Source organism: Maylandia zebra, linkage group LG3, assembly GCF_041146795.1.
Source record: "Maylandia zebra isolate NMK-2024a linkage group LG3, Mzebra_GT3a, whole genome shotgun sequence".
Lineage (NCBI taxonomy): Eukaryota > Metazoa > Chordata > Actinopteri > Cichliformes > Cichlidae > Maylandia > Maylandia zebra.
In genome coordinates this window covers 59,097,416-59,169,504 of record NC_135169.1, presented here as the reverse complement: position 1 = coordinate 59,169,504, position 72,089 = coordinate 59,097,416, and the positions used below count along the sequence as shown (strand labels likewise).

Genomic DNA, 72,089 nt, shown 5'->3' with positions numbered 1-72,089 from the left:
AACATCGTGCAGGATGTTTGGCATTTGCCAGAGAACACCAAGCTTGGCAACTTTGCCACTGGCGCCCTGTGCTCTTCACAGATGAAAGCAAGTTCACACTGAGCACGTGTGACAGAGTCTGGAGACATATTGGAGAACCTTCTGCTGCCTGAAACATCCACCAGCATGATGGTTGGGCAGTGGGTGACTAATGGTGTGGGTGGCATTTCTTTGGGGGACCGCACAGCCCCCCGTGTGCTCGGCAGAGGTAGCCTGACTGCCATTAGGTGCTGAAATTAGATCCTCAGACCCCTTGTGAGACTAAATGCTGGTGCGGGTGGCCCCGGGTTCCTCCTAATGCAAGACAGCGCTAGACCTCATGTGGCTGGAGTGTGTCAGCAGTTCCTGCAAGATGAAGGCATTGATGCTGTGGACTGGCCCGCCCATTCCCCAGACCTGAATCCATTTGAGGACATCTGGGACATCATGTCTCACTCCATCCACCAACTGCACCACAGACTGTCCAGGAGTTGGCAGATGCTTTAGTCCTGGAGTCTGGGAGGAGATCCATCAGGAGACCATCTGCCACTTCATCAGGAGCATGCCCAGGTGTTGTAGTGAGGTCATACAGGCATGTGGAGGCCACACAGACTACAGAGCCTCATTTTGACGTGTTTGAAGGACATTACGTCAAACCAGATGAATGATTCTGTATTGCACTGATCAAGGAACCAACCCAATAGGAGCTAAAGGCATCCTCTTCACATTACTTAACATAGTGAGTTTATACTATGTTTAATGTGCATTTTCTTCATCAGTCTAGAACATAACATGTTAGCGCTCCCTGGTTCTTTTTGGAGACAGATCCTGAGACAGCAGGCAGCTTTGGAGAACTCATGCCAGCTGTGGTCATTAAGGAAAACTTTGATTTAATATTGATTTCATGACAACTATCCTCAGGCACATATTCCTGGATATATACAATGACACGAGTAGACACTAACCCCCAGCAGTCTGGTGCTATGACAGCATAACTAAGGGCTGACCTGAACCAGCCCCAACTATAAGCTCTATAAAGAAGTGAAGTCTTATGCCAACTCTTAAAAGTCTTGACCATGTCCACCTCCAAAACTCATAATGGACTTTGGAGGTGGACAGCTATCAAGCTCCTCACAGAGGAGCAGCTTGACAGCTAACAGCTCCCAATTTACTTTAGTCCAAATACATGAATTCAAATTGAGGTGATAACTATTTATCAACAGTATGAATGTCTGTTCCCGTCCAACAAAGTTGTTACTACATACCATGTTGAGCAGGGCTTCCACTTGACTTTAACTTCTTCTTTTTCCTGAAAAACATGATATAAACAAACAATTAATTCAGAAAGACATGCAGGTTGCATACAAAAAGGAGCCTACAAACATTTGTGTACTGTTGAATGGCTCAATATATTATACAGTTAGTTTACAAAAATATAAGAACCACTACAATGCTTGTACTGCCAGCATCGAGTGCATGTCAGCAAAGCAACACTGCTTACATTGTGGCTCACAAGCTCCACTCCTTTTCATCAAAACCAAAATTTTATCTACATTCTGTTTTTTACACTTTAAATCCCAGTTAGGTTAAATTTTACCAGTAGCTTTTCAGATAAAACAGTAATAAAGTCCTAATGGTTTCATAAATCTTCATATTTTTTTTCATATAAGCATCGGGGACAAGGCTGTCTTGCAACTGTTGAGGTCACTAGTGTGCGCCCTATTTCTTCCAGGATCACTCTTCATTTGTAGGTTTTAGTGGACTCCTACTACTGTGAAGTGGTTTTCATGGGACAGGGGCTTGTATTCCAAGATCTGGGAGATTGTAGAAATGAGCTGTGATGCCCTTCTTGCCATCTTTCCAGAAATATCAGTGATCTGGAAGCTGTTAGGCTGACTTACAGCAGCAGCACTTTCTGCACCTGCAGAAACTCCAGGACACATTTACTAACAGTGTTTGTTGCTGTGTGTGCTGCAGCTGCAGCTTTGAATTTTTTTTGAGAGCTAATATTTTGGCTTTGGTGTCTTGTTATGAAATGTACAAGAGTAAGAGTGTTAGCATGTGTGTCAAAGCTACGTTTGACTGGGAAACTCAAAGCTCAATAACCTGTATCAACAACAATTCACTGCAGCCTGTGTAATATTTGATGCATCATAATTTATTCCAGTCTATCTTGCAAATACATGTTTGCGTTGCAATGTCATGCACAACACACACAACTATTAGAGCCTTAAGATCAAACCTGCGTCATTCTTTTGGTCCACTGCAGTGTAGCAGTCAAACAAGGAGAAGTGAAGTGGCCCCAAATGGCCAGGATAGAGATCAGAGGGTTAATGCGTAAAATGCATAAAAATATTATTGATTACAGGATAATACATTAATGTTAATATCAACAATAAGCTTTTTACTCTGAAGTTACAAGTATAAACAATGCTGTTGCATTTACACTTAAATTTTTTACTATAAGTATGGAAACAAGTGAACAGCATTTTATAATAAGTTTAACTGGAATTCTGTACACTGAAAAACAAACAACAGATAAAAAACACAAACAAACAGCCAGTGCCTTCATCTGTCCATTAAATGTCAAACATCGCTTTGACCTGTAGTCTCTGCTCGTCAGCACATGCTTTTAAAAAGAGCTCCATGTCCTCTGCAAACTGAAAAACAAAGAGGAAGAAGTCCCTCTACACAAAAACACTGTGGATGACAGGCCAGGCAAACATCTATTGACCTGTTTGAATGCCTCCTCATCATGTGAGCCTTGAAGTTTTTTTGTAAGAAGACTAAGACCACAGTGAGGACGTTTCATTTTCATGGACTTTCCACAAGCCCCAGTTTCATTTAGCACAGAGGGTGGAGCACATGAATGTTCTACCCAAGATTCAGGAAATGGTTTAGATGCTGGAGACGAGACATGGAGAGGGAGACGAGGCTCCACGGAGAGTTCAGTGGGGAGCAGTCCTGAATGCTGACATGACAATAATTGCCTTGCCATATCCCCACGCTGTATGACTGTCATGTTACAGAAGGGCAGTGAAAGTGCACCGGCACATCATTTTGTCTGTAAGAGAGAAAAAAAGAAAAAACATGTAATTTAAATGTAGTTGTATAGAATGCAGTCAGTTTATCTAACAATCAGATTGTACATATTAACAAAAATATCCAAGCCGTCCTCAATAATGAAAGCAAAATGGTGTGGATCACAAGAGCTGTCAGGAAATGTGGTGAACAGGAAAAATATTTAATGAAAACACTTTTTTCTCTCGCTGATGAATGAACTGAACTGTACAATGTGAAAAATAACTTTTAAGTCAACAAAGACCTGCAGAGGTGCTGAAAAGAAGTGCATATTTATGACTTTAACTATGAGGTATATTTAATACCAACATACCTTTGAAAGGCAAAGTACTTTGAATGTGTCCATTTATATGCTGCTCAATCTTTGCCCTGACAGCAGGGCTGAGAGTGGGGCACAGAGGGCAGTGAAACAGCCAACACGTGGTGCATTCCTGCAATTCTGGCCTGGAGGCAGAACTCCAATTTGATATTTGCATCTAAAACAGAGAGAAAAACAGATAAACACCATATACACATTTAAGTTCAGGTTTTAGCAGAAATAACACGTTACAGTTAGCATGTAAGAGATTTGGGAGAAAATTCTTTACAAAAACATAATTTACAAGAAACTTTTATTTGTGACATACGTATCTATTGACATATAAAAGACAACTGAACAAAGGCTAACTAACATCTTGGCAATAAAGCAGAATAAATAGAGAATATTAGTATTTATACATATATAAAACTCTCTGTGACGACCTTTACAATGTTTTTGCAGGTGGAATGAGAGATATGAATAAAGTGCAATATGCAGTAAATGGAACAATGTGCATTGATGTTACAGATCGTGAAAAGTAGTGAAGTGAATTTGTTCATAACAAGCAAAAATCAAATACGTTTGAAACTGACCACTAAATGCTAACCAGAGGTGTCAAAAGTGCACATTCTTACTAAAGTTTAGATGCCTCGGGGGTCTGACCGTTGTTGTAGCGCTAACAAAGTGCCAACGTAATCAGTGTAAGCAAACTAGATGATTCCTACAATTATATAATTATTAACGGCAAATTTAGACATGAAAGACTCTGTAACAACCTTTACGATCCACTTGCAAGGTTTCCACAGTCGATGGCTGTATCCCAATTCAGGGTCTGCAGCCTTAAAGTTCGCAGCCTCAACGGTCCATGAACTCTGAACATCTGAACTCTGAAGCATGAACTCTGTGTCAAAGATTCAAGTTGCAGTTATTTATATTTCCTATCACCTTAAATCTTCACTCAAAGACACTCAAGTATCTGTGACAGTGTGTATATAGATGTATCATATATAAGAGAGAAATATTGTTATTTTAATATGTTGGCATTACTAAATGTGGCTCAGTGCTTACATATATGTGTAAAAAGCAAATGTACGAGCTGTGATAACTGTGTCTGATAGAATGAAGAGTAGACTGATAAATGAAATATTCCTTTATTGGGTGAGAAAATCAGACCATGTCATAACTGCTTTAAGTCATACAGAATAGACATCAGAGCCTTAAACAGGCTGACTTCTGCTAAATGGGTCAAACTGGGCAGAAAGTCTACAAACACATAACATCCTTATAGAAAATGATGTAACACTATAGATCAACTTAGCTCAGAATATATAAAGCATATAAACAATCACAGCAATATGATGCAACAAACACAGCAGTGCTACTGATCCAAAATACTCAAAGCTTCATAGAACTGAAACAAACATTTATTTTTAGCTCCATTCTGCTGCTGATACAGACTTTAGGTTTCTGAACATTAAACTTGTTGCTGCCTTTCATAGTGTGTAACTTGAAGGCCCTGAGTACTTTCTCCCACACTGAAAACACTGGAATGACAACATTATTTGAACATTACCTAATAAGACTGATTCAGGACAGACAGTTATGTTAAACTTTCCTAGCAGTCCTTCACAAACAGGGAACAGTCTGTCTATTCTCTCCATCTGTCAGCTGCTGCTGGCTCTTCCTCCTCCTCTTCCTCACACACTGCTGAGTTTGTCCTGGTGGATCATCAGGGCTGCAAAGCCTCACAGATGATGTGCAGCAGTGGGTCCCTCAGTCTGTCCTCACTCTGGACACTTGCAGTCGTCACACATGGAAATCAAATGTGTGATAAGGTGCAGGATTCAAACACAAGTGTGACTTATAAACACATGTTCATACTTTTATTCCACAATCAGAGAGAAAGAAACAGAGAGAGAGTGCAGGACCATAGCTGGACTCGCCATCGGGCATACCGGGCATTTGCCCGGTGGGCCGCTGGCGATTTTTTGCTTTTATGGGCCGATCGATTTTTTTTGGAAGGGTATAAATAATGAAAGGTGTTGGATTGGCCAATTGGTCATGATCGACTCTGGGCTGGACCAATTACAGCCGAGGAGGTTGGATGCACCCTCCCCCTTGTTTAGCAATCTTATAGATGAACTAAAGAAAATGGAGAACAAAAAAAGGAAAGAAGGTGCAGAAAAAATTAGGGCCAAAAAGAAACAAGCCCTTCAGGCAGACGCTGCCAAATGTGTAAAAATAACTGAATTGTTTGGCGGTAGCTGTGGCATAGCTTCCACAGATTTAGCAACATCAGCAAGTGGTGGAGGCCAGCAGGTGGATAAGGGAAAGGGGAGGCAAGAGGAGGAGAGACCCGAGGTCGCCACCGGTCATAGTGGCAGAGGAACTGAACTTCAGGTAAGAAGTTATGACCTGCTGTCTATCTGTGTCAGATATAAACCAAGTTTAGTTGTAGTTTGTTTTCGTTGTGCTGACTTTTTACAGTCGCTTAGAATAACTGGTACTAGCTAGCATGACGGAGTTTATATACTGCTGGGCGGGTGCTATGAAGTTACTGATAGTAAATTTTATTTTATGCTTAAGGTTAGTTTCTCAAACTCCTCAAAATCTTAACAAATTGTGCCAATCCTTACATGTTGCACCAGGCTGATTTATCATCAAAAGTGGAGAAGTCTGTGACAGAGGAGACAGAAGAGCAGCAGAGAGAGATGGAGCAAGAGAGAGAAATAAAAGAGCAGGAGATGGAGATGGAGAGATGACTTTATGTCATCCATGAGGGATGCATTTGACATATGTTTCACATATTATAGCCCAACAAGTTACTTATAGCAATTTAAATACCAGCAATCACTTTTTGGCAGACAATCACTTTTTGGCACAACACCGGCTATTTTTTGTGTTTCTTTTTATCGCTCTGTAGCTGAGTTCAATTGAAAGCCTGCATGCGCTAGTACCTCTTGCCACAAGTTCCCAGAATCCTTTGCGGTTTTTACCCCTGAATGACGTCACATTTTTGGTGGGCCGGTCTCTAGTCAAAATGCCCAGGCCGATTTTTTGTCCCAGTTCAGCCCTGTGCAGGACGGACAGACAGGTGACAGTCTCAGGTGTACACACTGCTACAAACAGGAGGATTTAGTGTTTGTGTTATTACGAGTGCTAAACAAGAAGAGTTCCCAGATGGTGCAGTGGACACATGTGTGACTGCTGTGATTAAAGCATCTTTCTTTCAGCTTAACGAGTGAACCGTCAGCTCGTTCAAACACACGTTAAAGTCCGTTTGGCTCGACACCACCGAACAGAGGCAGCAATATAACATAGCTAACATTAACAGTGCAGTGAATCCTGCTTGTGCCGTGATGTTCAGGACTGCAAACCGAGCAGCATCACTGACTTTCAGCTTGTTGTGTTTGTGGATATATGACTGACTTTAATTATCCACAAAATCATCACATTCTCTGTAGGATTAAGGTCGACTATTGAATAGCGTATATTTTAAAGTAAAGGCTTTAAAACCAAGTAAACGCTGAAAGTACAAACATCACTAATGTCACATAACTTTGCCGACATGTGGCCAACAGGAATGTTTTAATGTTCTTCATTATTAAACATCTGCACATAAATAAGTGACATAATATTCAGTACTTACTTCTGAAAGTTTACTCTTCAGCCGCCCCTCTTCCGCCGTTTTCTTTAGGCAACATTATCCACACCCACCGCCGCGCCGTTCTCTCAGAACTGAAGAAACTTCTTGGATAAAATGTCTTCAAGAAATTTAAAGCAGTTCAGACGCTTTTCTTTCCCAGCTCCTCAGACTGTCCACCCTGTTAGCTTCGTTAAGCAGCCATGAAGAGTAGAAGGCCAAGTATGAGTTTCAAACAGTAAACACATTTATTTTTAAACCCTGCAAATAAACAACATTAACATCAAAAGTTTTACATTTCCTAAATGTATCCCACAATCTGAATATAACACCCACTTCCCCACGTTTGATCCGCTGTGTTAAATATGATTAAGAACAGAATTCAATCATTTGCAAATCCTGTAAACCAGTATTTTAAACAAAGTGAGAAAATGAAACATTTAAAGAAAAATATTAGCCCATTTTGAATTTGATGGCAGCATCCTCTCTCCAAAAACTAAAGGCTTTACGATGTTTAGTGCTGGACCATGTTGGTTAATGTGTAAACTCAACAGTTTCCATTTTGATTAACCTGACCAACATCTAACATAGAACACCTTTGAAGTGGACCTCGCAGCCTGTGGATAACTTCAAACACGTCGAGGTCTTCAGAGGCTGAACTTTGACCCAGCATCACAACGAGCGCCATAAACACTTGTTACGGTTATTAGAAGGAACCCAGCCTTTAGACATCCCCACAACGACATCGTGACCAAGGGTCTGTTGCATGATTTTTAATATGGCTACAATGTGTCGTCTGCTGCGTCATCGTTTAATACAACAACGTACTGAAAGAGAGCATTCAGCATCTGACTGAGCTGGACTAACCTTCCCTTTCAAAAGTGAAAACTGCAACATAAAACTGGAATACAACCAACTTCTAATGAAATGTAACATTTTATAACATGAACACAGATTCCAGGTGAGCTGTGTCTTCCAGGACTGGATTTACCAGAACAGGTATGAGGACGGTGCCTGACGGGCATGTACGAGCTGGAGTGGATCCCAGCTAACACAGGGTGAGGAGACAGACGACCGTTCACGCTCACACTTATTCACCAGTTAACCTAACCCCACTACCTGAATGTCTGTGAACAGTGGGAGGAAACCAGAGTCCCCTGAGAGGACCCACACAAACACGGGGAGAACATCCAACCTCCACAGAGACTCTCTCTGCACTAAAAGCACAAAATAAAAATCACACCGTCATGTAATTCAAGAAACTGGTCTTAAAAAACAGTTAATCTAATGTGTCCACATGGAGCCCGTGTTAAGGTCCGTACTGGGCTTCAGAACATCAAGTGAACAACGTCAGATGGGACCTGGGTGCGTTGTCTCCTGATAGAAAGTGCTGAGGATCAGAAGGACTCAGGGACAACACGATATCTGTCCAGCAGAGGGCGGCATTATTCCAAACGGCTCCATCCTAGAAACATGATGTGGAACAGCTGACCTGTAGATCTGCTCAAGAACAATCGTCACAGTCTGATCACAGTCAGTCCCACGTCTGCCATGTTCTCAGCTTCCTTTAGTACAGGTAGCTTTAATGATCATTTCAAGTGTGGTTGTTTCATGGAAACAGAGAGCAGACTGCAACATCTGTGACAGCCGCCTCTAACACTCTGATGGACGTGTGGACAGCAATGCTGCCTGGAACAGTACCGATGTTTCAGGGCTGATGACGTTTTTGGGTGGGACATCTACATCCTGACATATCAAGGTTACGTTACTTTTAGGTAAATTTGCTTTACAGAAAAATAATAGCATTTGTCATCCCTTCACAAACACACACATCGATTTAAACCTGACAGACACATATTTGGAAAGTAGACGCGATGAATCAAATCAGAAAAACAGTTATTAGTTATTAAGTTTAGTGACGGCAGCAGGGACAAAGCTGCTTTTATAAGACTTTGTCCTGCATCATTCTCATGATAAAACAGACTCAATGGCCCCAAGATATTTATATGACTGCACTTGCTCAGGTTTGTCCGGATTTCAAACTATTCTAAAAGATTCAAATCTGGGGCTGTGTTATTGAAAGCAGCAGAGAAATCGATGAACTGAAGTCCTTTACTCTCTACATGTTTGACAATCAGGTGAAGTAGAATCAAAAGCGCGTCCTCCACTCCTCTGTTGGGCTTATGTGCAATCTGCATTGAATCAAGCTGAAGTTCAGTGTCTTCCATAATCACATTTCTGATGATTTGTTCAAAGACTGAGGTGAGGGCAGCAGGCCTGAAGTCGTTTAGAACTTTTGGACGACTAGATTTAGGACCAGGAACCACGACAGCTTCTTTCCCAAGAGAGGGCATGAACGATTTATTCAGAATAACCTAAAATATAGGACTGAGTTCTTGAGCACAAGTGTAGGAGCCATATGAGTTGTTCCTTTTTGTTTTGGATTAAGAGGGTTGGTTTAAATGCACACCTTGTATTGGTGCACGGGTGTGAGGCGTGACTCGTGGGCGTGTTAGGTGATAAATGTGGTTGCACTCACCTGTTCACCGCACCTGATGAGCAGAAAGGTCGGGTGAGCATGAGGGGAAACCTGTTGACCCCAGCTTGAGTCATTTTGATGCATTTTTGGCTGTAACTTGATGTATGCTTTATGCACTAATTGATGCCATAGGCCGATGTTGTAGTTTGGTGTAGTAATTGGTGTAATTCGTTGTGAGTTGCAGTCATTGTGTTTGTGCAGTCTGTGCATTTGTTTAATAGTTCGATGAGCCGTTTGGAATAATGCCGCCCTCTGCTGGACAGATATCGTGTTGTCCCTGAGTCCTTCTGATCCTCAGCACTTTCTATCAGGAGACAACACACTCAGGTCCCATCTGACGTTGTTTACTTGATGTTCTGAAGCCCAGTACGGACCTTAACACGGGCTCCATGTGGACATATTAGATTAAATGTTTTTTAAGACCAGTTTCTTGAATTACATGACGGTGTGGTTTTTATTTTGTGCTTTTAGTGCAGAGAGAGTCTCTGTGGAGGTTGGATGTTCTCCCCGTGTTTGTGTGGGTCCTCTCAGGGGACTCTGGCTTCCTCCCACAGTTCACACACATTCAGGTAGTGGGGTTAGGTTAACTGGTGAATAAGTGTGAGCGTGAACGGTCGTCTGTCTCCTCACCCTGTGTTAGCTGGGATCCACTCCAGCTCGTACATGCCCGTCAGGCACCGTCCTCATACCTGTTCTGGTAAATCCAGTCCTGGAAGACACAGCTCACCTGGAATCTGTGTTCATGTTATAAAATGTTACATTTCATTAGAAGTTGGTTGTATTCCAGTTTTATGTTGCAGTTTTCACTTTTGAAAGGGAAGGTTAGTCCAGCTCAGTCAGATGCTGAATGCTCTCTTTCAGTACGTTGTTGTATTAAACGATGACTCAGCAGACGACACATTGTAGCCATATTAAAAATCATGCAACAGACCCTTGGTCACGATGTCATTGTGGGGATGTCTAAAGGCTGGGTTCCTTCTAATAACCGTAACAAGTGTTCATGGCGCTCCTTGTGATGCTGGGTCAAAGTTCAGCCTCTGAAGACCTCGACGTGTTTGAAGTTATCCACAGGGTGCGAGGTCCACTTCAAAGGTGTTCTATGTTAGATGTTGGTCAGGTTAATCAAAATGGAAACTGTGGAACGTTTCAGAAGTTTACACATTAACCAACATGGTCCAGCACTAAACATCGTAACGCCTTTAGTTTATGGAGAGAGGATGCTGCCATCAAATTCAAAATGGGCTAATATTTTTCTTTAAATGTTTCATTTTCTCACTTTGTTTAAAATACTGGTTTATAGGATTTGCAAATGATTGCATTCTGTTCTTAATCATATTTAACACAGCGGATCAAACGTGGGGAAGTGGGTGTTATATTCAGATTGTGGGATACATTTAGGAAATGTAAAACTTTTGATGTCAATGTTGTTTATTTGCAGGCAGTGGCGGTCCTAGCCTGTTTGGCACCCTGGGCGAACAATCCCTCTGGCGCCCCCCCCCCCCCCCCCCCCAAACACACACACACACAGACACAAATCCTTACACACATTAACATAAAGCTGCTGCACACACACACACACACACACACACACACAGAGTATGCATTGTATGCAGACGGCTACCAAACAGCCATCATAATTCGTCATACAATGAGAACAGGACAAATCAACAATTGACAAGGACTAATTAATATTTAAATCTGTAACATAATGTATTGTTTGGAGTTTAGTCTGTTACTGTTTGTTTTTTTACCATTTCTTCTTGGAGCAACTGTAACCCACATAATTTCTGACTCACTCTGATTCTGATAGTTTCAGGATGACCTGCCATTATCCAATCACACATCTGCTTACCTGCATCTTTTGCTCGTTTCTCCTCCTCTTCTTTTCTATTTTTTCTAAGTTGAGCACCATGATGGCTTTGAACTTTTCTTGTCCATCTTCCATTGGTTTTAATTTTGCACTCCAGTATGAACACAAATCCCCCAACACAAGGATCACCACAACATGATCTAATAGACCGACACCTTAGTTCACAGATTCACTTCATCTAGGGTGCATTTCTGAGATTTCACACAACCCAGGATTCAAATCATGAATACATAATGGACTTGGATTTACAACATTATAAATGAAATGTGCTCTTTTTGGAAGCAGCAGGGGCCCCCTCCCCTCAAACTGTAAATTTAAATTGTTATTGATCCTTTACCCCTGGTCCTAAAGTGTATATTTATTTTCTTACTCTTCTTATTGTTTGTTTACTTGCACTGCTGTAACTGGAGCCTCGTCATCTCATATCTCTGTATACTGGACTGTCTGTAGCGGAGATGACAATAAAGTTTACTTTGACTTTGGCAGCGAGCAGGCGCACCGAGGGCTCTCGCGCTCACTTTCGTGTATAGAATTTCGAAAAAACATTGGTGCAAATTATAAGTCTGTATCATGATGCCTGGTGTTTTTGTGTTTGTTGGTTTGTTTTTATTTTTCTTTATTTTGTGAGTTGGTTATTAGATGCTGCTCCAGCCGGTCAGACTCATCTGGCTAACCTAACAGCAGTCCTGGCCAGGCTAGAAAAATATGGATTGAGAGCAAACAAAAACAAATGTGAGTTCTTCAAGGATGCCATTGAGTATTGTGGACACAAGATCGACAGACATGGGCTCCACAAAACCGAGGACAAAGTTGAAGCAGTCCTGAAGGCACCAGACACTAAAAATGTGAGTCAGCTACGTTCATTCTTGGGCTTAATTAATTATTACCACAAGTTTCTACCAAACCTTTCAACAGTCCTGCACCCGCTGAACTCTCTGCTGCAACAAAATGTCAAATGGAAATGGACAAAATATGAAGAGGCATTTAATTTAGTTAAGTTAAACAGCTCATTACATCAGAGGAGATTCTGACACACTTTGACCCCAAGCTACCACTTCGCCTCGCCTGTGATGCCTCACCATATGGCATTGGTGCCGTGCTATCTCACAAAATGCCTGATAGATCCGAACGACTACTTGCCTTTGCCTCAAGGTCCCTAAATGCAGCCGAGCACAACTATACGCAGATAGACAGAGAAACACTCAGTCTAGTGTGGGGAGTGAAGAAGTTTAATCAGTATTTATATGGACGACACTTCACCCTGATCACAGACCACCGACCGCTGGTGTCCATCTTTAACCCTCAGAAAGGTATTCCAACCACGGCTTGCGTACGCTTGCTTGGGCTTTGTTCCTGGGTGCACACACCTACACCATTGAGTTCAAAGGGACAAAGCTACATGGAAATGCAGATGGACTTTCACGTCTTCCACACATGCAACCCACCGAAGAAATGACTGATCCAGCTACTGTGTTTCATGTTACACAAATGGAACCCCTACCTGTCACAAGTGCTCAGGTGAAAAGAGAAACGAGCCAAAACACAATCTTGTCAAACGATCTTACTGTGAATGGTTGGCCGTCCTGTAGTGACACTCAGTTCTCTGCGTACTCCACCCACAAAGACCAACTATCCGTTTGCCAAGGATGTGTCATGTGGGGAACTCGTGTCATCTGCCACCCAAACTACGTACAAAGGTACTGGACTCACTGCACGATGGACATTTGGGTGTTAAGATGAAAGGTCTTGCTAGAAGCTATGTTTGGTGGCCAGGCACTGATTGTGAAATGGAGAATATGGCTAAATCCTGCATTGTTTGCCAGCAGACGCTGCGCCAGCCTGGCCCATTTATGGACTAAATGTTCCAGGTTGTGGTTGATGCCCACTCAAAGTGGCCAGAAATCTTCCCCGTAAAGCAAGCAACAGCTGCCAGCACGATCAATAGTCTTTGGTCACCGTTTGCACGCACAGGTCTGCCACAACAGCTCGTAAGTGACAATGGTCATCAGTTTACTGGAGAGGAGTTCCAGTGTTTCCTTGGGAGTAACGGCATACGACATATCACTTCAGCTCACCATCATCCTGCAACAAAGCTGAACCAGCCAGTCGCACAGAGGGGAAACCGCTACAACAGAAAATTGACAATTTTTTTACTGTCTTACCACTCATGCAACAACTGGACACACACCTGCAATGCTCTTCATGGGATGAGATCTGAGATCACGTCTAGATTTGCTGAAACCAGACATTCGCAAGGATGTCCAAGATAAACAGTCTTCCATGGTGGAAGCAACAAGAAACAAAACCAGGTTCTTCAATGTTGGACAAAAAGTTCTCGCCAGAGACTACAGAGACCCAAGTCAGAAATGGCATTCTGGCACGATTCGTTCACGGACCGGACCGCTGATATACACCATAAATGTTGGAGCCAACTTAGTCTGGCGTAGACATGTTGATCAGATTCTAGATGCAGAATGTCACGTGGTTCCAGAGCAACCTGAGAGGACACATCTACACCTCAAGATTCAGAAGAGTTTGCCCTCGCTTCACCACCTGAGGTTCAGGGTTTACGTGAAACCACCAATGTTCAAACACCTGAACTTTCCACACAGAGCACTATGGACTCTGACCAAACAGGCAGACATTACCCTGAGAGAAATCCCAGAGCACCTCAGAGACTGAACTTATAGGTTTCCAGTTCATTTTGTAAGGAAAGCAGTTAAAATGTTTAAGAGGAAACAACCTACCTCTATGTTGTAAATCACTGAGTAGGTGTCATATTTCAGTTTAAGTACAATCTTATGCTTATGCATAAGCTTATGCTAGACGAGTCCAGAAGTACAGAAACCTTGTGTACAGCATTGGAGATGAAGTTCTTCTCTTGAACATGAAACGTGGAAGGAAGGGAGGAAGACTTGATCGAGATTTTTCAGGACCCTACACCATTCAAGACATCGCTGGCAAATGTGTGAGATTAAAAAACACAGGAGCAACTTTAAGAAATCACTACAGCATTGACCATATCAAGCCATACAGAAGAAGCCACCATGTAAATATCAGTGACAAGTAAAAATACCCAACTCGCAGTCAGACAGTGAACAGCAGCACAGACCTGAAGATGCCCCCCTGCCATCCTACTGCTAACCCTCAGTGCCAGCAAAGTCCAGAGGATTCATTATGCACCCAAAACGGCTGACACAAGGAGTTTAATTGTGTTCCAGGACCAGAAACGCGTGAACAAGAACTTCCCTCCCAGAAACAAAGCTTAGAAAATGAAGGTGACATAGTGAACAACTCTTTTTGACCAGTTGGTCATTTGTTGCCAGTTTGGCGTTGCAACTTAATTGACTGTTGCATGACTTTGTTTGCATTTTGAAGTCTTCAACTCATATTGGATATAAAGAAACATGCAACGTGCACTGAGCTTGTGGAAGTCTGGAAATGGATCTGCCTGTCAGTAATTTTCTATTTTGCCCACCCGCTGTACCTTTCCTATTTCTCTGCGTGTAAATGCATGCCTATTGTATTGACTTTTTTCCTGTTGTGGCCCGTTGGCCTTTACCAAGCTTATCCACTACAAATCTCATGCATGCCTAAGCTAACTTATCATATTTTTCTTTTAGTAAAGAGGCTATGGCGTGCAAAGGATACTGGGCGCTTGGAGGCAGCTGTTGGACCATACAAGTTATTGGATTCCTCTTTTCGAACACTGCAGGGGTCACGGTGGTTTCTGATGAGGTAAGAGAACTTATCATTATTGATTCTGATTTCGAGGTTCTGCTCCTTCTGAAGCATTTGCAGTGCAGAGACCATTAATAGTTTAAAATGTGCGGGTAGGTGGGGGGGGGGGTTATATTGCAAAACTCTGATAAGGTTTCACCCATTCACTTCAACAGGAAAAAATGTTATCAACCACAACACAGATGTTGTGACATCTGTGACATCATAATACCCAGTTTCAGTATATGCAGAAAGAACCTTTATCAGCAATTATATTCTATGTTGTGAAGCAGTTTCTTGCACAAAGTGTTATTTTTAAATAAGTTTTCAGTGGCACAAACAATTGTAATTTTTAATTTAACTTTTTCTTTAGATTGTCAACATTTCTGCACAGAAAATACTGCTCATAGACCCCATGGGAATGAAGGTGTTTATGACAGGAAAATTCTGCGCAACTGGAGGTATGTATGATACTGAGGTGTTATTCTTAGATTAAAAAAAAAAAAATCTTGTTTCATTACAAACACTTTTGTTCAACTAGGAATTTTCTGAGGATGAGAGGGCATGAAGACACCATGGAGTGGCAGTTACAGACTATGCAACACAACAAGCGACAGGATTCCAGCAGTTGTGGAGTTTTACTGTTAAAGGTAACCCTTATTCAAATGATTCAGTTTCTTGTTAGCTAGAATTAAGACTTTAAGTGAATTTAAGTGAAGTGAAAGTTATTTCGGTCAACAACAACAAAGATGATCATTTTACATAGAAGTACTTAATCATACAGTAACTGAAAAAGGAATAGGCTGAAGCCTTGTGGCTTATAATTATCCTATCCTTTACCTAATTAAGACTTTACATTCTAATTATGATCAATCTCACAGTTTGCAGAACACTACCTTGATTTTGGAGAGGTCAGTGAGGTGTCAACCACTACAGAGCCAGTTGTGCTGGAGCGAATGCAGATAGCTTGCACCCTACTTGAAAATCGAGGTAAGTCCAGTAAAGTCCTTATCACGTTAGTGCGTACTTCCAATTTAAATAGTGCTTTTCAAACAGCACAGTACAAATAGTGCTCTTCAAACACTTTCAGATAAGACCCTTCTCAAAGTCTAATTTAGACTAATTTTCCAGGAAGTATATTTGGAAAAAATGTACTATTATTTTTTAATTATTCAATAAATAATGTTTGATTAAAACCTAACTATGATTGTGTTTCAGGGAACGCTGAGGACTACTGCATTGTTTTCTCCATGTTAGATGCTAACGCTGACCGCAGCATGATTGAAATGGTAAAACAAAACAAAAGAAACACATAAGTCTTAGTATCATTACTTGCCAATCATAATTAAAATGTTGAGTAATAGTATTCACCAAACAGAATATGAGCCATTTATTTTTCCTTTCCAGGTGCAGTGTGAATCTTGCCAAAGATGGGCACATTTTGCATGTGAAAAATATAAAGAGAGCAACCAAGAATATAAATGCCAAAAATGTAGCCAGAGTCAGACAGAGACTGTGCAGAGACTGTAGAAGGACAGAGCAGCAGCAGAGCAGTCCAGATACACTGATGATCCTCTGTCAGATCCAGAGGGACACACAGGGATGATGCTGGACTCTACATTGTGTCTGACAGTGGAGCTGTTCTCAGAGCAGTTCACTCTGCAGCACTGACAGTCATCTGCACTTCTTCTCATTCCTCTGTCAGTCACTGCTGGATGAAGCTCTCCTCTCCACCTCCCAGTAACATGGCCCAGTCAGAGCGTCTCTACACACAAGCTGCTGCTGCTTCAACCTCTCTGGATCATCAGGACACAGCTCCTCCTCTCTCAGCACACACACCGTCCTGTTTACCATCATCAGCTCCACCTGCAGAGAGAAGAAGGAAGAGCAGAGGAGATAAACGAGTGTTTCCAGAGACTCTTCATCAGCTGTCAGTCAGTGATGCAGCACATCCAGTATAAAGAGCAGCAGGGACTTCAGTGCTGGGACTGTACTAGGACTCATTGTTGCTTCACTTTTTCTAATCTTTGGATTTTTATTGAAGTTGATGAAAATGTTTTTCCCTCCTAGTTTGAGTTTGGACTTTCATTCATTAGAAGAACCTTGGTGTGTCCACTCTGAGCTCTGTAGGAACCCAATGTAACCCAGTGAGTTTACACGACTCACGGGGGATTGGCTGGCCCCCCTCCCCTTAAAATACCAACTATGTTGGGCTGAAGCCAACGTTACAGAGCAAAAACAACAACAAAAGACAAAAGCAGTAAAACAATGTCGGACTCTGTAGTTTTCTCTGGTCCCCTCCCCAATCAGACCAGGAGTGACATGTTTAGCCGCATGTTCTCCTTAAATTGCTGGCTGTCTGAGTGGTGTCCCAGAAACGATGTGGGCTTCATAGATAATTGGCAAACCTTCTGGAGGAAACCTGGTCTTGTTAGGAGAGACGGCATCCATCCCACTTTGGATGGAGCAGCTCTCATTTCTAGAAATATGGACAAATTTATTAAACCCCCCAAAATATGACTATCCAGAGTTGGGACCAGGAAGCAGAGTTGCAGTCTTACACGCTTCTCTGCAGCTTCTCTCCTCCTGCTACCCCCCCAAAAACCCATCTCCATAGAGACTGTGTCAGCTTCCAAAAAGACAAAAAACAAACTAAAAACCAGCAACAAACAACTTAAACACAAACAATTACAAAGAAAGAACAATACAGTATCCACATCTGAACCAAAGAGTAAAACAGTGAAATGTGGATTATTAAATATTGGGTCTCTCTCCTCCAAGTCTCTGTTAGTACATGACTTAATAATTGATCAACAAATTGATTTACTCTGCCTTACAGAAACCTGGTTGCAGCAGGATGATTATGTTAGTTTAAATGAATCAACACCCCCGAGCCATTCTAACTACCAGAAATCTCGAAGCACAGGCCGAGGGGGCGGTGTGGCAGCAATTTTTCACACCAGCCTATTAATTAATGAAAGACCAAGACAGACTTTTAATTCATTTGAAAGCCTGATGCTTAACATTGTCCACCCCAGCTGTGAAACTCAGAAACCAGTCTTACTTGTTATCATCTATCGTCCACCTGGGCCTTACACAGAGTTTCTGTCTGATTTCTCAGACTTTATATCTAATTTAGTTCTGAGCTCAGATAAAATAATTATTGTGGGTGATTTTAACATCCATGTAGATGCTAAAAATGACAGCCTCAACATGGCATTTAATCTGTTATTAGACTCAATTGGTTTCTCTCAAAATGTAAAAGAACCCACCCACCACTTTAATCACACTCTAGATCTTGTTTTAACATATGGCATCGAACCTGAACATTTAACAGTGTTTCCTGAAAACCCTCTCCTGTCTGATCATTTCCTGATAACATTTACTTTTACAATAATTGATTACACAGCGGTGAAGAGTAGACTTTATCAAAGTAGATGTCTTTCTGAAAGCACTGTAACTAAGTTTAAGAATATAATCCACCCACTGTTATCATCTCCAATGCCCTGTACCAACACAGAGCAAAGCAGCTATCTGAACGCTACCCCAACAGAGGTCGATTATCTTGTTAATAATTTCACCTCCTCACTACGTACGACTCTGGATACTGTAGCTCCTGTGACAACTAAGGCCTCAAATCAGAAGTACCTGACTCCGTGGTATAATTCTGAAACACGTACCCTAAAGCAGATGACTCGTAATCTGGAGAGGAAATGGCGTGTCACAAATTTAGAGGATCATCATTTAGCCTGGAGAAATAGTTTGCTGCTTTATAAGAAAGCCCTCCGCAAAGCCAGAACATCTTACTATTCATCACTGATTGAAGAAAATAAGAACAACCCTAGGTTTCTCTTCAGCACTGTAGCCAGGCTGACAAAAAGTCAGAGCTCTTTTGAGCCAACCATCCCTTTAACGTTAACTAGTAATGACTTCATGAACTTCTTCACAAATAAAATTTTTATCATTAGAGAAAAAATTACCAGTAATCATCCCACAGATGTAATATTATCTACAGCTATTCTTAGTACCATCGATGTTAAGTTAGACTCTTTTTCTCCAGTTGATCTTTCTGAGTTAACTTCAATAATTACTTCCTCCAAACCATCAACGTGTCTTTTAGACCCCATTCCTACAAAACTGCTCAAAGAAGTCCTGCCATTAATTAATTCTTCGATCTTAAATATGATCAACCTATCTCTAATAATCGGCTATGTACCACAGGCCTTCAAGCTGGCTGTAGTTAAACCTTTACTCAAAAAGCCATCTCTAGACCCAGCAGTCTTAGCTAATTATAGGCCAATCTCCAACCTTCCTTTCATATCAAAAATCCTTGAAAGAGTAGTTGTCAAACAGCTAACAGATCATCTGCAGAGGAATGGTTTATTTGAAGAGTTTCAGTCAGGTTTCAGAGCTCAGCACAGCACAGAAACAGCTTTAGTGAAGGTTACAAATGATCTTCTTATGGCCTCTGACAGTGGACTCATCTCTGTGCTTGTCCTGCTAGACCTCAGTGCAGCGTTCGATACTGTTGATCATAATATCCTATTAGAGCGATTAGAACATGCTGTAGGTATTACAAGTACTGCGCTGCAGTGGTTTGTATCATATCTATCTAATAGACTCCAATTCGTGCATGTAAATGGAGAGTCCTCTTCACACACTGAGGTTAATTATGGAGTTCCACAGGGTTCAGTGCTAGGACCAATTCTGTTTACATTATACATGCTTCCCTTAGGCAGTATCATTAGAAGACATAGCATACATTTTCACTGCTATGCAGATGACACCCAGCTCTATCTGTCCATGAAGCCAGATAACACACACCAATTAGTTAAACTGCAGGAATGTCTTAAAGACATAAAGACCTGGATGGCCGCTAACTTTCTGCTTCTTAATTCAGATAAAACTGAGGTTATTGTACTCGGCCCTGAAAATCTTAGAAATATGGTATCTAATCAGATTCTTACTCTGGATGGCATTACCTTGGCCTCCAGTAACGCGGTGAGGAACCTTGGAGTCATTTTTGACCAGGACATGTCCTTCAACGCACATATTAAACAAATATGTAAGACTGCTTTCTTCCATTTGCGCAACATCTCTAAAATTAGAAACATCCTGTCTCAGAGTGACGCTGAAAAACTAGTTCATGCATTTATTACTTCCAGGCTGGACTACTGTAATTCATTATTATCAGGATGTCCAAAAAACTCACTGAAAAGCCTTCAGCTAATCCAAAATGCTGCAGCAAGAGTCCTGACAGGGACTAGAAAGAGAGAGCATATTTCTCCTGTTTTGGCTTCCCTTCATTGGCTTCCTGTTAAATCCAGAATTGAATTCAAAATCCTGCTCCTCACATACAAGGTCTTAAATAATCAGGCCCCATCTTATCTTAATGACCTTGTAGTACCATATCACCCTATTAGAGCGCTCCGCTCTCGCTCTGCAGGCCTACTTGTTGTTCCTAGAGTATTTAAAAGTAGAATGGGAGGGAGAGCCTTCAGTTTTCAGGCCCCTCTTCTGTGGAACCAGCTTCCAGTTTGGATTCGGGAGACAGACACTATCTCTACTTTTAAGATTAGGCTTAAAACTTTCCTTTTTTCTAAAGCATATAGTTAGGGCTGGACCAGGTGACCCTGAATCCTCCCTTTGTTATGCTGCAATAGATGTAGGCTGCCGGGGGATTCCCATGATGCATTGAGTTTTTCCTTTCCAGTCACCTTTCTCACTCACTATGTATTAATAGACCTCTCTGCATTGAATCATATCTGTTATTAACCTCTGTCTCTCTTCCACAGCATGTCTTTATCCTGTCTTCCTTCTCTCACCCCAACCGGTCGCAGCAGATGGCCGCCCCTCCCTGAGCCTGGTTCTGCCGGAGGTTTCTTCCTGTTAAAAGGGAGTTTTTCCTTCCCACTGTCGCCAAAGTGCTTGCTCATAGGGGGTCATATGATTGTTGGGTTTTTCTCTGTATCTATGAAGCGCCTTGAGGCGACTTTTGTTGTGATTTGGCGCTATATAAATAAAATTGAATTGAATTGAATTGAATGTTTACAAACGGGACAGACCGTCAGCTAAAACATTTTCAGTCCCCTTTTTGTGGTGGATACTTAAGTTGTATTCCTGCAACAACAGAGCCCAGCGCATAAGGCGCTGGTTGTGATTAAACATACGCGCCAGGAACACAAGTGGGTTGTGGTCTGTGTACATGACAAGAGGCAACATGCTGGACCCCAGGTACACGTGAAAGTGCTGAAGAGCCAACAACAAAGCCAGGGTCTCCTTTTCAATGGTGGAGTAGTTTAACTGATTTTTATTGAACTTGCGAGAAAAGTAACAAACGGGGTGGTTCAAACCCAGCAAGTCTTCTTGCAACAGCACTGCCCCAGCCCCGACAGCACTGGCATCAACCTCGAGTTTGAATGGTCGCGTCAAATCAGGTGCAGCTAACACAGGAGAATGGCAGAGGAGGGCTTTTGCACTCTCAAAAGCATCCTGACACTCACTCGACCAGCTAAACTCAACCTTTGGGCTGAGCAGGTCAGTCAATGGCTTTACTACAGAGGAGAAATTCTTACAAAAGTTCCTGTAGTAGCCCACCATCCCTAGAAACCGACGTAACTCACGCCTGGTGGTAGGCGTGGGAAACTGTTTAATCACTTCCACTTTGGCATCTATGGGCCGGACCTGTCCACGTCCTACCTCCCTGCCTAAGTACGTCACAGTAGCTTTGGCAAACTCACACTTAGCTAAGTTGAGAGTTAGGGTAGCTTGTGCCAAACGGTGAAATACCTGTTGTAACGTTTCCAAATGATCTTGCCATGTTTCATCAGCTAATTGAGCTGCTGACAGCTGATCTCTAGTCAAAGGCAGTACAGAGTCCTTAGGAAATGGATCAGGCTCCTCGGGCGTCACAGAGTCTGGAGGTGACAGAACATTGTTTCTGTTAGTGGGTACATCATTCTCCCCGGAAAACGAGGACATCAACACAGAATCAGAGAGGGCAATATCAGTATCTTTCCGAGCTTGTGCTCGAGTAATTGCACAGGCTGGATACAGCCCAGGGTGCATAGACACATCAGAAGTTTTCTGATTCAGGGGGTTGTCTAAAACCTCCAGACGAGGGAGCACTACCCCTCCTGCGATGTCGTTGCCCAACAGCATGGCCACACCCTCTATTGGCAAGGCCGGGCAAACGGCAACAGGGAAAAATCCTGTAGCAAGGCTAGATTTAATAAAAATTCTGTGAACTGGTCTAGGAGCGTAACCCATCTCTATCCCCCGCAGAACAGAATTAAAACCACATTCACTTTTAGCAGAAAATGGTAATACACTTGAGAGGATGACAGTTTGAGAACCTCCAGTGTCCCTTAAAATACGTACAGGTTTTAACTCTGATGGGTTGTCTGTTAGCGATACTAAGCCATCAAAAATGAATGGTTCGAAACAGGGGTCAGGCACCCTACCACCACACTCATGGTCCTCGTGACGGGCCTCAGCTTTTACAAAACCCACCCCTTTGGGTGGCTGAGCATGTGATGTTTTGCGTTTTAATGCTAAACAGTCAGCAATCACATGTCCGGTTTTATGACAGTAAAAACATTCACGGTGTTCCCTGGACCCAGACTCTTTAGCTGTGTGGCGCTGCTGCACAGGGCTAACCCGTGGCTTCTCACTGTCAGTAAATGAGGCTTTGTGAGTGAGTACAAACTCATCAGCAAGAACAGCAGCAGATGTGAGTGACGTCACTTTCTGTTCATTCAAATACAGCACAATACGCTCAGGAATGCATTTCTTAAAGTCCTCTAACAAAACTAGTTCGCGCAGAGCATCATAGTCAGTCGCTTTTGACGCAACACACCACTTATCAAAGAGAACCCCCTTTTCTCTTGCAAACTCCACATAAGTCTGCGACAGCAATCTCTTTTGCTGGCGAAACCTCTGCCTATAGGCCTCTGGAACTAGCTCATAGGCCTTCAAGACAGCTGCTTTAACACACGAGTAATCTAAACTGTCCTTTAAAGAAAGAGCAGCCACCACCTCTTGAGCTTTGCCGGACAGTTTGCACTGTAGCAAAAGAGGCCAAATCTCACTAGGCCACTGCAGCGCGCCAGCGATTCGTTCAAATGCTGCAAAGTATGTATCCACCTCAGTTTCTCTAAAAGTGGGCACTAAAGAAATGCACTTATCAATTTTAAAAGCAGGAGTGGACGTGGAGGTGGGACCGGAATGAACAGCAGAGACAGATGAGGCTTGAGACTGTGACTCCAGCTCAAGCTGTCGGAGCCTAACGGCCTTGTCCGCCTCTATTTCCAGCCTCCTTATTTCAAGCTGAACCCGCCGGTTCTGAGCCTTCTCCTCAGCCTCCATCTGGAGACGTGCCAGCCGCACCTTCAGCCGAGCTCCTTCTCTCCCTTCGGAACTCCCAGAAGAGAGTGGATCATAGCGAGGAAGCGTGCGCGGCGTTTTTCCCCGCTCATCCCCCTCACCATCCCCACTGGAACCATTTTGGCCCTCTTCAACTACGGCAGCTTGGCTTGGCACACCAGAGACCACAGGCAAAACAGGCGCTTGAAGCACACCAGCTCCCACCAACTTGTCCACCACTAAGGCTTTTATTTCACTCTTACGGAGAGTTTTTGAAACCTGCAGCTGAAAGTGATCCACAATTTGCAGCAAATCATTCTTGCGACAGCTATTAATAATCCCTAGAGACGGGGCAGCTATAAAGTGCTGCAAACAAAACGCAGCTGACATAGTGCTTAATCTTTAGCCAACTCAATTTCTCTTTTTTTTTTTTTTTTTTTTTTTTTAACCCCCACTCCCAGGAACAAAGACCCCCTATGAGGGATCCCGGACGAGCCCCCACTTATGTTACGGCCCGGCTCTGCTAGGCGGCAGCGGACGTAACATAAACGAGCCCAGAGACCAAGGAGTTAGATAGGAAGACAAACATAAGGTTTATTAACACAACTGAAATCCGTTAGTGAAACAACTCACTAGGCAGCAGAGAAACTTTAAGCAAACACCACGATTAATAACACCAGTAGAGCACTGCTCTACTAAACGTCTCGCAGGAGGCAACACAAAACACAGGCAGAAGGCAAAAGGGAGGGACTCTCTGTACAGTCTGTTCAAATCAACAAGTCCCTCGACGAATGAAGACTCCTCAGCCTTTTATACTATCAGGTAACTGCAGTCAGCTGTGTCACTTGTCATAACTGCAGACAGCTGTGTCACTTGTCCGTCGTACTCCAGGCTCCTGCGGCAGCCAATGGTGTGCGTAGTCAGACAGGCTCGGATCCGCATGAAGTTGGGGCGGGCATATGTCCGGGCCAGCCAATCCGTGAGTCCTGGAGCACTGTAGCTTCCATGGAGGAAGGCGGGGCCACCTGAGGCCAGCGGCCGTAACAACTACAACATGTTATTGTTAATTGGGATTTATCATCACTCTGTTAATCACTGAGTTGATCAAAAATAAATCAATAATAAAAGATAAATACTATAAATATAAGAATAAAACCCAAAGAGTATATTTAACACCCCTACTGGTTAGGAAGGAACAAGCCCCGCCTTCCCCTGCTCTGTACCGTCACGTGCTCAGACACAGAGAGAGACGGAGGTGCACGAGACCATCACTGATTTTCACCGCCAAGCTTTTCGCTGGAAAATAACTATTAACTTGATAAATTGAGCAAATATCCATACCGGAGATCTGCATGGACCTTGGAGAAACGGACCTGATTTATTGTGAACATTTCGGACCTTGAAACCATCGCGGCTAGGTTTTTTTATGGGATCGTGAGACCTGGATCTCTTCCTGACGAGGAAGATGGCGAGCCTTTCCCTTTGAACCGAACCGAACCACAGCCATTCTGAGTTGGCCCAGAAGGGCAGGTTGCTCTTCTCTCACGAACAATTGCAACAGTGCGGTAGGACGAAATCGCACCAATCACAAACTTTTGACCTGTTGGATTTGACTTGACTGAACACTGACTATTAAGCCGGCAAGACTGACATATCTGAGCTCAGATAGGATTCTGACTGTTATTATTATTGCTGTCACTGTATTTTATTTTATGTTTTCATTCCTGTTCATAAAATGCTGTTAAATTGTTGCTAAATAGTTTAATACAATTCATAGCAACTTTACCTGTGGCTCCAGTCATTTTTCTCCACGCAACTCCCTTTATCCCTCCTGCGAATCTAGCTATTGGCCCATTCTCTCCATCTTACTTTAATTTCCCCTACCCTATCCTGTACTTGGCTACACCAACAACAAGCCCAACAATCCAGATGGACGGTTCCAGCTGTTAACTGGAGGAATTCCATCCAAACATCTGCTCTCACTAAATTCTTCCTCACCTACAGACTGTGTTCTTCACTGCTTTAAACTTGGAAATGAATGCAGTCATTGGTCTGCGTGCTGCTTTGTTCAGAGAGCTGATTGGCTGTTGACAGCGTTTGATCAGAGCGTGTCAGCCGTTATCATGGTGACCATAAAGGTCAGAAACAGGAAGTGTTTGTGTCCAATCCTGAAGCCTGTCACCATTCTCCTCTCACAGCTTCACTGAGAAGCTGCAGCTTTACAGGAAACACTGGATCTTTGTTTCATACTGACTGTGTTTAGTACAATACTGCTGACAGCACCACCCACTCACTCCATCACTCTACTTACTCCAGAGTCTCCAGTCTGTAGTCTGGACTCTGCTGAAGATCAGACAGCTGCTTCACATCTGGATCCTTCAGGTTGTTTCCTCTCAGCTCCAGCTCTCTCAGATGGGAGGGGTTGGACTTCAGTGCTGCTGCCAGATAATCACAGCTGATCTCTGACAAACCACAGACACTCAATCTGTATAAAGAATGAAAGATGTAAGTTTATTAGACAAAGTGCTTGAAATCATTCAGTGTTTCATCATCTGTTCAGAGCTGAAGAAGGTTCAGAATGTAGAAGTTTAGAAAATGGAAACTCCAAACAGCTGAAGCCAACAGGAAGCAGCTTCAAACAGGAAACTGTGCAGAGTTTCAGACTATATGTCCTGATGCAGCCAGTTGGATTTTGGAGATTTGAAACTCTGTTCTGTGACTAAGTCCTTGAATCATTTCTTCCAGTTGGTCCAACAAGACAGACTAAGTGTTGGACATGTGTTGTGGCTCCATTAGGGGAGCTTCTAAATGTGATGTGATGGCCCCTCTGGGTCTGTCAGGTCACAGCACTGAAGAGAGCTCAAACTGGGCACACAGTTGTTCCAGTCTGGACCAAAGACTCTATACTGGGACTGAGGGACTGCTTTGACTGCACCCACTGGGACTTTTTAAAGGCTCATGTTCTCACGTAGATCATCGATTTCTACTTACATTTCTTTCTGGGAAAAATGGGGATTACTTTGGAAACAGGAAGTATTTTCCCCAATAAGCAGCCCTGGATTAGTAAATCACTCCAACATGTTCTCAGGCAGAAGAAGCTGTCTTGTTATGAGGGAGAGACGAAAAAGATTGAGGCACAGAAACTTGTTGAAAGAGAGATAAAGCAGCTAAAATCAGGTGTAAAAGTAAAGCAGAGGATGAGCTGAATAAAGGACACTCAAGGCTGGCTTGGAAAGGAATGAAGTCCATGGTGGGGATGCAGAACAAGGAGCAAAGATGAATGTGATGCTGAATCAGCAGAAGACTTGGACTCATTTGATTCCAGCTTTGATATCATTGATTTCAATGAAGAGCTTTGTGATTGTAGCAAAGGGCTGGTAGCTCTGAGAGTCCCACTGATGAGGTGTTTGTGTGGAAATCTCTTAGTGGGACCAAAGAGAGAAAAAGCCCTGGTCCTGATGCTGTGGGAGGGAAATGATTGAAGTGTGCTGTGAGGAACTGACTGGGAGATTTTCACACATTTTCCAGTCCTCCTTGGAACAACAGGAAGTTCCCAGCATATGGAAACAAAGGTTAAGTGTCCTATGGCACTCAGTGATGATGGTGCTGTGGCCCCACCACCTCCACCTCTTTGTAAAGGAACTAACTGTCATCTGAAGCTTCAAATGGGACTAAGACTTCCTCCACTAGGTGGCAGTGTCTGATGAGAAAGTGTTAGTGGAGCTGGCCTGGAGTCAGAAACAGGAAGATGCAGGATTTGGGCTGAAATGGGGGAAAGTGGTTCGCACTAGTGCCTTAAAGCAAGAAGGTTGTAGGGTTGAAGCTTGTTGGCCTTTCTGTGGAGGTTGGATGTTCTCCCACAGTCCAATGAAATGCTGCTTAGGTTCATTGGTGCTTCTAAATTGGCTGTAGGTGTGGATGTGAGAGAGTGCTTCTCTGTCTCTCTCTGTTGGCCCTGTGATGGACTGCTCACCTGTGCAGGTGGACCACGCCTCTTGCCCTATGACAGCTAGGGCACAGGCTGCAGCCCTGTGAGCCTAAGCTGAATAAACAGTTAGCAAAAATGATCCATAGATGGCCTGAAATCCCCCAGTTAGCAGTTTGGTAGATAGCTATGACATGCTAATCCCATCCAGCAGCTGTATTCTACCTGTAAGCTGATCCCTGCTGAGCCAAAGCACTTTTTCATATACAAATTACAACCTTTAATAGAAACCTATTGGTCAGCATCTTATTAGCCTGCTGTTAGCTTCATTCCACAGAAAACTGAGAGAAACTAACAGAGTTGATAAAGAATAAAGAGAAATGTGCTGATTTAAAGCCTTTGAAGTGCTTCAGATGATCTCTGTCCACTCATTCATTCATGTAAGCTTTCTAATGCAGCTTTGATCTTCACAGTCTGCTTCATGAAACTCATTCTAACCCTGAATGTCAGAGTGTTCCTCCTTCTCTTTCCCATCATTCATGCTGGCAGTGGAGGAGATTTGGATGTTGGACTGTGTTTTGGATGATGTGTGTATGTTTGTGTTGGACTGCTGTCTGTAAAGCAAACGCACATTTTGCTTTGGATTTCAGTGTCAGACAGACTTTAAGGTGGAATGAAGAGTTGGAGAGTTTCACAGTGAATTATCCAGTGGAGGATTTTTCTTCTTCTTTGAAGGTTTGAAATGTGAACATTGTTCTGCTGCAGTCAATGGACTAAACCAGAGAAGAAGAAAACAGACTTTACCATGAAGATCCTCAGTGTGGATCAGTATAATATCAGCCTGATGTCTGCAGTTTAGTGTCAGCACAACTTTCACATCATATTCATCTCAGCACAACTAAAACATGCTGACTGACCTCAGAGTTTCAAGTCCACATCCTGGACTCTCCAGGAAACCACACAGATGCTTCACTCCTGAATCCTGCAGCTTGTTGTTGGAGCTCAGGTCCAGCTGTCTCAGATGGGAGGGGTTGGACTTCAGTGCTGCTGCCAGATAATCACAGCTGATCTCTGACAAACCACAGCTCTCCAATCTGTATAAAGAATGAAAGATGTAAGTTTATTAGACAAAGTGTGAGCTTGAAATCATTCAGTGTTTCATCATCTGTTCAGAGCTGAAGAAGGTTCAGAATGTAGAAGTTTAGAAAATGGAAACTCCAAACAGCTGACAGAGTTCATACGCCTTTGTCAGGGTCAAATTCAAGCAAGACCATGTGAAAATTAAAACACATCATCCTAGGTGAACTTAAACACCTTTGTTCCCCTTTTGTTAAGACATAGAAAAGTACACCACACAAAAATACTGCAAAAGGAAACGGTCGCCTTATATACATAGTGTATAAACTCAAAATGCACATTTCACTTCAAATTAAGATTAAGGCTTTGAACAGATCACATAGTTCAGTTCAACATATAAGACTTTAAGAATGCACAAGCATCTACTTAAAATCTATTTAATTTATCATCCATGATATTATTTTGTACAATTCCAATGTATTTTGTTCATCTCCCTTAAATAAACAGGCAGTCTTAAAGTATGAAATATTCATATACAAACACATATAAATGTGTGTACTGTCTCAGTGGCTGATAGTACCCCACAGGCCTCAGTGTGAGCTTGAAGACATTTATAATGTTTAAGTAGTTTAATGTGCAGGTGCTGACGATAAACACATTTTGAATGAAAGCCGGGGAACTTTGGTAGCACAGAAACAAGTGGCTATTCTTTGTGACTATATGGATCACTCACAATACCATTATTTCACACAAAGGCACCAAATTAATACTCAAAAAAGCTGCAGCAATACACACAAATATAAACAGTACTTGGTGACTGTTAAGTCTAATTGTTGAATGTTGCCATTGTGTTTCTTAAATTTGTACAGTCTTAGTTCAAGCAGTAGGATCAAAGCCATTCCTTTGATCCTGGCCACCTCTCCAACCACTCTGTGCTGGGGGAGGTTTTATTGTAGATACATCCTATCTGGAAGATCTGTTTCTTTTGATGTAAACTTCCTGGGTTTACGACCCTTTGGTCAGCAGGAGGTCTGACTGACCCACACACACACACACACACACACACACACACACACACACACACACACACACACACACACACACACACACACACACTCTTACAGAAGTTCACACATATACATAAAATGCTTTGTCTTAGAACACAGGGGGCGTGGCTTTGATCTGACGTGTTTTGTGTGAACTGTCTCCCAATAAAAGGTAGCAGGAGGAGGTCAGATCTGTGGTCATTTTCGTGGTGGACACAGACGAGGCCTTCCTTGCACAAATAATCGATCGATCGACTGTCTTGTTTTCTTCATGATGAATAAGTCTCTAGAATTAGCGGGGCTTGTGGAAACACAGACCCAACAGTGACAACTTTGCTTTTAGCCTTTAACCCTTCTTGACTACTTTTGATGTGGCCTCTATATTTTACCTTTAAAAACAGTTTATCTTGCCAATCTGTTATTTTCTCATTTTGACCAACTGTATCAGCACAATTTATCTAAATTCAGACAAAATTTAAAATACAAGTAGAAAGTGATATTTTGACTGTAAAAACCACACACATGTTTAACGAATCATCTTCATAACTTGAAATGCAAATAGAGATTGTACATTTTTAAAAATACGCACACGTTTTGCAAACAACAAAGTTATATGGTACTATTTACCAAAAAATGCAGCCAAGGCTCAGACGTTTTTCATATAATCATTTCAAACTATTTACAGAACAATCAGGTGTCAAACAATAGTTTGTGTCACTCTAACACATATGAGAACAGCACAGGGATAAACCTGCAGGTCTGACAGCAGGTGTGTCACTCAGCGTTTACACTGCAATCTGCCTTTGTTGGCTTTAAGGCAGCAACTGTGACGATCACTAGTAGAACTGACACACAAAACAAAACAACAGCTACACACTAAATACACAAGACAACAAACTAACTTGAGACCAAACACGGTAAACGTCACAAATCTCTCACGTATCAAAACTCTCTCTCTCTTTCGCTCACTCGCTCTCTCTTGCCGGTCACTCCTAAAACGTCCCCCTTTTGCTAAACAACCAAATGTCATGTTTCCATATCATTTTTGATTGGTCGACATGGTACATTTTCCCACCTATAGGGCTTTGGAGCGTGATGTCACGGGAGATGGGCCATGCCCCCTTCCGCCATGACAGTAGGCCAGCCAAAGGATACCATTTCAGCTATGGATCGTACGTGTTGTGTTGTCGGTTGCAACGTTAGATCACACGATCGTGAAGGCAAGAAGCTGGATAACGGGCTCTCTTTTCATCATTTTCCATCCTGGAGGCAACGTGAGGGATCCCATGTATCCGATATTACTAAACAAAGACGTCAGGCTTGGATTGCAGCGGTGAGACGAGCGGATATCGAGTTCTCTGCAATCCCCAGCTTTTTGTTGGTTTGCTCACGGCATTTTCTTTCCGGTGAGTTCTAAATTAATTCATATCACTCTTGAAAGGCTTTTAGTGTTATTTTCAATGTGCTGAGGTCATAGATAATGAGATAAAACATGCTAATGTGTGATGCTGCAGAACCACGTCATGTCGACTGAGTAGCTTATGATTTGGCATTATTGCAGGCAAACCAGCATATGAAATGGATGTAACAAATCCAGACTGGGCACCAACACTGCACATGGGGCATGACGACATACCTGTATCAGACTCGGACCGGCACTCAAGGCGTACGCAACGGAAGCGAAAAAGAGCACCCATCGGAGGTAAACACCCCCCCCCCCCCCCTCTAAAAACATACTAAATTGCTATCACTGTACACTAATCCGCACATAACTTCCAGATGAATCACACACCTGTCATTGGAATATTGGTGTACATTTACCTTATGTCTAATTTTATCTTACAGGCTTTCGTTATGCAGCTGCAGAGTCTGAAGGTGTGCCCCGTGCAGAAGTGATTGATGAAGATCTGACAGAAGACCAACAGCAAAATCACAATGTCATGGAGGCAGTGGACAGCAGTTGTGTTGGACAAGTGGAGGTTGAGGTACCAGCTGCAAATGTGGATATACTGAAGAAATGCACTCAAAAAAATGAATGAGGTGGATTGTTCAGTGTATATTAATTATTTATTCTCATTTTACTTAAAATATATGTTTTTGTTAAGTTAACATATGTTTTTCTAGTTAACATATGTTTTTCTAATCAAGTCTACTTAATTGTGTCTATTATTCAACGTACATAATACTAATGTGTTACTTGATCGCATAACATTTAAGTTAAGTCAATTAGGATCGATATACCTTGTATATCCACAAGGTGGCAGTAATGCAAAAACAGTTGTAATGAAACCGCGCAGAACAAGAAGGTTTCACGGCTTGTGCCTGCTCATGCGCAAGACTTCAAATTTAACTGAAAAAGGCTGTTTTGGCGCCAAGCTGCTGTTTCTTTGAGAGGTAAGACCACTTTTTTCTTTGACTATGTTGTGTAGTATCTATATGTCCAGCATGGTTATATTTTGCGTTTGTCTTACAAGACATGTTATATCGTTTGCGTGTGCTTGTTTTACATTAGTTTTACTGGGTCCTGGACATGCTTATTTTGTGGACTGTGTAAGAAACATTTTTATTGTTTTTTGTTTTATTAAGGGATTAGCTACAGGGGTTCATGGGGTTATTCTTTCAAGGGGTTATTTTTCCATTTGCTTTCTTGGGATTCCTTTTCTGTAATCCGAGAGTCGGAAATATCGAATAGGATAGCAAGGATAGCATAAAGTGACATTTAAAATCCAAAAAGTCAAGGGTGAAAGCCACTGTGACACCATTGTTCTGCTCTATCAGTAATCTGTATTATGTAAAAATGGTCTGTAAATACAGCATGTTTCCTAGCGGAGTTATACATATCAATGTAGTTATAAATTACAGTTTGTGAAAGTACACACTTAATTTTTTTAATAAAATTATTCAAGACATATGAGTGGACAGACAATGGAGGTCGACAGACCTGGTGATAATTGCTTCTATAGAAAGTTAGCACATGGCAGTGTCAATCTCTTGCTTTTCTTCTGAGTAGTATTTTATTTAGTTGTAATTCAAACAATAATTTGCTTCTTGAAATTAAGGAATTAATTATTTTTTTTCTTTATAAATCTCAGATCCTGCCTTTACCTGCTCCCTCCTATACTGATGTGGTGTATGTAGTATTGCTGAGCTTGTATGTGGTATGTGAACTGTTATACTTTTAAAAACAAAACTGTTTTATAAGTTAAGTTTTCTTTTGTGACCCATCCCATGCCCCTGTTATTTCTTCTCCACATCTGAACCATGGTAAAGGTTGCAGTTCAAGGGCCTGAGGCATGAAATTCTTTTCAGATCAGCTGTGATCAATATTTTTTGGAACTTGATAAATAACAATAAAAGCTGTAATGGCTCCATTAGCATTTTGTGTAAATGTTTGTGTTAAAATTATAGCTTTAATGAGGTCTTACTACATTAGTTTTAGTTTGTATATGTGTACATATAGTATGTATATTTACAGTACAGTATGTTGTGTTTGTTGACATATTTTCAGGTGGAAGCAGAATATGTGAGGATTACTACTGCTGCACATGTTCCAAGGCTTTTTACACAACTTGACCAATACACTGACCAGCTCATAAAAGTCTTCAAGAAAAAAGGAGGCGTTGCAGGGAAGAAAATTAGACAAACTTTGGCCCCAGCCACACAGGTGCGTTATTCTGTTGGTAGCAAAATATTATGGCTAATAAGATCATTTTCAAATTTAAACAGCTAGTGTATGGTAGCTGCACAGTGCACTTACATTTATATTAAGCAAGACAAAGTTTGGTACTCAAAACGTTGGAAAATTTAAATTACCTAAACATATGTAAAATCTGATCCCTTGATTTAGGTTAAACCAGAAGTGAATGTTTTTATGTTATGTTTTGAATGCAAAAAAGATGATGTATTATCAAGACTGAAAGCTAAGAGACAATCAAAAGCATTGAGATTTAAAGGATTTAATTGAGAGATGATACTGCACCAGAAATGTTGAAGGGTGGTGTGTATATTAGCGTTCAAGGCATATTGTTATGAGGTGGAAATATGTTCATATTCAGTTTGTGTTACATTGTGTGCATTGTAAAGGTAATTGCAATACATACTAAAATTAAGGGTAAGTTAGGAGGTTGATCTGATATCCTCGTGTTGGTGTTGTTCCCAGATCATCATACTAAATGTTGTTCCAGGATCAACATTGCAAGTGACCAATCAGAATGTTGTGACGTCATACTTTTGCGACTTCGGGAAAAACCGGCGTAAAACAAAAAACTGTACTTAAGCTGCGTGAAACCGCCTCTGTCCGCCGATCAACTGACCCTAACCCTAACCGTAACCCTTTAATAAACAGTAAGCAGAATTGATATTGTCCTTGCAACATTGGAATTTCATAAATGCACAAATGGCTTGGAATAGAATAACGTCACAACAATGTGATTGGTCACTTGCAATGTTGAACCTGGAACAACATTTTCATGATGGTCTGGGAACAACACCAACACGAGGATATCAGATCATCCAAGTTGGGAATGCAGGATGAATGTATATTTTGTGGACTTTTAAAGACGAACAATTGTTTCCATGTTAAAATGTTTCCATCTGAAGTTTTTTGCCCAAACACTGGTAAAATAAATGTTGACAGTGGCGAGTGTTAAATGGTTACTGCTGTGCTATTGCAAAAAAACTGAACGCTGACAAGCTGTTTTATTGTTAGACCATAATGTTGGCATGTTTTGTTAAAGTTTTATTTGGGATGGTGACGTAATTTTCTTTGATTGCTAATATCAGTGGACTATTTATTATTATTATTATTATTATTATTATTATTATTGTTGTTGTTGTTGTTACATTTTTTTTTTTTTTTTTAAATTGTGGCTGTTGAGGTGGACACTTTACTTTGCATTGTTAAAGGAAAGCACTTCATTGGCATTGTGTTACTGGACTGACCCTAAGCAATCATTGCAAATAGCAACTTTGCTATCCATTTTAGACACTAAAAGAAAAAAACACTCACAGACCTTACTAGCATCACATGTGCATAACTCAAGTGTCATCTTATCAATGTGTTATGTGATCTTCAATGCGTTTTTTTTTTTTTTCTTCTATTTCTGGTAGATACAGACATTTAATTTAAAGTCTTGATGTTGCATCTGTCTACATACTGTTAATTACTAACCCTAATGAGCTGTTGTGTTTTATTTTGGACTGGGTTTACACAAATGCTCACTGAATGTGTTGGCAATAAAATAAATTTAAAAAAATAAGTTGGATGTACTTAATTCATTTGTGTGGAACCTGTTGACAAAATAGATTTATGTAAAACTAATTAATAAAGCACAAGGTGGCTGAAAATATAATATTTGAATTAATCTAACTTAAATTTAACATTTTACTGCCACAAATAAGAAATGTGTTGAAGTAACTAATCTAAACTATCTAACCTGAAAATATATTATCTATGTTCATACAACATAACTTGATTTAGTTAGTCTTAAATATGTCTTGTTAATCTTAAGTAGTTTTTTTAAATTAGGTGAACTAAAGATTTTTGCTTTAAACTAACATAATTCAATTTCGTGGAACCTGTTGACAAAATAATTTTAATTAAAGTCAACGTTTCATTTTTTTGAGTGTGTAAACCTTTTAAAATGATGACAGATTACAAACTCTCAGCTGTGTCTGTAATCAAACCTCTGTAACTTTGCTTCACTTCAGCAGCATCAGCTCATGTTCACATGTTGATTCATGGTTTGCTTCAGTTTTTGATGGACTGCAGAATATTTTGAAGGTTATCTGCTATAAAAAGCCAGAACAGGAAAATCTGCTTCATGTGTTTCTGTTTGATCCTCAGTGACTTTGACACAAAGGCCTCTGCTGTGATGATCACACCTCTGATCAAGTCTCACAGTGTCAGCTTTGTTTTTATACATATGGATATGTGCTGATAAATGATCAGAGTTATAATATTTCCCACTGCCTGCTGTGTGCCGTGACCTTTGACCTGCTAAAGACAGTCAGCTGTGGATTATTCATTGTTGTGTCTGATACTTAGAACTGTGAGGAAGAACACTACACAGTTAATCAGGGTCCCCTCTCTCTGAATCAGGAAAGGTGGGCAGGCCGCGTGTGGGCCGCGGGCCATACGTTGAGTCTCACTGTTTGAAATGTGAACATTGTTCTGCTGCAGTCAATGGACTAAACCAGAGAAGAAGAAAACAGACTTTACCATGAAGATCCTCAGTGTGGATCAGTATAATATCAGCCTGATGTCTGCAGTTTAGTGTCAGCACAACTTTCACATCATATTCATCTCAGCACAACTAAAACATGCTGACTGACCCCAGAGTTTCAAGTCCACATCCTGGACTCTCCAGGAAACCACACAGATGCTTCACTCCTGAATCCTGCAGCTTGTTGTTGGAGCTCAGGTCCAGCTGTCTCAGATGGGAGGGGTTGGACTTCAGTGCTGCTGCCAGATAATCACAGCTGATCTCTGACAAACCACAGTCCCACAATCTGTATAAAGAATGAAAGATGTAAGTTTATTAGACAAAGTGTGAGCTTGAAATCATTCAGTGTTTCATCATCTGTTCAGAGCTGAAGAAGGTTCAGAATGTAGAAGTTTAGAAAATGGAAACTCCAAACAGCTGACAGAGTTCATACGCCTTTGTCAGGGTCAAATTCAAGCAAGACCATGTGAAAATTAAAACACATCATCCTAGGTGAACTTAAACACCTTTGTTCCCCTTTTGTTAAGACATAGAAAAGTACACCACACAAAAATACTGCAAAAGGAAACGGTCGCCTTATATACATAGTGTATAAACTCAAAATGCACATTTCACTTCAAATTAAGATTAAGGCTTTGAACAGATCACATAGTTCAGTTCAACATATAAGACTTTAAGAATGCACAAGCATCTACTTAAAATCTATTTAATTTATCATCCATGATATTATTTTGTACAATTCCAACTTCAGTGCTGCTGCCAGATAATCACAGCTGATCTCTGACAAACCACAGTCCCACAATCTGTATAAAGAATGAAAGATGTAAGTTTATTAGACAAAGTGTGAGCTTGAAATCATTCAGTGTTTCATCATCTGTTCAGAGCTGAAGAAGGTTCAGAATGTAGAAGTTTAGAAAATGGAAACTCCAAACAGCTGAAGCCAACAGGAAGCAGCTTCAAACAAACACAACAAGAGAAAAAACTCTGAATGTTTCACATTAAAGTCGTACATTTATCATAAAAACAGGACAAAGACTTGAAAAAGTCGTGTTTTTCCTTCCAGGAACCACAAGGCTTCACTTTTAAAGGTGAAGTGTGAAAGAAATGGACATATTTGAAGTCCAACACCTTTTTCCAGTCACATTATTAAAGCAGACAAACTACAAGCTCATTTTCATTGCAACAAGTCATCTTCTGACCTGGACTAACAACACTGGTCTCTATGTGCAGCTGGCTGTGAGACCAGTGCTCAGGGAGCGTCTACAAAGTGCAACACTGAAAGAACATCACACACTAGCTGTGTCCCAAAACGTCGGCTGCATCCTTCGGAGGACCCGGTATTCGCGGTCTACGTGGGCCGGGTCCTTCAAAGACCGAAAAGGCTGGAAGTGCGAGGCTGTGAAATGGGACGGTCTAGCCTTCAGATTTGCGTCACTGCTGTCTCGGTGGAGTTTAATAAACTCGGCCGTCTGCTCCTTGCTATCTAAAATATAACAGGACACTGGCGTAAACTCTCGACCGTCTCACACTTCTGTTTAATCAGTTTCCTGTTTAACGTTTATTCAGCTGTGTGAAAATCCCGGAGGAACTTTGATCTCAGCCAAACCGATTTACTCCGGAACAAATAAAACACAGAAAAAAGGCAAACAATTACATTTTTAAGTTATCCGAGTAACTTATATATCGTGTTTCACCTGAGTAGCGAAAGAGCAGGGGTCTGAAAACGATGAAGCCGGGCGTCCGCTGCTCTCGCCGGCTGGAGTGACCATTGAACCCCCCGGCTTGCTAGCGAGCGGGTGGGTAACAGACGTCTCCGAAAACGTCGGCACACTTTTGCAAATATGTGATGTCTTGATAAACCAAGCAGATATTTGAAGTTTACACAGCTACTTTCTCACCTGAAAATATGTTAAAAGTTTATTTTGTGACCCAGAAAGATTAATAAGAGTAATTTGAAAACTTAGTAGCTGCCGCCATTGTTGGCAGCTGAAATTTGGCTGGGCCACGCTATGAATTCTGGGATATGGTGGGCCACGAAGGACACACCCGACGAATCCTTCAAATTCGGTGAAATGAAGGACGCATTTGTCGGGCACATTTGAAGGAGTCGACAAATACGGACAGCCTTCATCGCCTGGCTGTGACGTAATCGGCCTTCAAATGCAGCCTCTGGAGGATGCAGCCGACGTTTTGGGACACAGCTACTAATTTGCTTCCATCATCCAACCTGAAGAGGAAACAGGGACGGCTCCCCTTCAAAGTAAAAGCTGCTCCTTTTGGACACAGTATCAAAGAAAGTCTACAGTATAACATAGAAAAGACAGAACAAAGTTTTGGTTGTTTTAAATTGTGCAGAAATGAAACTACACTAAGCTCAATTATGTGACAGACATTTCATCCCATGTCAGTTTGGCCTCATCCTGGGCCGGATTATCCAGCACACACTCTGACCACAGGTCCATGTTGAGCAGGATGAGCTGCTGGCTAATTTGGAGGCTGTAGCAGCAGCTCACAGTCACAGTGGGTTTCCACTCATGAAAAAGCTCTGGCTGCTTCATTTCTCATCTCATATCAGAGACTTTAAAGCTTCACTGAAGCTGTACTGTGATGCTTCCATATTCCAGTGAGGCCTCCATAATGATTTCAGCTGTTCTGTACACACACTGTGTGCCCTGTATGGCTCAAAGTCTCTGCAGCCTGTTTTTATCTGCTATCATCAGATCTTCATCATCCTCATTCACATCCCTCACACACTCTACAGCCTCATCAGCACTGACTTCATCTTCACTGACTGATGGAGCACAACATGAACCTGTGGAGGCTGAAACACTGTCCTGTCAAACATCTCCCCGTCACCACTCCACTTCTGTCAGCCTTTAAATGAACCCTGCTCAAGTCTGTCACTTCTGTTTGGAGCCAAAAGAGGTTAAAGATTATGCCACTACATTCTTGTCTAGAAAATATTAAAGTGTATTTGGTGACACACAAAAAAGGGTAAAAGTATAGTTTGGGTCCACACATGTCCAAACCCTGGTGTGTAGGCCTACTTAGTATTGAGAAAAGCCCACTAAAAGAACGCCCACCAGACCAAAGCAATGGTGTTGACTTGATCAGCATTAACCCCGCCCCCTGACTTTGATGGGTGAAGCTGACAAATAAAATGTATTTATGAACAGCGATGCAGGGCCAGGAGTAGCAACGTGAATTAAATAAATACATCATTAAATAATTCATTAAATGTGTCAGTAAAATAATTAAAATAGAAAACAAACCAACAAAATATGTAATTAACTAATTTGAATTGTACATAAATACTTAATGAATTATTTTAAATGAAATTAACCGATAATTCATTGTGATTTTGTTTTGTGTTTTGATGAGCTAATAATCAGCTCTCTTTTTCTCATTGTTGTTCTAAGCCGCTTATCCAAAGGTAAGGCACTACCTGTTGAATTATTTCCAAAGTGTGCCAAATTGGACATTACAAATTAAAGTCTACTCACTGAAATTACTGGGGAATGTCTGCTTTGATTTTGATGAGAATCTCATGACAGTACTGAGGATTTAATGCAGTTGGACTGCTAAAAATGATTGAATGCGGTTGGACCGCGAAAGGATTTAATACGGTTGGACCGTGGAAAGCAGTTGGACTGCTGAGTGATTTTAGTATATTAGGGAATTTGGTTATTGTTTGGGGTGGAGCCCGTATTGGTTATAAGGTTGGACCTGCTTCAGTCTTACACTTTTTTGGCTGTTTTACTGTTGTTCCAAAGTATTATAAATTATTCAAGAACGTCAGTTGGACTGATAGGAAACGCAGTGCTCAGAGGTAACGCTTGCCAATGCCAAGGACGCTTAGGCATTGTCCTCGAAGAGGGATAGTCAGTTGGTCACTGTGGAGCTTGGGGCACTCCAGAATAACTAGGAGTTAGAGTCTCCTTACCGTTTGGAACGGTAGTCTGCGCTTTTTTGGCCAGCAGAAGTTGGACTTCGGGCGTGTAACTTTAACTTAAAACTTCGGGGTAAGCCTTGGCTGTGAAATGCCAAAAATAGAGCTTCAGGCAAAGTTTGGGTTGGTTGACGCTTTTAAATTGAGTTAGGGATTTTAGAGATGAGGCCAGTTGGACAGATACTGGTTAATTGATCACAAAAAAGTTGGACTTTATCGGTTGGACCGTTAACTTAAATTTGTCGAAATTGTTTAGGCGCTAAAGCTGCCAGATGTGACAGTGGTTGTAAATATAAGACGTCTTTGTAATATAAAATAAGAGATCTCTGTGTGAAAGGAGTCTGAGGCAGTGCTGGAGCTATTTTTAGACTGTGTGTGTGTGAGTGTGAAAATGCAAATTAGTCAGCAGTGAACTGTTTAAACCACAGTTGGTTTTACAAATACTGCTGCAAACATTGTTGAGTGTGTGTTTAAGACGCCATTTATGTTCATTAGAGGGCTATAAATAAAGTTTTGAGTTGCCGTAGTGGATGTATAGTAATTGACTGAGTTTTGATATATAAATATAGTGAGTGCACTGTATATATTTAAGACTAACATATTACTTTTAGGAGTAACCTCTCATCAGCAATAAATGCTGGTGTGTTTTATTTTTTCTATTCTATGTGTGTGCTGTGAGAATTAATAGAGGTTTCAATTGTTTTCTTTGACTTGCTCTTTCTGATTATGAAAGGCATGTCTGAAATACTCTTAGGAAAGCGTGTTGTGAGTATATTCCTCAACTCTTGTCACAGTTTAAGTGTGTGAATGCTGTGAGTAGCAGGCTTTGAGTGATTGGGTGTGATTTGTACAAAATAATAAATAATAATAACACTATGAAAGTTGATAGTAGAGTGAGTGCAGAAGTGGAAGTGTGAGAGAAAAGGCGGTGTGTGTGTGAGACGATCTGACAAACGCAAAGAATTTAGTATATTTAGAAGTGTGTGCGTGAAATAAGGGTGAATTGTTTTAGATCAAGACTTAGTAAAACAAGAGTTTTATTAGCCTGTAAAAAAAACAAAACAGGAGAGATAGAAACAGAAAATATGGTTCTGAGCAGCTGCAAGGTTGACAGGAAATGGTGTGTGTGACAGGAACTTTGCATGCCCATAAAAGGAACTGACTGTGACAAGTGAGCACACAGAGAGAGAAACATACGAGTTAAACTCCAGGCAGATGAAGCAAATGGAGGTTTTAAGAAAAGAAATGAAAAGGATATTAATTGTATGCTTTAGTGTGTCAATACAGGTGGACTTCTTTCAACCTAGAATCTTGAGTACAAAACCATTGATTAACAGAATTGGGAGGAAAACAGGCCAGATTTTGGCTTAAAATTTTACAGCTTGACCTCCCACTTGTCCCGATCCTGAGAAGAAGCTCATAGGACAGTTAATCTCCTGATGAAGACCGACAGAACATCGTGGACTTCAAGAATTAACAGCAGGCAAAAGACAGTGCAACTGAAACTACACTGACGATACCAGCAGCAGCATGGAAGAAAAGCACGTGATGGAAAATGCACGGTGAACTGCAGGCTGGTAAGAACAGTGTGACATAACTGTTTAAAGACACTGAATGGGATATTTTGCCAGGCTGGGATTTAATCTAAAAGGAAAATACTGAAAAGAGCAACGGAGAAGAAACAGAGAAGAAACAGACTGTGTTTGCTGGGGATCACAAGACAACAAAGGACACTAAGAGAAGGGCACAGGGGCCAGTGGGAAGGTGAAGCCCAGACGAGTTCGACTGCGAGAATAGAGGGTACAATTGGGTTGAAATTGAAGCCGGAACTCAGGATGGTTTAGGGATGTCCACGTCACAAACAAAGAGGTAAACAAAAAGAAGGTAAAATAAAGAGAGAAAATAACTGACAATTACATTAATGAATAGAAGACACACATACAGATATTACATAGATTTATTTTTAGGATAAAGGGGAGAGCTTATACGTAGAAATGACTTTTTATACATATTGCATTTTGTGCCTTTAAGGGAGTTGTGGCTCAATTCGTCTCTTGTGGGTCACGAGCCTTTGGCTAGCGCTATGATTAGCCAATCTACTGTGAGGATGATATGAGTTATTGAAGGATTGCACACGCTTACAGACACAGAGTCCATAAACACACATGACAGTATTGATTCCAGGCAAAAGGCCTCAAATTAATTTAGCGTTTAACTGAACTTGAGCTGGCCCTGTAACAAGTGACAGAAAAGAGGAACTGAATAGGAGTTTCTTGCTTTAGATAAGGACCAAAGGAAGGAAAGCATATATTTTGGTTAAGTCTGATAAACTAGAATGAGAAGGTATTGTTACATCAAAGGAGCAAGATGAAATAAAAAGGCTATACCAAAAACAGGTTATAACATAGGAAATGTGAGTTTTAAAATGAAGTTAGTGTTAACACACAGGAGTTGTTTCAAGGCAGCGTTTAGCTGTGATAAAATGTATGCAGGAGTAATTGCTTATATGCTTAAACTTAATTGATTAAAGTGGTTGTTTTTTTGGATCTTTTAGTAGAATAGAAGCTTATAATGATTTTCTTGTGAAAGGAGATTCTAGGTCAGAGTGGAGGCCTTGCAGCAGCGAGACTTCTGTGTACAGGATGTTGATGATTAGATAAGGCAAGCGACAGGAAACGCATGCAGGGACGTGAAAGCAGCGTTTTAAGAGTTTTAAAATGATGAGTAACGTTGAAGAATATATATAAATACAAGTCAATAAGTCAAGAAGATAATTAGGATCAGGCTTTTGATTAAAGAGTCCCAAAGATGATAAGTTAGGGAGGTGCAGGAAAAGGTGTTTGGTTTGCTTTACACAAGATCTCGGCGACCACAGGGGGGTGAGGATCCTGGAGGCCCGAGGCATGATGGACCACAAGAGAGGGACGCAGAAAAAACCTAATCTTACGCATGGAGTGTTCTCGAGGGGGAGCTGGTGTTTATTACTGGGCCACTTAGAGGACATGAGGTTGTCTGATTTGCTGAGCCAGAGGACGGCTAGAGAGGGTCAGAGCGGGAGTGGTGACCCCGATGTCCATGATGCCATGGATGGATATGGAAGCAGCTGAGTGGGCCGAGGAGTGACCCAACACAATGTATTGTGACCTCTGGTGTTCCAGAGGTCGAGAGAGGGAGTATTGAGATTGGAGAGATATTTTGCTGCTATTGTTAAAGGCTCATGTTCTCACTTAGATCATCGATTTCTACTTACATTTCTTTCTGGGAAAAATGGGGATTACTTTGGAAACAGGAAGTATTTTCCCCAATAAGCAGCCCTGGATTTGTAAATCACTCCAACATGTTCTCAGGCAGAAGAAGCTGTCTTGTTATGAGGGAGAGAAGAAAAAGATTGAGGCACAGAAACTTGTTGAAAGAGAGATAAAGCAGCTAAAATCAGGTGTAAAAGTAAAGCAGAGGATGAGCTGAATAAAGGACACTCAAGGCTGGCTTGGAAAGGAATGAAGTCCATGGTGGGGATGCAGAACAAGGAGCAAAGATGAATGTGATGCTGAATCAGCAGAAGACTTGGACTCATTTGATTCCAGCTTTGATATCATTGATTTCAATGAAGAGCTTTGTGATTGTAGCAAAGGGCTGGTAGCTCTGAGAGTCCCACTGATGAGGTGTTTGTGTGGAAATCTCTTAGTGGGACCAAAGAGAGAAAAAGCCCTGGTCCTGATGCTGTGGGAGGGAAATGATTGAAGTGTGCTGTGAGGAACTGACTGGGAGATTTTCACACATTTTTCCAGTCCTCCTTGGAACAACAGGAAGTTCCCAGCATATGGAAACAAAGGTTAAGTGTCCTATGGCACTCAGTGATGATGGTGCTGTGGCCCCACCACCTCCACCTCTTTGTAAAGGAACTAACTGTCATCTGGAGCTTCAAATGGAACTAAGACTTCCTCCACTAGGTGGCAGTGTCTGATGAGAAAGTGTTAGTGGAGCTGGCCTGGAGTCAGAAACAGGAAGATGCAGGATTTGGGCTGAAATGGGGAAAAGTGGTTCGCACTAGTGCCTTAAAGCAAGAAGGTTGTAGGTTGAAGCTTGTTGGCCTTTCTGTGGAGGTTGGATGTTCTCCCACAGTCCAATGAAATGCTGCTTAGGTTCATTGGTGCTTCTAAATTGGCTGTAGGTGTGGATGTGAGAGAGTGCTTCTCTGTCTCTCTCTGTTGGCCCTGTGATGGACTGCTCACCTGTGCAGGTGGACCACGCCTCTTGCCCCATGACAGCTAGGGCACAGGCTGCAGCCCTGTGAGCCTAAGCTGAATAAACAGTTAGCAAAATTGATCCATAGATGGCCTGAAATCCCCCAGTTAGCAGTTTGGTAGATAGCTATGCCATGCTAATCCCATCCAGCAGCTGTATTCTACCTGTAAGCTGATCCCTGCTGAGCCAAAGCACTTTTTCATATACAAATTACAACCTTTAATAGAAACCTATTGGTCAGCATCTTATTAGCCTGCTGTTAGCTTCATTCCACAGAAAACTGAGAGAAACTAACAGAGTTGATAAAGAATAAAGAGAAATGTGCTGATTTAAAGCCTTTGAAGTGCTTCAGATGATCTCTGTCCACTTCTGTCCACTCATTCATTCATGTAAGCTTTCTAATGCAGCTTTGATCTTCACAGTCTGCTTCATGAAACTCATTCTAACCCTGAATGTCAGAGTGTTCCTCCTTCTCTTTCCCATCATTCATGCTGGCAGTGGAGGAGATTTGGATGTTGGACTGTGTTTTGGATGATGTGTGTATGTTTGTGTTGGACTGCTGTCTGTAAAGCAAACGCACATTTTGCTTTGGATTTCAGTGTCAGACAGACTTTAAGGTGGAATGAAGAGTTGGAGAGTTTCACAGTGAATTATCCAGTGGAGGATTTTTCTTCTTCTTTAAAGGTTTGAAATGTGAACATTGTTCTGCTGCAGTCAATGGACTAAACCAGAGAAGAAGAAAACAGACTTTACCATGAAGATCCTCAGTGTGGATCAGTATAATATCAGCCTGATGTCTGCAGTTTAGTGTCAGCACAACTTTCACATCATATTCATCTCAGCGCAACTAAAACATGCTGACTGACCTCAGAGTTTCAAGTCCACATCCTGGACTCTCCAGGAAACCACACAGATGCTTCACTCCTAAATCCTGCAGGTTGATGTTCAGGCTCAGGTCCAGCTGTCTCAGATGGGAGGGGTTGGACTTCAGTGCTGCTGCCAGATAATCACAGCTGATCTCTGACAAACCACAGTCCCTCAATCTGTATAAAGAATGAAAGATGTAAGTTTATTAGACAAAGTGTGAGCTTGAAATCATTCAGTGTTTCATCATCTGTTCAGAGCTGAAGAAGGTTCAGAATGTAGAAGTTTAGAAAATGGAAACTCCAAACAGCTGACAGAGTTCATACGCCTTTGTCAGGGTCAAATTCAAGCAAGACCATGTGAAAATTAAAACACATCATCCTAGGTGAACTTAAACACCTTTGTTCCCCTTTTGTTAAGACATAGAAAAGTACACCACACAAAAATACTGCAAAAGGAAACGGTCGCCTTATATACATAGTGTATAAACTCAAAATGCACATTTCACTTCAAATTAAGATTAAGGCTTTGAACAGATCACATAGTTCAGTTCAACATATAAGACTTTAAGAATGCACAAGCATCTACTTAAAATCTATTTAATTTATCATCCATGATATTATTTTGTACAATTCCAATGTATTTTGTTCATCTCCCTAAAATAAACAGGCAGTCTTAAAGTATGAAATATTCATATACAAACACATATAAATGTGTGTACTGTCTCAGTGGCTGATAGTACCCCACAGGCCTCAGTGTGAGCTTGAAGACATTTATAATGTTTAAGTAGTTTAATGTGCAGGTGCTGACGATAAACACATTTTGAATGAAAGCCGGGGAACTTTGGTAGCACAGAAACAAGTGGCTATTCTTTGTGACTATATGGATCACTCACAATACCATTATTTCACACAAAGGCACCAAATTAATACTCAAAAAAGCTGCAGCAATACACACAAATATAAACAGTACTTGGTGACAACTTTGCTTTTAGCCTTTAACCCTTCTTGACTACTTTTGATGTGGCCTCTATATTTTACCTTTAAAAACAGTTTATCTGTTATTTTCTCATTTTGACCAACTGTATCAGCACAATTTATCTAAATTCAGACAAAATTTAAAATACAAGTAGAAAGTGATATTTTGACTGTAAAAACCACACACATGTTTAACGAATCATCTTCATAACTTGAAATGCAAATAGAGATTGTACATTTTTAAAAATACGCACACGTTTTGCAAACAACAAAGTTATATGGTACTATTTACCAAAAAATGCAGCCAAGGCTCAGACGTTTTTCATATAATCATTTCAAACTATTTACAGAACAATCAGGTGTCAAACAATAGTTTGTGTCACTCTAACACATATGAGAACAGCACAGGGATAAACCTGCAGGTCTGACAGCAGGTGTGTCACTCAGCGTTTACACTGCAATCTGCCTTTGTTGGCTTTAAGGCAGCAACTGTGACGATCACTAGTAGAACTGACACACAAAACAAAACAACAGCTACACACTAAATACACAAGACAACAAACTAACTTGAGACCAAACACGGTAAACGTCACAAATCTCTCACGTATCAAAACTCTCTCTCTCTTTCGCTCACTCGCTCTCTCTTGCCGGTCACTCCTAAAACTTCCCCCTTTTGCTAAACAACCAAATGTCATGTTTCCATATCATTTTTGATTGGTCGACATGGTACATTTTCCCACCTATAGGGCTTTGGAGCGTGATGTCATGGGAGATGGGCCACGCCCCCTTCCGCCATGACAGTAGGCCAGCCAAAGGATACCATTTCAGCTATGGATCGTACGTGTTGTGTTGTCGGTTGCAACGTTAGATCACACGATCGTGAAGGCAAAAAGCTGGATAACGGGCTCTCTTTTCATCGTTTTCCATCCTGGAGGCAACGTGAGGGATCCCATGTATCCGATATTACTAAACAAAGACGTCAGGCTTGGATTGCAGCGGTGAGACGAGGGGATATCGAGTTCTCTGCAATCCCCAGCTTTTTGTTGGTTTGCTCATGGCATTTTCTTTCCGGTGAGTTCTAAATTAATTCATATCACTCTTGAAAGGCTTTTAGTGTTATTTTCAACGTGCTGAGGTCATAGATAATGAGATAAAACATGCTAATGTGTGATGCTGCAGAACCACATCATGTCGACTGAGTAGCTTATGATTTGGCATTATTGCAGGCAAACCAGCATATGAAATGGATGTAACAAATCCAGACTGGGCACCAACACTGCACATGGGGCATGACGACATACCTGTATCAGACTCGGACCAGCACTCAAGGCGTACGCAACGGAAGCGAAAAAGAGCACCCATCGGAGGTAAACAACCCCCCCCCCCCCCTCTAAAAACATACTAAATTGCTATCACTGTACACTAATCCGCACATAACTTCCAGATGAATCACACACCTGTCATTGGAATATTGGTGTACATTTACCTTATGTCTAATTTTATCTTACAGGCTTTCGTTATGCAGCTGCAGAGTCTGAAGGTGTGCCCCGTGCAGAAGTGATTGATGAAGATCTGACAGAAGACCAACAGCAAAATCACAATGTCATGGAGGCAGTGGACAGCAGTTGTGTTGGACAAGTGGAGGTTGAGGTAGCAGCTGCAAATGTGGATATACTGAAGAAATGTAAACCTTTTAAAATGATGACAGATTACAAACTCTCAGCTGTGTCTGTAATCAAACCTCTGTAACTTTGCTTCACTTCAGCAGCATCAGCTCATGTTCACATGTTGATTCATGGTTTGCTTCAGTTTTTGATGGACTGCAGAATATTTTGAAGGTTATCTGCTATAAAAAGCCAGAACAGGAAAATCTGCTTCATGTGTTTCTGTTTGATCCTCAGTGACTTTGACACAAAGGCCTCTGCTGTGATGATCACACCTCTGATCAAGTCTCACAGTGTCAGCTTTGTTTTTATACATATGGATATGTGCTGATAAATGATCAGAGTTATAATATTTCCCACTGTCTGCTGTGTGCCGTGACCTTTGACCTGCTAAAGACAGTCAGCTGTGGATTATTCATTGTTGTGTCTGATACTTAGAACTGTGAGGAAGAACACTACACAGTTAATCAGGGTCCCCTCTCTCTGAATCAGGAAAGGTGGGCAGGCCGCGTGTGGGCCGCGGGCCATACGTTGAGTCTCACTGTTTGAAATGTGAACATTGTTCTGCTGCAGTCAATGGACTAAACCAGAGAAGAAGAAAACAGACTTTACCATGAAGATCCTCAGTGTGGATCAGTATAATATCAGCCTGATGTCTGCAGTTTAGTGTCAGCACAACTTTCACATCATATTCATCTCAGCACAACTAAAACATGCTGACTGACCTCAGAGTTTCAAGTCCACATCCTGGACTCTCCAGGAAACCACACAGATGCTTCACTCCTGAATCCTGCAGCTTGTTGTTGAAGCTCAGGTCCAGCTGTCTCAGATGGGAGGGGTTGGACTTCAGTGCTGCTGCCAGATAATCACAGCTGATCTCTGACAAACCACAGTCCCACAATCTGTATAAAGAATGAAAGATGTAAGTTTATTAGACAAAGTGTGAGCTTGAAATCATTCAGTGTTTCATCATCTGTTCAGAGCTGAAGAAGGTTCAGAATGTAGAAGTTTAGAAAATGGAAACTCCAAACAGCTGAAGCCAACAGGAAGCAGCTTCAAACAAACACAACAAGAGAAAAAACTCTGAATATTTCACATTAAAGTCGTACATTTCTCATAAAAACAGGACAAAGACTTGAAAATGTCGTGTTTTTCCGTTCCAGGAACCACAAGGCTTCACTTTTAAAGGTGAAGTGTGAAAGAAATGGACATATTTGAAGTCCAACACCTTTTTCCAGTCACATTATTAAAGCAGACAAACTACAAGCTCATTTTCATTCCAACAAGTCATCTTCTGACCTGGACTAACAACACTGGTCTCTATGTGCAGCTGGCTGTGAGACCAGTGCTCAGGGAGCGTCTACAAAGTGCAACACTGAAAGAACATCACACACTAGCTTTGTCCCAAAACGTCAGCTGCATCCTTCGGAGGACCCGGTATTCGCGGTCTACGTGGGCCGGGTCCTTCAAAGACCGAAAAGGCTGGAAGTGCGAGGCTGTGAAATGGGACGGTCTAGCCTTCAGATTTGCGTCACTGCTGTCTCGGTGGAGTTTAATAAACTCGGCCGTCTGCTCCTTGCTATCTAAAATATAACAGGACACTGGCGTAAACTCTCGACCGTCTCACACTTCTGTTTAATCAGTTTCCTGTTTAACGTTTATTCAGCTGTGTGAAAATCCCAGAGGAACTTTGATCTCAGCCAAACCGATTTACTCCGGAACAAATAAAACACAGAAAAAAGGCAAACAATTACATTTTTAAGTTATCCGAGTGACTTATATATCGTGTTTAACCTGAGTAGTGAAAGAGCAGGGGTCTGAAAACGATGAAGCCGGGCGTCCGCTGCTCTCGCCGGCTGGAGTGACCATTGAACCCCCCGGCTTGCTAGCGAGCGGGTGGGTAACAGACGTCTCCGAAAACGTCGGCACACTTTTGCAAATATGTGATGTCTTGATAAACCAAGCAGATATTTGAAGTTTACACAGCTACTTTCTCACCTGAAAATATGTTAAAAGTTTATTTTGTGACCCAGAAAGATTAATAAGAGTAATTTGAAAACTTAGTAGCTGCCGCCATTGTTGGCAGCTGAAATTTGGCTGGGATATGAATTCTGGGATATGGTGGGCCACGAAGGACACACCCGACGAATCCTTCAAATTCGGGGAAATGAAGGACGCATTTGTCGGGCACATTTGAAGGAGTCGACAAATACGGACAGCCTTCATCGCCTGGCTGTGATGTAATCGGCCTTCAAATGCAGCCTCTGGAGGATGCAGCCGACGTTTTGGGACACAGCTACTAATTTGCTTCCATCATCCAACCTGAAGAGGAAACAGAGACGCCTCCCCTTCAAAGTAAAAGCTGCTCCTTTTAGAATAGAATAGAATAGAATTCAACTTTATTGTCATTGCACATGCACAGGTACAGGGCAACGAAATGCAGTTTGCATCCATCCAGAAGTGCTTTAGTGATATAGGTATATTACAATATATATTAGCAATAGTATAGATATGTAAGTATATTACAGAAATGGGTCTATTATGGTATGTTATAATGTACACGGTATGAAGTATGTTGTGAATATTCTATAACTAAGTATGTACAGGCTGTAGTGAGTACAAGCTATGAACAGGATATAAATATGAAAAACTATACAGAATATGAAATAAATAACTTTACAGGAATCTGAGATATACAGCTATACAGAAATGGGAACTATGCAAGTTGTAAACAGTTGTAGGATTAAAGATTATTGAATGTACAGAATGATTATTTACACAGAGCTATACAGTAGTGCAGTTAAGATAAGTGAGATATGTGGATAATTCTACAGAGGCTATATAAAGTGCTGGTGGTTGTGAGTGGTGGTTCAGTCCATGTTATTATTGTGTTTGAGGGTACAGTTGTCCGTTGTGGGTGTGTGTATGTGGTTGTGGGTGTGTGTATGTTCAGTCCATGTGTTAACGTGGGTCAGATGTCAGGAGGCAGAGTTCAGGAGTCTGACAGCTGTGGGGAAGAAGCTGTTCCGGTACCTGGTGGTCTTAGTCCGGAGGCTCCTGTGGCGCCTCCCAGAGGGCAGGAGGGTGAAGAGTCCATGTGATGGGTGACTGGGGTCTTTGATGATTTTCCCAGCCCTTTTCAGACACCGCTTCCTGTAGATGTCTTTTATGGCAGGAAGTGGTGCTCCGGCGATGCGCTGGGCAGTTTTCACGACCCTCTGCAACGCCTTCCGGTCCGAGGCAGAGCAGTTCCCGTACCAGACTGTTATACAGTTGGTCAGGATGCTCTCGATGGTGCAACGATAGAAGTTCACCAGGATGTCTGAGGACAGGTGGTTCTTCCTCAGAGTCCTCAAGAAGAAGAGGCGCTGGTGAGCCTTCTTGACCAGCTTGGAGCAGTTGGTCGTCCAGGTGAGATCCTCGGAGATGTGAACTCCCCGGAACTTGAAGCTGCTCACACGCTCCACAGCCGTCCCCTTAATGTGGATGGGTGGATGTGGGTCAGCATTCCTTCTGTAGTCCACGATGAGCTCCTTGGTCTTCTCGGTGTTAAGCAGCAGGTTGTTTGTGTCGCACCACTCAGCCAGACGATCCACCTCCTCCCTGTAGGCGGCCTCATCGTTGTCACTGATGAGGCCAATCACCGTGGTGTCATCTGCAAACTTAATGATGGTGTTGGAACCATCAGCAGGTCTGCAGTCGTGGGTGAAGAGGGAGTAGAGGAAAGGGCTCATCACACAGCCTTGTGGTACACCGGTGTTCATTGTGATGGTAGATGAGCAGCGGTTATCCAGCCGGACATGTTGGGGGCGGTTGGTCAGGAAGTCCAGTAACCATTTGCAGATGAGGGAACTGATGCCCAGGTCTGTCAGTTTCCTGATGAGTTGTGAGGACACAGTATCAAAGAAAGTCTACAGTATAACATAGAAAAGACAGAACAAAGTTTTGGTTGTTTTTAAATTGTGCAGAAATGAAACTACACTAAGCTCAATTATGTGACAGACATTTCATCCCATGTCAGTTTGGCCTCATCCTGGGCCGGATTATCCAGCACACACTCTGACCACAGGTCCATGTTGAGCAGGATGAGCTGCTGGCTAATCTGGAGGCTGTAGCAGCAGCTCACAGTCACAGTGGATTTCCACTCATGAAAAAGCTCTGGCTGCTTCATTTCTCATCTCATATCAGAGACTTTAATGCTTCACTGAAGCTGTACTGTGATGCTTCCATATCCCAGTGAGGCCTCCATAATGATTTCAGCTGTTCTGTACACACACTGTGTGCCCTGTATGGCTCAAAGTCTCTGCAGCCTGTTTTTATCTGCTATCATCAGATCTTCATCATCCTCATTCACATCCCTCACACACTCTACAGCCTGGTCAGCACTGACTTCATCTTCACTGACTGATGGAGCACAACATGAACCTGTGGAGGCTGAAACACTGTCCTGTCAAACATCTCCCCGTCACCACTCCACTTCGGTCAGCCTTTAAATGAACCCTGCTCAAGTCTGTCACTTCTGTTTGGAGCCAAAAGAGGTTAAAGATTACGCCACTACATTCTTGTCTAGAAAATATTAAAGTGTATTTGGTGACACACAAAAAAGGGTAAAAGTATAGTTTGGGTCCACACATGTCCAAACCCTGGTGTGTAGGCCTACTTAGTATTGAGAAAAGCCCACTAAAAGAACGCCCACCAGACCAAAGCAATGGTGTTGACTTGATCAGCATTAACCCCGCCCCCTGACTTTGATGGGTGAAGCTGACAAATAAAATGTATTTATGAACAGCGATGCAGGGCCAGGAGTAGCAACGTGAATTAAATAAATACATCATTAAATAATTCATTAAATGTGTCAGTAAAATAATTAAAATAGAAAACAAACCAACAAAATATGTAATTAACTAATTTGAATTGTACATAAATACTTAATGAATTATTTTAAATGAAATTAACCGATAATTCATTGTGATTTTGTTTTGTGTTTTGATGAGCTAATAATCAGCTCTCTTTTTCTCATTGTTGTTCTAAGCCGCTTATCCAAAGGTAAGGCACTACCTGTTGAATTATTTCCAAAGTGTGCCAAATTGGACATTACAAATTAAAGTCTACTCACTGAAATTACTGGGGAATGTCTGCTTTGATTTTGATGAGAATCTCATGACAGTACTGAGGATTTAATGCAGTTGGACTGCTAAAAATGATTGAATGCGGTTGGACCGCTAAAGGATTTAATATACGGTTGGACCGTGGAAAGCAGTTGGACTGCTGAGTGATTTTAGTATATTAGGGAATTTGGTTATTGTTTGGGGTGGAGCCCGTACTGGTTATAAGGTTGGACCTGCTTCAGTCTTACACTTTTTTGGCTGTTTTACTGTTGTTCCAAAGTATTATAAATTATTCAAGAACGTCAGTTGGACTGATAGGAAACGCAGTGCTCAGAGGTAACGCTTGCCAATGCCAAGGACGCTTAGGCATTGTCCTCGAAGAGGGATAGTCAGTTGGTCACTGTGGAGCTTGGGGCACTCCAGAATAACTAGGAGTTAGAGTCTCCTTACCGTTTGGAACGGTAGTCTGCGCTTTTTTGGCCAGCAGAAGTTGGACTTCGGGCGTGTAACTTTAACTTAAAACTTCGGGGTAAGCCTTGGCTGTGAAATGCCAAAAATAGAGCTTCAGGCAAAGTTTGGGTTGGTTGACGCTTTTAAATTGAGTTAGGGATTTTAGAGATGAGGCCAGAAACTGTTGGACAGATACTGGTTAATTGATCACAAAAAAGTTGGACTTTATCGGTTGGACCGTTAACTTAAATTTGTCGAAATTGTTTAGGCGCTAAAGCTGCCAGATGTGACAGTGGTTGTAAATATAAGACGTCTTTGTAATATAAAATAAGAGATCTCTGTGTGAAAGGAGTCTGAGGCAGTGCTGGAGCTATTTTTAGACTGTGTGTGTGTGAGTGTGAAAATGCAAATTAGTCAGCAGTGAACTGTTTAAACCACAGTTGGTTTTACAAATACTGCTGCAAACATTGTTGAGTGTGTGTTTAAGACGCCATTTATGTTCATTAGAGGGCTATAAATAAAGTTTTGAGTTGCCGTAGTGGATGTATAGTAATTGACTGAGTTTTGATATATAAATATAGTGAGTGCACTGTATATATTTAAGACTAACATATTACTTTTAGGAGTAACCTCTCATCAGCAATAAATGCTGGTGTGTTTTATTTTTTCTATTCTATGTGTGTGCTGTGAGAATTAATAGAGGTTTCAATTGTTTTCTTTGACTTGCTCTTTCTGATTATGAAAGGCATGTCTGAAATACTCTTAGGAAAGCGTGTTGTGAGTATATTCCTCAACTCTTGTCACAGTTTAAGTGTGTGAATGCTGTGAGTAGCAGGCTTTGAGTGATTGGGTGTGATTTGTACAAAATAATAAATAATAATAACACTATGAAAGTTGATAGTAGAGTGAGTGCAGAAGTGGAAGTGTGAGAGAAAAGGCGGTGTGTGTGTGAGACGATCTGACAAACGCAAAGAATTTAGTATATTTAGAAGTGTGTGCGTGAAATAAGGGTGAATTGTTTTAGATCAAGACTTAGTAAAACAAGAGTTTTATTAGCCTGTAAAAAAAACAAAACAGGAGAGATAGAAACAGAAAATATGGTTCTGAGCAGCTGCAAGGTTGACAGGAAATGGTGTGTGTGACAGGAACTTTGCATGCCCATAAAAGGAACTGACTGTGACAAGTGAGCACACAGAGAGAGAAACATACGAGTTAAACTCCAGGCAGATGAAGCAAATGGAGGTTTTAAGAAAAGAAATGAAAAGGATATTAATTGTATGCTTTAGTGTGTCAATACAGGTGGACTTCTTTCAACCTAGAATCTTGAGTACAAAACCATTGATTAACAGAATTGGGAGGAAAACAGGCCAGATTTTGGCTTAAAATTTTACAGCTTGACCTCCCACTTGTCCCGATCCTGAGAAGAAGCTCATAGGACAGTTAATCTCCTGATGAAGACCGACAGAACATCGTGGACTTCAAGAATTAACAGCAGGCAAAAGACAGTGCAACTGAAACTACACTGACGATACCAGCAGCAGCATGGAAGAAAAGCACGTGATGGAAAATGCACGGTGAACTGCAGGCTGGTAAGAACAGTGTGACATAACTGTTTAAAGACACTGAATGGGATATTTTGCCAGGCTGGGATTTAATCTAAAAGGAAAATACTGAAAAGAGCAACGGAGAAGAAACAGAGAAGAAACAGACTGTGTTTGCTGGGGATCACAAGACAACAAAGGACACTAAGAGAAGGGCACAGGGGCCAGTGGGAAGGTGAAGCCCAGACGAGTTCGACTGCGAGAATAGAGGGTACAATTGGGTTGAAATTGAAGCCGGAACTCAGGATGGTTTAGGGATGTCCACGTCACAAACAAAGAGGTAAACAAAAAGAAGGTAAAATAAAGAGAGAAAATAACTGACAATTACATTAATGAATAGAAGACACACATACAGATATTACATAGATTTATTTTTAGGATAAAGGGGAGAGCTTATACGTAGAAATGACTTTTTATACATATTGCATTTTGTGCCTTTAAGGGAGTTGTGGCTCAATTCGTCTCTTGTGGGTCACGAGCCTTTGGCTAGCGCTATGATTAGCCAATCTACTGTGAGGATGATATGAGTTATTGAAGGATTGCACACGCTTACAGACACAGAGTCCATAAACACACATGACAGTATTGATTCCAGGCAAAAGGCCTCAAATTAATTTAGCGTTTAACTGAACTTGAGCTGGCCCTGTAACAAGTGACAGAAAAGAGGAACTGAATAGGAGTTTCTTGCTTTAGAGAAGGAACAAAGGAAGGAAAGCATATATTTTGGTTAAGTCTGATAAACTAGAATGAGAAGGTATTGTTACATCAAAGGAGCAAGATGAAATAAAAAGGCTGTACCAAAAACAGGTTATAACATAGGAAATGTGAGTTTTAAAATGAAGTTAGTGTTAACACACAGGAGTTGTTTCAAGGCAGCGTTTAGCTGTGATAAAATGTATGCAGGAGTAATTGCTTATATGTTTAAACTTAATTGATTAAAGTGGTTGTTTTTTTGGATCTTTTAGTAGAATAGAAGCTTATAATGATTTTCTTGTGAAAGGAGATTCTAGGTCAGAGTGGAGGCCTTGCAGCAGCGAGACTTCTGTGTACAGGATGTTGATGATTAGATAAGGCAAGCGACAGGAAACGCATGCAGGGACGTGAAATGCAGGGACGTGAAAGCAGCGTTTTAAGAGTTTTAAAATGATGAGTAACGTTGAAGAATATATATAAATACAAGTCAATAAGTCAAGAAGATAATTAGGATCAGGCTTTTGATTAAAGAGTCCCAAAGATGATAAGTTAGGGAGGTGCAGGAAAAGGTGTTTGGTTTGCTTTACAGAAGATCTCGGCGACCACAGGGGGGTGAGGATCCTGGAGGCCCGAGGCATGATGAACCACAAGAGAGGGACGCAGAAAAAACCTAATCTTACGCATGGAGTGTTCTCGAGGGGGAGCTGGTGTTTATTACTGGACCACTTAGATGACATGAGGTTGTCTGATTTGCTGAGCCAGAGGACGGCTAGAGAGGGTCAGAGCGGGAGTGGTGACCCCGATGTCCATGATGCCATGGATGGACATGGAAGCAGCTGAGTGGGCCGAGGAGTGACCCAACACAATGTATTGTGACCTCTGGTGTTCCAGAGGTCGAGAGAGGGAGTATTGAGATTGGAGAGATATTTTGCTGCTATTGTTAAAGGCTCATGTTCTCACTTAGATCATCGATTTCTACTTGCATTTCTTTCTGGGAAAAATGGGGATTACTTTGAAAACAGGAAGCATTTTCCCCAATAAGCAGCCCTGGATTTGTAAATCACTTCAACATGTTCTCAGGCAGAAGAAGCTGTCTTGTTATGAGGGAGAGAAGAAAAAGATTGAGGCACAGAAACTTGTTGAAAGAGAGATAAAGCAGCTAAAATCAGGTGTAAAAGTAAAGCAGAGGATGAGCTGAATAAAGGACACTCAAGGCTGGCTTGGAAAGGAATGAAGTCCATGGTGGGGATGCAGAACAAGGAGCAAAGATGAATGTGATGCTGAATCAGCAGAAGACTTGGACTCATTTGATTCCAGCTTTGATATCATTGATTTCAATGAAGAGCTTTGTGATTGTAGCAAAGGGCTGGTAGCTCTGAGAGTCCCACTGATGAGGTGTTTGTGTGGAAATCTCTTAGTGGGACCAAAGAGAGAAAAAGCCCTGGTCCTGATGCTGTGGGAGGGAAATGATTGAAGTGTGCTGTGAGGAACTGACTGGGAGATTTTCACACATTTTCCAGTCCTCCTTGGAACAACAGGAAGTTCCCAGCATATGGAAACAAAGGTTAAGTGTCCTATGGCACTCAGTGATGATGGTGCTGTGGCCCCACCACCTCCACCTCTTTGTAAAGGAACTAACTGTCATCTGGAGCTTCAAATGGAACTAAGACTTCCTCCACTAGGTGGCAGTGTCTGATGAGAAAGTGTTAGTGGAGCTGGCCTGGAGTCAGAAACAGGAAGATGCAGGATTTGGGCTGAAATGGGGAAAAGTGGTTCGCACTAGTGCCTTAAAGCAAGAAGGTTGTAGGTTGAAGCTTGTTGGCCTTTCTGTGGAGGTTGGATGTTCTCCCACAGTCCAATGAAATGCTGCTTAGGTTCATTGGTGCTTCTAAATTGGCTGTAGGTGTGGATGTGAGAGAGTGCTTCTCTGTCTCTCTCTGTTGGCCCTGTGATGGACTGCTCACCTGTGCAGGTGGACCACGCCTCTTGCCCTATGACAGCTAGGGCACAGGCTGCAGCCCTGTGAGCCTAAGCTGAATAAACAGTTAGCAAAAATGATCCATAGATGGCCTGAAATCCCCCAGTTAGCAGTTTGGTAGATAGCTATGACATGCTAATCCCATCCAGCAGCTGTATTCTACCTGTAAGCTGATCCCTGCTGAGCCAAAGCACTTTTTCATATACAAATTACAACCTTTAATAGAAACCTATTGGTCAGCATCTTATTAGCCTGCTGTTAGCTTCATTCCACAGAAAACTGAGAGAAACTAACAGAGTTGATAAAGAATAAAGAGAAATGTGCTGATTTAAAGCCTTTGAAGTGCTTCAGATGATCTCTGTCCACTTCTGTCCACTCATTCATTCATGTAAGCTTTCTAATGCAGCTTTGATCTTCACAGTCTGCTTCATGAAACTCATTCTAACCCTGAATGTCAGAGTGTTCCTCCTTCTCTTTCCCATCATTCATGCTGGCAGTGGAGGAGATTTGGATGTTGGACTGTGTTTTGGATGATGTGTGTATGTTTGTGTTGGACTGCTGTCTGTAAAGCAAACGCACATTTTGCTTTGGATTTCAGTGTCAGACAGACTTTAAGGTGGAACGAAGAGTTGGAGAGTTTCACAGTGAATTATCCAGTGGAGGATTTTTCTTCTTCTTTGAAGGTTTGAAATGTGAACATTGTTCTGCTGCAGTCAATGGACTAAACCAGAGAAGAAGAAAACAGACTTTACCATGAAGATCCTCAGTGTGGATCAGTATAATATCAGCCTGATGTCTGCAGTTTAGTGTCAGCACAACTTTCACATCATATTCATCTCAGCACAACTAAAACATGCTGACTGACCCCAGAGTTTCAAGTCCACATCCTGGACTCTCCAGGAAACCACACAGATGCTTCACTCCTGAATCCTGCAGCTTGTTGTTGGAGCTCAGGTCCAGCTGTCTCAGATGGGAGGGGTTGGACTTCAGTGCTGCTGCCAGATAATCACAGCTGATCTCTGACAAACCACAGTCCCACAATCTGTATAAAGAATGAAAGATGTAAGTTTATTAGACAAAGTGTGAGCTTGAAATCATTCAGTGTTTCATCATCTGTTCAGAGCTGAAGAAGGTTCAGAATGTAGAAGTTTAGAAAATGGAAACTCCAAACAGCTGAAGCCAACAGGAAGCAGCTTCAAACAAACACAACAAGAGAAAAAACTCTGAATGTTTCACATTAAAGTCGTACATTTATCATAAAAACAGGACAAAGACTTGAAAAAGTCGTGTTTTTCCTTCCAGGAACCACAAGGCTTCACTTTTAAAGGTGAAGTGTGAAAGAAATGGACATATTTGAAGTCCAACACCTTTTTCCAGTCACATTATTAAAGCAGACAAACTACAAGCTCATTTTCATTCCAACAAGTCATCTTCTGACCTGGACTAACAACACTGGTCTCTATGTGCAGCTGGCTGTGAGACCAGTGCTCAGGGACCGTCTACAAAGTGCAACACTGAAAGAACATCGCACACTAGCTTTGTCCCAAAACGTCGGCTGCATCCTTTGGAGGACCCGGTATTCGCGGTCTACGTGGGCCGGGTCCTTCAAAGACCGAAAAGGCTGGAAGTGCGAGGCTGTGAAATGGGACGGTCTAGCCTTCAGATTTGCGTCACCGCTGTCTCGGTGGAGTTTAATAAACTCGGCCGTCTGCTCCTTGCTATCTAAAATATAACAGGACACTGGCGTAAATTCTCGACCGTCTCACACTTCTGTTTAATCAGTTTCCTGTTTAACGTTTATTCAGCTGTGTGAAAATCCCGGAGGAACTTTGATCTCAGCCAAACCGATTTACTCCGGAACAAATAAAACACAGAAAAAAGGCAAACAATTACATTTTTAAGTTATCCGGGTGACATATATATCATGTTTAACCTGAGTAGCGAAAGAGCGGGGTCTGAAAACGATGAAGCCGGGCGTCCGCTGCTCTCGCCGGCTGGAGTGACCATTGAACCCCCCGGCTTGCTAGCGAGCGGGTGGGTAACAGACGTCTCCGAAAACGTCGGCACACTTTTGCAAATATGCGATGTCTTGATAAACCAAGCAGATATTTGAAGTTTACACAGCTACTTTCTCGCCTGAAAATATGTTAAAAGTTTATTTTGTGACCCAGAAAGATTAATAAGAGTAATTTGAAAACTTAGCAGCAGCCGCCATTGTTGGCAGCTGAAATTTGGCTGGGCCGCGCTATGAATTCTGGGATATGGTGGGCCACGAAGGACACACCCGACGAATCCTTCAAATTCGGGGAAATGAAGGACGCATTTGTGCATTTGCATGCGCAAAAGAAGATTTCACACACAACGCGCTCTGTTTAGAGCAAAGAATATTGTTTGACAGATGACCCTTAATATGAAGACTTCGGACTTTACGTTTCCCAATTTTTGCTTTAAGTTATTTTGTTATTTACATAATAATGTAGATAACCTAATAAGGATCCTTATTGCTGTTTTAGAGGAGCGGTGCTTCAAAGGATAGCTGCAGATTTCTGTCAGAATCTGCAGATTATACAGTACAAATAAAATGTTCACGTTTCTCCAACGTTGTCTTCCCAACAGTTTCACTGACATCTACACGGGCTGGCCAGGAAGCGTTCGCGATATCTTATCGGGCGCTGATAATTGGCGTCTGTCTTGTGTTGGTGACGTAAAAGACGGATTTAATGCGACTTGACCGTTCAAACAGCAGTCGCTTTCTAAAACATCGGATATGTATCGGATTCAGTACCACATACGAAAGTGACCCAGGTCGGATTTGAAAATATCGGATTCGCGACGTTCACACTGTCATAGCATGATCGGATATGGGTCGCATAGGGTCAAAAAAGTCAGATTTATAAAGGTCAGAAAAATCGGATTTGATGCGCTTTCGCCTGCAGTGTGAACGTAGCCTTACTCTCAAATCCTCCCTAATAACAATAACATAATTACACTTTAGCCACAAGAGGGCAGCAGCATTAATACAAGTCACATGTATATAAAGGTACAGTGATTATATTACAGTGATTTTGACAAAAACAAAACAGAGGTTCATGGCAGTGTGTTTTCCATAACATACCAACCAAATTAAATAATAAAAACTTTATAACTTACAGAGCTTTTTTAGAGGCTTTGACCACTGGCAGCAGCCTCAGAAGAGCCTCCTCTGAAGCAAAGTATTTCTTCAGGTCAAACACATCCAGATCTTTTTCTGATGACAGTAAGATGAAGACCAGAGCTGACCACTGAGGAGGAGACAGTTTATCTGTGGAGAGACGTCCTGATCTCAGGGACTGTTGGATCTCCTCCACTAGAGAACGATCATTCAGTTCATTCAGACAGTGAAACAGATTGATGCTTTTCTCTGCAGACAGATTCTCACTGAGCTTCTTCTTGATGTACTGAACTGCTTCTTGATTGGTCTTTGAGCTACTTCCTGTTTGTGTCATCAGGCCTTGCAAACGAGTTTGATTAGTCTTCAGACCCAAGAGAAAACGAAGGAACAAGTCCAGGTGTCCACTGGGGCTCTGTAAGGCCTTGTCCACAGCACACTGGTAGAAGTATTTCTTTGAAGATTTTCTTGTTTGAAACACCTTCCAAGTTGTTTCTTGCTCTTCCAGCAGATTGAGTCCAGAGTTGATGAAGGTCAGGTGGACATGAAGAGCAGCCAGAAACTCCTGAACACTGAGATGAACAAAGCAGAACACCTTGTTCTGGTACAGTTGTTTCTCCTCTTTAAAGATCTGTGTGAACACTCCTGAGTACACTGAGGCTGCTCTGATATCGATGCCACACTCTGTCAGGTCTGGTTCATAGAAGATCAGGTTTCCTTTCTGCAGCTGATCAAAAGCCAGTTTTCCCAGTGACTCAATCATCTTCCTGCTCTCTGGACTCCAGTGTGGATCTGTCTCAGCTCCTCCATCATATTTGATCCTCTTGACTTTGGCCTGAACCACCAGGAAGTGGATGTACATCTCAGTCAGGGTCTTGGGCAGCTCTCCTCCCTCTCTGGTTTCCAGCACATCCTCCAGAACTGTAGCAGTGATCCAGCAGAAGACTGGGATGTGACACATGATGTGGAGGCTTCGAGCTTTCTTGATGTGGGAGATGATCCTGCTGGCCTGCTCCTCATCTCTGAATCTCTTCCTGAAGTACTCCTCCTTCTGTGGGTCAGTGAACCCTCTGACCTCTGTCACCATGTCGACACACTGAGGAGGGATCTGATTGGCTGCTGCAGGTCGTGTTGTTATCCAAAGGCGAGCAGAAGGGAGCAGGTTCCCTCTGATGAGGTTTGTCAGCAGCTCATCCAATGAGGTGGACTTTCTTGTTTCAGTCAGGATTTTAGTTTTCTTGAAGTCCAAATTAAGTCGACACTCATCCAGACCATCAAGTATGAACACAACCTGGAAGTCTTCAAGCCTGCAGATTCCTGATTCGTTAGTTTGATTAAAGAAGTGATGAACAAGCTCCACCAAGCTGAACTTTTCCTCTTTCAGCACATTCAGCTCTCTGAAAGTGAATGGAAATATGAACTGGATGTCCTGGTTGGCTTTGTCTTCAGCCCAGTCCAGGCTGTATTTCTGTGTTAAGACTGTTTTCCCAATGCCAGCCACTCCCTTTGTCAGCACTGTTCTGATTGGTTCGTCTCTTCCCGGTGAGGCTTTAAAGATGTCTTCTTGTCTGATTGTTGTTTCTGGTCTGTCTGGTTTCCTGGATGCTGTTTCAATCTGTCTGACCTCATGTTCCTCATTGACCTCTGCAGTCCCTCCCTCTGTGATGTAGAGCTCTGTGTAGATCTGATTCAGGAGGGTTGGGCTTCCTGCTTTAGCGATGCCCTCAAACACACACTGGAACTTCTTCTTCAGTTGGGCTTTAAGTTCACGTTTACAGAGTGGAGCAAATATTTCTGAAGGTAAGAAATTCAGAAACAAATATTATATAATAAATATCATAGCCTTTCAGTACCCTGAAAGGATGAATGTCTATTGGTCCATTTCTTGAGCTATTAGGAAAGATCAATATTCAGTCTTTAGAGAAATTCTCTTACTGCTCTGCAGATGGTCAGCCATCTCATGCTGCTTAAGTCTCCTCAAGAAGTGGAGTGTGATCTTCAGAAATGCTTCTCTGCAGCTCTTTCTTTCATCTTCATCCTCACCTTCAAACATCTCCTCATCCTCCATCTGGCTCTTTAAAGTTTCTGGGTGATCTGGACTCAGAAGCTTCTGGATCTTCTTCAGCTCGTTCTTCACAAACATGGTGATGTTGTCCTCCAGCCGCTGGAAAAGAAGACTATATGAATTACCCAGTGGTAAATGGACTGGTTCTTATATAGCTCTCTTTGATACTCTGTGCACACAAAGCATTTATACAACATGCCTCATTCAACCAAGCACATTGTTCTATGCTTAAATACTTTCTTTCACACTCTGATGGATGCATCAGAGGGCAGCTTGGGTTTAGTACGTTACCCAGTACATTTGCCAGCCAGGGTTTGATTCACAAACCTTCTGACTAGTAGCTGACCTGCTCACCTCCTGAGCTACAGTCACCCCAATCTGACTGAAATCATGGAGCCCAAACTCTGACTTATGTTGGACACACTGACAATCCTCTGGTCCACAAAGTGCAGCATAGAGGTGACTGAAAAGAACAAATGTAAACGTAGTACTACAAACCATAACCACAGAGTCCAGGTGTGTTTGATGTTGCTGTGCAGACTGACCAGTGGAAACCTCTGCTCTCTGCTGGTCCACTCTGTGGAGGAGTAATGTATAATTAGCTCATGTTATGTCTGTCCACACACAGACACAAGCTAAAGGTCCATGAAGTGATGTTTGGATGGGTTCAGTCAATCAGATGACTGTCATGGTGGAGAATTAACAACTCAGTTTCCAGATGTCTGTAGTTTTCTGCTCAGTTTCTTTAGTCCCAACAGCTCTTACCATCTCCTGCATAAAGCTTTCCCTCCATGCTCAGATGCCCTGGAACAAGGTGCTCTCTTTATATCAGTGACTGGTTTAAAGGGACAACTTGCAGTGCTCGCCAAACTTTGTGTCAGCAAAAGTAGTTCTAATGTTTCTTACATTTATTACATTTTTACATTTTTACACACACAAATCAATGAACGCAAAAACATAAACTTTCCAGATATTTTGTTTTACAATGTTACAAAACTCAGTTCACAACTCCACAGTCAGATTTACAAGTACAAAATATTGATGACCACAGTTTGAGCCGATGTATGTCCCGAGTCTGTGGACTCAGTGGTTTTGTTTTGATTGTTATTGTCTTTTGTTACAATTTCATTCTGATTAAGATTTTCTAGTTCTGAGGTTTTGGTTTCTGTGTTCCCTCTGTACTGTGTTAGTATTGTGTCTCTCTGTTCACTTCCTGTTTTATTTTGACAGTGCCATGTCCTACGTTAGTGTGTCTACTTTTGCTTCCCCTTGTCTGGTTATGTCCAATGAATCCTGCTGTGTCTCCCTTTTCTCATTCCCTGATTTCTCTTTTGTGTATATGAGCCCTTTGTTTTCTCCTGCTTGTTGCTGGTTCGTCTGTGTTGTCTCCCCGTGTCTCCGTTTAAGGTTTCAGGTTAGTTTTTTAGTTTTTTCAGTAGAGGTTATCTTAGCTTCTGCACAGGCCATCTCCACTGCACTTCACCATTTCAATAAAGCTCACTCACTTCACAGCAGTGTCTGCATCTTGGGTCCTTTATTAAATTCAACATGGCTCGCCCCGCTAGCCGTGACATAAGATGTGAAAACAATATCCAAAAAACACGAGAGACAAACAGGGAATAGTTTTAAGGTGCAGGGCCAACAAACTGAGTCTAGCCATGAACTCAGAGTTGATTGAATTAGCATTTTGAATTGGCTGATCTGAGCAATCAAATCTATGTTCACTTTGAGTTAAGATTATACGTGATTGATGGAAAAGAAAAAAGCCGTCATCAGCAACTGATTCTGATTTAGCAGGTTTTCAAATCTAAACGGTACCCATCCCTAGCTGGCTGTAGTTAAACCTTTACTTAAAAAGCATCCCTAGACCCAGCTGTCTTAGCTAATTATAGGCCAATCTCCAACCTGACAATCCTTGAAAGAGTAGTTGGGGGGAGACAATCAGAGGGGCAGTGTGATGATCTTAGGTTACGAACTACCGCAGTCAAGTCATTAAGGGAGACGGGATCAAACTGCTCTAAGACAGCTGAGCACACAGGAGAAAGACTCGGATCTGAGGCAGCAGTCGGCGAGACAAGAGCCCTAATAGATAGAAGCTTGTTGTTAAAAAATGCTAAAAAGAGTGACGCTGAAAAACTAGTTCATGCATTTATTACTTCCAGGCTGGACGACTGTAATTCATTATTATCAGGAAGTCCTAAAAACTCAGTGAAAAGCCTTCAGCTAATCCAAAATGCTGCAGCAAGAGTCCTGACAGGGACTAGAAAGAGAGCAGATTTCTCCTGTTTTGGCTTCCCTTCATTGGCTGCTCCTCACATACAAGGTCTTAAATAATCAGGCCCCATCTTATCTTAATGCTGCACCACAACACCTGATCTCTGGTTTCCTCACCTCTTCAATCCCACTTTAATACTTGACTAAACTCATTTTCCTGTTTAGGTGTTGAGGCAAAGCCGCCCATCTACAATGCAGGCAACAGCAAACGGAGCTATTTTTGATTCCCTTTGGGTTTTTTCTACTTTTGTGCTACAAAATGTTCAAGCTGATTAAATTCATTAGAATACAAGTTCAGATAATTTTCTCATATTAATGTTGGAGGTAGAAATTCAGGGAACTTTGCACAAAAACTGGCAGAAATTTCCTTCAAAGATGGAGTTTTTACTTTAATACTGTGAGTACATTTCAGAGCCTGGACTCTTTTACCTTTACTTGAGTAAAGAAGTTGAATCATTATTTCAGCTTTAAGAGGGTATTTTAACACAAACATCAGTCCTTCTACTTAAGTATGTTTGACACTTTGTTTACGTCTAAATTAACTTTACTGTTAACGAGTTTTCATGTTTCTGTAATCCACCAGTGTGCTCATGCTTTTTTAATTGAAAACATATTTTTAATGATCAAATATAATTATGTTTGTTATTTGTGGATTTTAAATGTCCTTGACAGAGACAGATGATGATCATTATCCTGCACTGTGGTCTCAGGTTTGGTCGAGCTAGCACAAAGAATGGCTATGTTGAACTTCCTCCTGGGATCTACACTAAGAAGTGAGTCCAACATTAGCAGGGTCTCTTTCCTTTATCTGGATTCACTTTAGCATTCACAGTCACGTGAAGCTTGTTATTAACTCGATAAGTCAACCCAGGGTTTCAGCTGAACGCTCACATGAAACACATGGTGTTGACAGCATCTGATCAATCATATTCATGGAGACGTGTATCAGCAACAGAGCAGCTGAGTCTGCAGAAGGAAGTCAAATTAAACCACAGGAACAATATTTGGAGATTACACACATAATAAAATACTAGCAGTAACACAGCTGCTGCAGACAAATCAGTCGTGTGATCGTGTGTGAGAGGAGAAGGACTGTAAAGGAGTTTGGTGTTAAAAGCTCTGTATGAATGTGGGAGACTTTGAAGGGCTTTAAAAAGGCCAATATAAAATAAAAGGCAGCAAAATTGCTGAGTGTGAAAGTCACCAGACTTATCAGACCTCTGTGATTAAGACCTGTAAGAACACCTGTTTGTACTTGTTGGCATTATATCAAACACACACATATATTAAGCCTTTGTTTGAACTCTGGTTGAATTTGTTACTTTCAGACTGTGAAACATCACAGAGGCTGCAGCTGCAGATCTTTTATTCACCTGGAAATTTACTTTAAATGTTAGATGGAAAATGTATTGCTCAGTTTCACGAAAGTAAGAACAATAATCCATAAACCTTCATAAAGACAAACATCTCCCAGAACATTGAGCTGCTGAAGTGTCACTGAAGGGAAAAACTATTTGTCCTCCTCCATCCAGCAACACCTGAAACACCTGAGTGGAAGCTCCTCCCTACACTGTGTTTGAAGCAAAGCACAAAGGAGACACCTGCTGGAGCAGCTGGAGTCCTACAGACACTCAGCCTCTTCACTACACAAACACCTCCTACAACATCCACTCTTTCCACTCTGACTGCTGTGTTTGTGGAAACACTCCAACACACACCGCTTCACATACCAACATAGAAATGTGTGAAAAAGAGCTGAGCTGATATTAAACATGAGGATTTATTCAAAAATACAGAGTCAGGAACAACATCTAGACACACATTACCTCTCAGCAGCAGAAGAACAGCCTTTAAAGTCAGCACCAACACCCTTCGACCTGTTGCTCTTTAAGGAAACACAGCTGGGTTCAGGTCCAGGAGATTCTGGCCTCTTATTGATCCTAAAAGAAAAACAATAAATGTCACAGCTTCATGAGACAGGAAGGAAAAACTGGAAATATTAAATTAAAGACATGATGAACAATCTCATAAAAATAATGTACTTACTCTTTGTCACATAACAGTCTTTTGTTAAAGTGAACACCAACACCCTTCGACTCGTTGCTCTTTAAGGAAACACAGCTGGGTTCAGGTCCAGGTTCTGGATTAGTTTCAGGGTTATGTCCAGCTGAGCCTGGTACGCCCCACAGCTCTGGGCTTTAAAACAACACACACAGAGGTATGAGTGTGAATAATGATGGAGCAGTGATGTGAGTGCTGAGCTGTGACATGGAGAAGAGTCATGGACAGTTAGAGATGGTCATCTCACCTCTGAGCTTTGGTCTGGCTCTCATGTTCCCCACACAGAGTGCTTTTAGAGGGAGGGACTCCCTCCTCTCTGTCCTCACACTGATCCATGCTGCTCAATTCACATCAGCTCACACACACTTTCTACCTTCACCTGCAGAGGAAACACAAATCATTCATGTGCACATCAACTGAGAGCTGCAGAGGTCGTGTCTGATGTGTTGGACTAACATCCATCTGAGACGCAGCTTTCATCAGTTCACTACAAAAAGTGTCACAGAGCCCAGTTCAGCCTCCAAATCCTCCATTACTGTAGTCCTACAAAGCAGCAGGTCAAACATGGCTGCAGAGAGCAGCTTTATGTCAGTAACCATGTCCAGGACCGAGCTGACTGCTTACAGAGTTCATACTCTAACTGATAGCTGCTCTGCTAGCTAAACTAACTCAGTAACAGTGACTCTGACAGCAGTTACTGTGGAACAGCGGCCGAGCTCAGGACACATTCAGTGTGTTTAGTCTGAGTCCTGGACTCTGATTCAATGGATTCAATCCAGCTCAGAGTTTCATGTGTTCATCAGAATAAAATACATGTACTAATATAACAGAAGTAATGCTCTGAATGCAGGACTGTAATGGAGGATAAATAAGGTTTTTACAGCCTGAAAGAAACATTCAGTTCATATATTTGTAGACAGTGAAGCAGCTTTTAATACTGCAGCTGTTTCCTTCACCTGTGTGTGTGTGAGCCACACCTTCATGTGCTGCTTTAGAAATATGTGGTCTGACTGCTCAGACTGAGTCTAGGAGGAAAGTTCACACGCTGGAGAAAGTTTTGTTCCTAACTTTGTCAGAGTTCGGCTCCAAAGACAAAGAAGACGGAGCTCACAGTCTGTAGATGGTCCTCAGTGTGTGTGTGAAGCCAAGAGAGCACACAGGAGTGTGTTTATGTCAGCAAATCAGTGTGTGTGAAGAGTCTGAGGGAGTGTGTGAATGAGACTAAACACTGAAACCAACAGTCCAAGAAAAGCGTCTGGACTTCTTTAAGTTTAACTTAAAGAAGTCCAGACGCTTTTCTTTTTGTCTCCATAATGTCTCCATAATGCTGCAATGTTATCTGCCCCAGAAACACTGTGCAGAAGCTCTGATGGTGACACAGAAAAGTCACAGTGGAGATACTTCTGTCCACCTTTGATTAGACTCATTATAAAAAGGAAAACAAAGTTTGAACACAGTCATGTTTCCAGTTCACTGACTTACATTTATTCCATGGACACTCACTCTAACCTGAAGCACAGCTACAACCCAACATTGTTGAGGCCTCATCTCCTCCTTTCCTGACTGTAGAGGTTAAATATGCAACAACCAACAAATAAAAGAATTTGGTTCATTTCAAAGAAATTCACACGGTGACCAAGTAAAGTAACCGTAGTAAAGGAGACAACATCCCGTTGATGGTGGGATTATTTGAAAGATTTGCTTTAGTCACGTCACCAAATGCAGTTGAACCACCCGTGGATCCATGTTTGACCATTCTACCACTCTGAGCTCTGCTTTTGAATCATTTTATTATTATCATCATTCATTGATTCATTCTTTGGAGGGGGGCTATTTCCTAATGCCGCCCTAATAAGCTGATGTTCAAGGGGAAATATAACAGAAACTCTTTCAGTGTTATTCATTAATAAATTAACAGATAAACTGTGAAGAAGAAAAAACTGAGATTTAAAGGAGAGAGTGAGAAACTTGATCATCCATCCTCATAATACATGTTTATCAGTATCTGCTGTGACCATACTGCAGTAATAACTACAAGTCTACATTTCTGTGACTGTTGATCAATCACAGCAGGAATCTGAGCTCATCTCTGCACACAGAGCAGCTTCAGCTCTGGGATAAACTGCTCGCTTCACGTCCTTCTCAGCTCACAGACACTCATCCTGATATTTTCCTTTAACATTTGATGGTATCTGGAATAGTTGGCAGTAATAAGGATGATTTTCTGTAAAATAATATTGATATGAGCCGTGAATTATTCGTAGATGAGCGTTAGATTAGTTTGATGGGTTAACTCAGAGAGCTGAAGATATGGTGGACATGCTGACCTCGCTCCGTGGTGTACAGGGCCGTTTACCCTCATGATTAATATTCACAATAAAAAAATGAGGCGAACATCATGAAGTCTGTGTGTGTTTCATAGTGTCGAACCACCTTTGTACAGTTAAACCTAACAGTTACTACATGACGGAAACACCAACGTTATTTCTTTTATGTGTTTATCAGGTCACGCTGATTATTGAACAAAAACCCAAACATCAGATGTTAATCGAATCTTTTTGCTCTCTCTCCTCCTTAAACATGTTTTTAATGTTAGTTATAATTCAGAATTGGTGACTGGAACACGTATGACACATACGAACATCAGGAAATAAAAACACGATAAATATAACTTCTGTAAATGAAGTCAGTGTGCAGCGGGGGTTATTACAGCTGTGTACCGGCCTGCGCTTTGTCGGTGGTAATAGCAGCTCGATTGCTTGCGAGGCGAGCGGGTCTGTCCCACGCTTTGCCGTGAGACTGGGCTGGGCAGACATCTCCGAAATCATCGAAGCACTTTTGCAAAAAAGCTGTATCTTGACAAACCGACCAGACATCTGAAGATTAAACCGCTACATTCTCGGCTAAAAAATATTAAAACGGTATTTGGTGAGACACAAACTGTCATGGTCCCCGTGTCTGCCCGGCTGACTCAGGTTGGCTACATATGTTTCTTGTTTACATCTACCTCTCTCACGCTAGCTGTGTCTCGCCAGGGCGGAGCTCATTGCGGGCTCCCGCCCCTGGCCCTTGCACCTGAAGTTAATCACACATCTGTGGCTCATCGCCTAAACTCATCCACTACTTAAGGCAGAGGCTGGAAACATCTCGTCGCTGGACTATTGAGTAACCTCGGTAGTAAGCTCCGGAGTACTAGTCTCTTGTTGCCTTTTCGTATCGCTGACCCTTTGGATTAATCACTTGTTGTCTGTAAACAGGAATTCCGTTTCCCTGGAACCCTTGGTGTGCTGTGTTTTTTATGAAGTCCCTCGTGTGTGAAGAGCTCCTTTCCCGGATTTCCCTGTGCCCTGGATTCCCCCTGCCATCTCACTTGTATATATTTGCACCTGGTGTTGTATAGTAAAAAACGGAACTGTATTCTAGCTGCCTTGTCTGCGCTTGAGTCCATCCCACACACAAACACAAACAGGGTTTTTCAAAGTTCAGTTCTGTTAGTTTCCACATGGCAGTTGTTGGTGTGCAGTAACGCCTTCTAAAAACAATGGCCACCAGGCCAAAGCAATGGTTCTGACTCGATCAGCATTAACCCCGCCCCCTGGGTTTGATTAGTGAGGTTGACACATAAAATAAATTTATGGTGAGACCTGAAGGAGTCAACTGTGCCAAAATGAATTAATTAAATACACCATTAAATAATTATTTAAATGTGGCAATAATTAATTAAAACGTGAAATAAATAAATAATTAATTAAATGTGTCAAAAATTATTTATTTAATTAATTATTTCAAATTAAAATTTATTATTGTCACATTTAATTTATTATTTAATGGTGCATTTAATTAATTCATTATGGCACTCCTGGCGTTCCATACTGTGGTTGGGTCGACTTTACTATATAGATGTTTCACATGTTTCCATCTCAGCAGCCCCGTTGACAGATCACAGTATTATTACTTTTAAACTTAACCCTGAAAATAAAACGCAGTTTAAAAAAGATTACTGGAAATTAAATGCAGATCTATTAATTGATGACGGGTATGTTAAGATAGTTAAAGAGCTCCTCCATAACATTTACAACAACGTAACAATTGGCAATTACATACATAGATGGGAATTTTTTCATTTAAAGTTAGAGAATTTTCAATTACGTTTAGTAAAATGAAAAGTAGACAACAGAAGGAATTTGAAAGTAAATTACTTTACGATATAAATAACTATTGTAATAGACATTTTATGTCAGAGGCTGATAAGAAATCCCTGTTGTCTTTACTCAATTCGATGATCTATACAAGAAAAAGGCTCATGGAGCTTACATTAGAGCTCGTGCAAAATGGATAGAAGAAGCTGAAAAAGTGCTTCATATTTCTACAATTTGGAGAAACGGAGGCAAGAAAAGAAATCTATTAATACAATAATCGTAAATGGGGAGGAATGCACAAATCATAAGACTATAGCGGAAGAAAAACATAAATTTTACTCAAATTTATTCTCCTCAAAATATTTAATTGCTGATTCATTAACTTTTTGTGATCAGATTGAACCTTATACTCCAAAAATCGATTCTGTATTCAGAGAAATTTGTGATTCTGATATATCACTGGATGACTGAGATCAAGCCTTAAACAAACTGAAAATGGACAAAGCTCCTGGTCAGGGTGGCTTGACTGCAATCTTTTATAAATTCTTCTGGAAAGAAATAAAAAAGTTTTTCTTCAAAACTATTACTGAAATCATTAGTAATGAAATGTTGGCAACGACAATGAAACAATAATTCAAACGGTATTTTGGTTTTATTTCCCCAAAATAATTTTCGAGAAGCTCTGAATTTCTTTTAAAGTGCGACTTTGAAATTTCCAAATTAAATTATCCAATTTTCACAAACAGGTTCACCAGTACTGGAAAAAGATATTAGCATATTTTTTCTCCACATACAAATTCGATTTGGAACAACAGATGTATACGATAAAAGAAAATCCATCTTTTATAAGGATTGGATGGATCATGGCATTTGGACGGTTTTACACCTTTTAGACAATGACGGAAATGTGTTAACATATAACAAATTCATAGATAATTATGGCATATCATGTAATCAGAGTAAATTCATTACAGTTGTGAAAGCCATTCCCCCTGCAATGATTCAGATGTCTTCCCCCGACTGAACAACAACCCGTCAACAACATGCTGAGCTGTGACTCTTCTTCCC

At 41.6% G+C, this 72,089-nt stretch overlaps 1 protein-coding gene across 1 annotated transcript; it reads right to left on the bottom strand.

The window, feature by feature from the left end:
• Nucleotides 1-16,456: 16,456 nt before the first annotated feature.
• LOC143416843 (protein NLRC3-like) lies at nt 16,457-62,680 on the bottom strand. The gene is made up of 5 exons (XM_076882494.1): nt 62,418-62,680; nt 60,485-62,276; nt 28,376-28,552; nt 25,845-26,018; nt 16,457-17,035 (listed from the first exon to the last, which is right to left on the bottom strand). The coding sequence occupies exons 1-5, from the start codon at nt 62,623-62,625 to the stop codon at nt 17,026-17,028; spliced, it is 2,361 nt and encodes a 786-aa protein (XP_076738609.1). The 5' UTR covers nt 62,626-62,680; the 3' UTR covers nt 16,457-17,025.
• Nucleotides 62,681-72,089: the final 9,409 nt, after the last annotated feature.

Excerpts from the sequence above, each read along its gene's own strand:
- LOC143416843 (XM_076882494.1), bottom strand. The coding sequence starts at position 62,625 with ATGTTTGTGAAGAACGAGCTGAAGAAGATCCAGAAGCTTCTGAGTCCA. Across the intron at positions 28,553-60,484 it reads AAAGCCTCTAAAAAAGCTCT|ATTGGAGAGCTGTGGTTTGT; the intron begins GTAAGTTATAAA and ends TTCTTTATACAG. Across the intron at positions 26,019-28,375 it reads TGTGGACTTGAAACTCTGAG|ATTGAGTGTCTGTGGTTTGT; the intron begins GTCAGTCAGCAT and ends TTCTTTATACAG.